Below are 72,089 nucleotides of genomic sequence, written 5' to 3' on the forward strand. Positions count from 1 at the left end.
ATGAACCCATGTCCCCTGCATTGGCAGGCGGACTCTCAACCACTGCGCCACCAGGGAAGCCCTAGAGTTATTTTTTTAAATACAAATTATTTTTATTTTCTGTAGCTGTTGATTACATGCATATCAACCACAGTAGCTTCTAAACCAAGGCAAGTGTTACAATCTTTTCTTCTGCTGTTTATGCGTTGCTGCGGTAGCTAATTTCAGAAGAGGAGTTTGCAGTTAAATTTGATGGAGCACACTACATCTCCTCAATTCCAGTCAGATTCTAATGGTGCTGCTAAAAGGCTGCATTAGAACTGTAAGAAAACGTTCTCCAGACTCCAATAGTTGTAGGACAGGCCTCATAATAGAGACTCTTGGCCACTAAATGTGGCAAGAATGTGCTCTAAAGCTGGATCACGAAAAAAAATTGGATTTGCTCCAAATATAAAAGAAGTCCCTTTAGAGGTTTTGTTTTGTTTTGTTTTTAATAGGGAACAACTTAATCTTGCGTTCTTCTGAAGAAAAAAATTACGGGTAATACTAGGATGTTAATTCCTTTCCTCTCTGAAACAAGCTAAATTCTTGAGTATTGCAAGACAGATGACACACATTCAGTGCTTGTCATAAAGATGCTTAATAAATTTGGGATTAAAATTTCATTGACATAGTGGTGATCTTTTGGGTCGTGGCTTTCTTTTGAGAATGGGATGAAAGCTGTAAGTCCCCTACATAAAAGAATGTACAAGCACACACTAAATTTAGCATATATTTTCAGGGAGTTCAGTCATCATCAGAAGTGTATCCTTGAACTCCCAAGTTAGGGCTTCCCTGGTGGCGCAGTGGTTGAGAGTCCGCCTGCCGATGCAGGGGACGTGGGTTCGTGCCCTGGTCCGGGAAGATCCCACATGCCGCGGAGCGGCTGGGCCCGTGAGCCATGGCCGCTGAGCCTGCGCGTCCGGAGCCTGTGCTCCGCAACGAGAGAGGCCACAACAGTGAGAGGCCCACGTACGGCAAAAAAAAAAAAAAAGAACTCCCAAGTTAAAAAAACAAAAAATGAACAAAACAAAACAGACTTCTGAATAGAGAAATAATAAGAAATATTTGATCCATGGATTTCTAGGAACGGAAAGGAAGAGGTAAAATTTTTTGTGTGGATCAGATGGTGACATTTCATTCCTTGACTGAATTTACCTTGACTATCCCACCTAAAGATCTCCTATCCCACCCTGCCCCTAGTAAATCCCCGGGCACTCTTTATGAGGTAGAATTATTTCCTTTATAGCAGTTAGTACAATCAGAACTTACTTTTCATTAATATTTTTGTTGCTGCTTGTTCTTACTAGAATGTATGCCCATGAGGACCTTTAAAATGGCTAATGCTTCTTTTCATCAGCTCATTTTTTGCTCCATTTTCAAGACTTTTGTCATATAGTATTTACTTTCTGATAATGTCTGAATGATATGCAATATTTCCAAGACTGAACTGTGGTAAGAATGATATTTTATGGCAATATTTTAATTATTTTTTTAAAAATGTGTGCAGTTTCTTCTGGGAAGACTATAGCTTTGGTAGGGATGTAACTTTGTACTGAACTGCATATGTGTGTATGGTTTACCAGCAGATTTCTTGCAGCTCTGTTCCTGAGATCTCTTTTGTATTCACCATTTTGCTTCATATCTCTAACTATGAATAGTGTTTTAAGATGGTTATAGTTATGAAAAGTACTGTGTACTCTTGACAAGGTACAACTTTATGTCCTTTTTTATATTATTTTCAAGTCATGTTTAATAATAATTTATACTTGTAAAACTTATTTGGCAATCAATGAACTGAGCTTCAAAGAGGATACGTCTTCTGCCAATTAGTTTGACGATTTGGAGACAAGGCAGACTCCAAACATGATTAAAGTTCCTCTAACCCTGATGAAGAGGGATAAACTATATCACATAATATTAAGGTATGATTCAGAAAAATCAGCCTAGTAAAGTCAGTTTGGGGAGGATTTCTTTCTGACTGGTTAAATAGTAGAGTAAACGCTTTTCTTTATTCAAGAGATTGCCATCAATTGAATTCATTATTTGATAGAAAAATAACTAAAAGAGTTTGATGAAGTTGGTTTTTCTTCCATCAGCTAATGTTTTCACAGTGTTTTTTCTAGTTCGAGTTCAACAATTCAAAAGAACACATTTTATTAAGCTCAAAACCTTTTTTTTTTTTTTTATGTTGGGGGTAGGAGTTTTTATTAATTAATTTATTTATTTTTGCTGTGTTGCGTCTTCATTTCTGTGTGAGGGCTTTCTCTAGTTGTGGCAAGTGGGGGCCACTCTTCATCTTGGTGCGTGGGCCTCTCACTATCGGGGCCTCTTGTTGCGGAGCACAGGCTCCAGATGCGCAGGCTCAGTAGTCGTGGCTCACGGGCCTAGTTGCTCCGCGGCATGTGGGATCCTCCCAGACCAGGGCTCGAACCCGTGTCCCCTGCATTAGCAGGCAGATTCTCAACCACTGCGCCACCAGGGAAGCCCCTCAAGACCTTTTATGAAGAGTTATTGATTATGACAAACTATCAGCTAAGAGATTTACGCTGAGCTTACTTAATTTTAGAAACAGAAGTCATTCCATGATCTTGATTTCAGTATGGATACAGCCTACTAAACTGAATGATATTTAGTGCTTCTGAGCCTTTCTAGAAATGACTGTTTCTATCTATGAGTAGTCAGGGATTAAGGCTTTGTATCATCCTATAGCATCTAAATTTTAATTAATGCTCCCTGCCTATTGTGCTAGGTAGACCACTTTTAGTAGCTTTTCTCATGGTCCACTAATCATGTGATGATGAAGAGGCAAAGTATGCCTTGTCTATAAATTCACATTCTTTTATATTGTCATAAGAACTCAAATTGTACGTTTAGTAAAGGATAGAATCATACCTACCTTGTCAAGTCAGCAAGATGCCATTTTTTATTCTTTTTCAAAAATATCCATATTTCTAGAAGGCTTGGCTTTTAGAAACTCTGTAATGTCAGTAATTTTTCATATTTGCTCTAACTCGAAGCGATACTTTGAATTTTGCTATCAGTTCAATTCAAATTTAGCATTTGTAGAAAAAAACAATTTGATAATCCTGAGTGCTCAGATAGGGTTTTTAAAAAATGTTTTTAAGGAGAATAAAGCTAAGGGATTATTATGTGTGTGTGTGTGTGTGTGTGTGTGTATATATATATATAATATGTATAATTATACATATTATGGATTATAATATGTATAATTATATATATATAATATACCTTAGTAGAAAAATAACTGGTTTCATTTGTTGATGAGCATAAGTACAATTTTATATTTATACTTTTAAAATAATTCTGTTTGAAAAATTTGTAATTTTAAGTTTGGTAGTAATTTTCAGATATAAACGCCATTTTCTTGTTAGGACTAAGAATCAATTTTATGAAAAAAGATGTCATCAGAGAATACTATAGATTATAGCGATGAAATGACTCTATGAGTATGGTGATAGGAACCAGAGATTCTGAGTTCATGGTAAATCTTATCACAACCTTATCACTCTATGGAATGTGGCATGTAGGCACTTGTCATTATTTTCTTTTTTAATCTCTACATATTGGTAATGCACTAACACACTGTCATTTTCTGAACTCATAAATGTAAGTGCAGGTGCAAGTAATAAACATTATGATTCAAGTGCCACAAATACAAATGTCACACAAGCACAATCAGACCATGATCATATTATTATTTAAATGACATGGAAGTTTGTTAATGATATCGTTAATTCAGAAAATTCCAGTTACACAGTTCACTTAGAATTAAAACTTTCTGAGCTTGGATTTCTTTATGGATTGGATTATGTGTATGATTTTAAAATAGTCATTATTTCCCTCATAAAATGTATTTTATTTGTTGGAGATTTTAAAAACAGTGATTAGAGTAAGTTCTTATTTATTTCAGGCACAAACTGATAATAATTTATTAAGAAAAATGCTTTTAAAATAAGTGTTTAATGCAAATTACATTTTTAAACCCATGTCAACCCCACTTCTAGTGACAATAATAAAATCTGTGCCTGCTCTAGCAGCACATACACTATAACCTGGATGTGGTGATGAACCCTTACATAGAAAACAATAAAGTGCTTTACAAGCCGTACATCTCACAAAAAAGCTGTGATCATTGAGGTTTTGAATTTACGTGGTATCATGTTACATTATTTTTTTAAAAAACAAGTAATGAAGACCCAGATATCTGCTAGAGGCCATATACTAAAAACTCATTCATTTCTGAAATTGACTTTCTTTCTTCATACAAACTCTTGATGTACAAAGTATTAGCTGATTATTTTTGTGGTGTGTGTACAATGACAAGTGAGTCCCATAAATTTTCTAACTTTCAAAAGCAGAGGAGAACATATATAAATGTTTAAAAGAGAAGACAGTATTGCAGAAGAACCCAGAGTGGTCATTAAATCATGCTAATAGCATTTTGTAGGCAGAAAAAGAAATCTTTGTTAAATTTTAACAATTTTGAGATTGAGTTTTTCATACTACAGTTTTGACAGTGAGATATTTGAAAATGATGTTTTACTTGTGACATTTGAAATGAATTACTCTTAAGTATTATTTCTTTATACAATGCCTTATCCGATTTATTATATCCTTACTTTACAAAGGAAATGATATTATGTATGTGTGAAACTAAACATTCACAACAGTTTAAGTTATCTATTATTTATTATAGAATATGCTTTTTAAATTGTAAAACCAACCCACACTAGTTTCCATAAAACTGCCTTAGGTAAGTATGTGGAAAGTACCTCCAAACTCAGTGATATGTTTTATATATATTGATTATATGTTTTTGGTGTTATTAACATAAAATATTATTAAAGCTTTATTTTTTGGTTACAGTATTTCTGCACACAGTGAATCAGGGTAACGGGGTTGCTGTCCCATCTTATTTTCTAAATTGGTTATTTATACAATAAACCACACAGACAACTCCCAAGTTTTCCCACAATTTTCTTTTGTACAAATCTTGCCAGTAGCTCTCCAGAATTTATAAGTCTAGATGACATTACAGAAATTTTATTTTTAAGAGTTTTCACATGTGCTTCCTGTACTTTTAGAGTCCTGACACAAGAAATTACATTATTGCCAGTTGTGTGTAAAATTTAAGTTAAAACATTAATATATTTAATTATAAAGAACAGAATTTGAATGTGTAACAAATGAGTAGAGTCAAGTCAGTTGTGACTCAACTGCATCTTTGCAAGCAACTATATGGGTTGCTTTCAGTGGAGTGATCAGAATAACTCATCCTTACTGAATCAATTTTAGGATTCCATGTCAGTGGTCCAGTAAACTTGGGGTAAAATAAAGACTCTATGTAAGGAATCTGGTTTGATTTTCTTTTTAGTTTATAATGCTTATGTAAAGGGGTAAGCTGAGAAGAGACCTCCTTTTTTGACCACTCTTGAAAAGTGACCCATAATGATTACTGAGATTAAACTTCAGTGTATTTTATAAAAAATATGACTTACTTTCACAGAAGTGAAGAGATACAGTTGCACAATGGTGGTTACAATGGTAGAAATACCTATTGCCAATAAAATGTTAGCAAGAGATTTAAAAATGACTGTACAGCACCGCATCAGAGAACTGTATAACAGCAAAATGATTAATAATATTTTCTCATATAAATAAGATCCTTAAATCTCTTTTAGAAATAAATGAGGGGGAAGTGCTTTTTTTTTTCCTTATTCCTACCAAAATATTTTCTGATGTGGAGCAAAAGACAGTAAAAAAATGACAGAGTCAAAAAAAAAAAGACATTCATGCATTTAAGCCACCATTAATCTCTGACTCTAATATAAGGCAGATCATTAATCTTTTGTAAAACTATGACTTTAGCCACTTAAGCTCATTTTAGTGCTTTTCATGACAAGGACATGATAGGCCTTGTAAATTTAGGAGTTAAGATGTGTTTCCAACAGGTTAGTTTATACAGGCTCAGATGTTTTTTGAAACACCAACTTTATAACAAAAAATGCTTTGGAGAAATGATGAAAGTTGTTATAAAGAAAAACCAGAAAGGGTCTATAGAGTTTATCACAGATGACACTGTTAGATCAGTGAACACAAATTACATTTGCTTATGTGTCATCCTCAGTCTTAATGATGTGGAAAAGGGTGACATTGAATAGGACCTGGTGACCATTGTTCCAGGCATAAAGAGCTCTATCTCTTGCATTGTAGTCAAGCATGGATATGTGAAAGTATTGGTTATGAAAGGGAATGTCCGTGTACTCATATGTGGAGGTTTTGGTAGAATAGGAATAATACACCTTGGCTCCAGTTAAGTGGGAGTTGGTGACATACAGTGTCCCACAGATCATGAAGGATTCCCCCGCACTTCTCTTGGGATAGCCAGTGCTCCAGCTCTTCATTACCTCCAAGGTATCTTTGTTAAGTTGGCTGATGACAATATTGCCTGCATTCTGGTTAGTTGCATACACAGCCCACAGCCCGATTTCATCAGCCATTAGGTCGATGTCAGAGAACCCACCCCATGTGTAAGGGTAAACGTTGTGAAAACCAGCATACTCCAGGCTTCTTTGGGCAAGCACTCTCCCCATATCAAAGCTGTATTTGATGATGATGTTACTCTGATACTTGTTAAAATAGAGTGAGCCATTGTAGACAACATGGTTAGTTCCTGCCCATTTGAAAGGGAGGTTGTATGTCCTTGATTCGGCCCCGCTGACAAAGTCTGCAATTGATTTGTACTCACGGACAATTTTATTGTTAGTATAACTGTCCATGTACCAAACCTGGGAAGAAGGAAAAAGTGGAGTAATTAAATTCTGTACTTTTTTGAGAATTCCAAAATAAAGACAGTGAGAATCAGCGCATATTAATATTGTCATTCTCAGGCTCTGGAAGATTCTCTTACCACTTACCTGCTGCAGTTTGATAGTACTGCAGGCTTTGGCAAAAATAGTGACATGGTCTGTGTGGAAAGGAAACAACTAAATGTACTGCCTTGAAGTTGATTTGCTTTTTGTCCTTTGTTTTTTTGTTGTTTTAAAAATTTTTTACCATTCAGTGCATATCACTGAGTGAATCAAACATATATCAATGCAAATCACATCACTTTGTTCATTTACCTGATCAATTTGATTAGTAATAACTGCAAAAAAATCACGTTCAGAAAATTTATTTATTCCATCCCTTGCTCTGAAAAATATATGGCTTAATTTTGCACATTCAACTTATTTTTCCTTTATGGATACCACAGAACCTTCTAGTAATACTTGTTCATTGGATCAGCTTATAGGTACAACCACCTTTTAATGAAATAATTTTACTAATTTAGCTACTAAACTTGCTTGGATGTAACCCTTGAGAATCCTAATGTATACTGAGTTCTGTAATAGAACATAAATAGAGCTATGGTAAGTCTCTGGTATATTGATTTTCATAATACAGGCATTGCCAAACACCCTCTATGCTGTTTTCTTTCAAATTACCCCTAGATTCTCGGTATATTTTAGCTTGTTTAGTGAATTGGCTAGCTCTTGAGCTTTTTTACTTATTTAGTGTTTTTTTTCACACTAAGGAGCAAATTCTAGAAGGAATATACAGAAAATTTTGTATACTTGTAACTAGCCCTTTTCAAGCATAATATAGGACTAACCAATAAAAAATTAGACTCACTATACTGATGAATTATAGGATAGAACATTTTACTAAAATAAGTTTGCCATGTATCTGTAGATATGTTAATATTATCAAACTGAAAATATTTGCAAACAGTGTAACACTTTTCAAGTTGAAACTAATATCCCTGAAAAAAAAATGGATAGTCTAGTAGGCATAAAGCTTAAATAAAACATAATTCTAAGCAAAGGCATTTGAGGAAGCAACATACTCTGTTATTTTTTTCAGATGCTAAGGGATCTGTCATCCAAGCGCCAAATCGGGTTCCAGATGTCTTGACTGTAACTGGGCCTGTGATTTTCATCAATTTGCCACATGCTGAAATTAGAGTAACATGAACATGTTGGGTGAACATGGCCGGTGATTCCAACACACATACTTACACCAAGAACAAAGAAAGGAATCCTAAAACAAAGCAAATAGAATTAATACCACATTCTGAATAAATGATCATTTATGTGGGATGCTATGCATTTAACTATAATTTGAACCATGAGTAGTTGCTTTTTCAGTGCTCTAAATCTAAAGTGTGGAATTTTAAAACGGGAAATTATTTATACAATCTGGAAAGAGATAAATGAGGAACGTCATTATCATTATACCAGTCCAGCTGCTGCTTCTAAGTAAAGAAGCCAGCAAAATTAAATTTTCCATGATGCTGTTTACCTGATCATCAGCTTCCCCTCACCTGACCCTCTCTGCTCATGCTTTGAGACTTTGGACTACTTATGCAAGCCAGAAAGAACTCTGTTAGTCGATTTTCAGTTTGTATTGGTAAATGAGCAGCTCCTGTGAAAGTTATATTTATAGAATATAATAATAAAAATGTAATCACAACCTACCTGAAAGACGTAGAGTTTTGAAAAGTAAATGCCTTGTGCAGGCCTGATAGAGCAGCCCTAAAGGTACAGGGAAAAAATCCCACAAAACTCAAGCCCTCATACCCTGTAGTCCCATGCAGTGAAAGAGGTAGAGTATCAATTGATGTAATACATGATAAAAAACTAGTGACTTTCTTGAAAAATTATATTATTTATCACTCTATCTATGAATAAAATCTTAGGAAAAGCTTGGACTTCATAAATGCCAAAGTCTAAACCAAAAAGAAACCCAGACATTTTGTGAGATTTTTACAATAGAATAATTTAAAAGTGATTTATCATACACATTGTGAAAGGCAATATGAGTGCCTGTAAATGTTGACTTTTGGTCTAAACAAAGAAATTTTCCTATCCATTTATACTCCTCTTTTCTTTGTGTTCTTTTTTTACTTAAAAAAAATTGTTCTATATGGCCCATGTTTCTTAGATCCTCCTCTGCCTATCCTTAGAACTGATAAATTTCTACTTAGTGTCTGTCAGTTCCTGTATGTTTGGAAGGGAAAGAACAGATCCCCAAAGCAAATAAAGGACAAAACTAATTGTAACTTAGGGCTTATTTTGCCTCATTTTTCTCTATGTGTGTTCCTCATAAGAATAATTTGTAACTGGCAGAATACTAAGCCATGCAGTTAGAAAGATGATGAACGATAACATTATATTTTATGCTATTACTTCAGTGATAACTACACATTTAGTAATCTCCAGCTTCTTATGAACCCTAAACCGAATATATTTTTTTCTTCTTTTTTGAAGAAACTAGATGTGATAGCATCTTTATATATTTTATATAAAGGAATTACTTTATAACTTCCTAAGACCTGATAAACTGAGCAAATCAGAAGTCTTTGTGGCATTATCTATATTGAATAGCAAGATCTTCAGTTAAACCTATTTAGAATATATTAGCTCAACTTGGTATAAACACATGAACAATATGAGAATAAAATAGTATCAGTTTGAACTAGAAAAAAGTAAATGTATCCTGAAAGAATATAAGTTGAGTATATTCTCTGAATGCACTAAATTAGTGAAAGTAATATGATCTTCAATGATGGCCTACATAAATATTTCTAAATTCACAATGGTAAGTGCATGAAAATTTAAACTATAAGTATATTGAAATAAATAGAAAGACATCGCTCCCCATAAAAAACACCACAAATAAAATGTGACTTCTTCCTTATGCATGAAAAATAAATACTTTTGTGGAACAGGATACAAATAGCAAAAATAGGTGAAATATGAAAAAAACTGGCTAAGATGATGGTGCTTTTATCTCCTTTATTTTGCAAAATCTCATTAAAATGATAGTAAAGGAGTAAAACATGGGGGAAAAAACCCAAAGCAAAGAGAATGGTACAGAGCCATTAGTGGAGAATAAACTTTTCTTTTTTTAATAAATTTATTTATTTATTTAATTATTTGTTTATTTATTTATTTTTGGCTGCATTGGGTCCTCGTTGCTGTGTGCAGGCTTTCTTTAGTTGCAGTGAGTGGGGGCTATTTTTGTTGTGGCATGCAGGCTTCTCATTGTGGTGGCTCCTCGTTGTGGAGCATGGGGTCTAGGTGTGCAGGCTTCAGTAGTTGTAGCACTCAGCCTCAGTAGTTGTGACATGCAGGCTCTAGAGTGCAGGCTCAGTAGTTGCGGCGCTTGGGCTTAGTTGCTCTGCGACATGTGGGATCTTCCTGGACCACGGCTCTAATCCGTGTCCCCTGCATTGGCAGGTGGATTTTTAACCACTGCACCACCAGGGAAACCCCACTGCTCCACAAGGGAAGCCCAGAGAAGAAATTTTTAACAAATTTCTGGAAGGCAGAAAGTGATGGATAGTGGTAATTAAAGGTGTAGGATGAAATAAAATGCACTAGTGTCTACGCAGAGGAGATAAGAGCTGAGGATGGAGCTACTCTGCCTTGAAGAAAAGTAAGGGACACCTCACCGTGACGTGCAAGTGGTAGGAAAACTGATTAAATTAAAAGGATTTACCATACATATTATGAATGGCTGATAGGCATATGAAGAGATGTTCAACGTCATTAATTATTAGGGAAATGCAAATCAAAGCCACAATGAGATATCATCTTATGCCTGTTAGAATGACTATTATTGAAAAGATAAGAAATAACTGATGCTGGAGAGAATATGAAGATAAGGGAACATTTTTACACTGTTGGTGGGACTAAATTGGTACGGTCACTCTGGAAAATAGTATAGTGCTTTCTTAAAAAAAATAAGAATAGTATTACCATATGACTCAGCTATTCTACATCTGGGTATTTATCCAAAGACCGTGAAAACACTAATTTGAAAAGATACATGCACCCCTATGTTCATTGCAGTATTATTTACAATATCCATTATATGAAAACAGCCTAATTGTCCATCAATGGATGAATGGATAAAGAAGTATGCACAGTGGAATACTACATAGCCATAAGAAGAGAAACCCTGTCATTTATGACAATGTGGATGGACCTTGAAGGTATTATGCCACGTGAAAAATTCAGACAGAGAATGACGAATACCTTATGATTTCACTCATATGTGGAATCTAAAAAATGAAACGAATGAACAAACAAAATAACACAAAAGCAAACTGATAGATACAGAGATCAGATAGTGTCTCCCAGAGGGGAAGGGTTTGAGGTATGGGAGAAATAAGTGAAGGGGGTCAGCTGTTTGGTGATAGATGATACCTAGACTTGTGGTGATGATCACTTTGTAGTATATAAAGATGTTGAATTATAATGCTGTACCCCTGAAACTTGTATAACAAAAAATTGTTTAAAAAGTTAGGGATTCAGAAACATGGGTATAAAGGATGTTGCAGGTGAGATAGGACCTGGAAAACAAGAACACCACTGAAAGAATCGCTTAAGATCAATTGATACCATATTCATCCTTGATGTGGGACCCCAGAAGGCAGTTTAAAAATCTACAAAACTGTGTTAATTGCCTGATGAGACTTAGGCCAACTTATGAAAGCATTGGAGCTCCAGAACAAAGGTTCTTGCATTCTGACATTGGTAGTTTCTTTGCCTACTCACCATGGAATGAAGTGTCCATTCCTACCTAAATACAGAATTTCCAAGCAGATTTATTGTTCAAATCTTTTAAAAAATCAATGGTTAACCAAGGATTAGCATATGTTTTTGAAAAGCTTACAATAAGAATGACAAACGTAAATGTGCAGAAAACCCAGACCACCATAAAAAGAGAGATAATTCAGAGAGCAGAAGAAATTCTAGAGTCTTTAAAGATATTTGTATATTGTAGACTATATACTCTGAAAGGAAAACACAAAAGATCTACTGGAAACTTAAGATATGATTTCATTTTAAAAAATAATAGGTTGGAAGATGAAAAGAGTTATTCCCAAAATTAAAAGAAAAAGATAAAAATGAAAATAAGACAAAATATATGGATGCATATAGGATTGATCCAGAAGCTCCAACATCTGAAAAGCAACTTTCTAGAATGAGAGGAGAGAGAAAAAGAGTAAAGAAAATTATCGAAGAAATTATTCATGGAATTTCCCCAGATACAAAACCTAAATATTTGGAATAAAAGCCTATACTATAATAAATGAAAAAAATATTTACTCCTAAAAAATTTACTGTGAAATTTTAGAAGGTACTGAATGAAGTGAAGATATCGGACCTTTTCACAGAAAATGTGTGACGACACATGCAGACAAATAACAACTAGACTGACATTGGCTTTTCATCGATACTGGATGCTTGAAGATAATAATCAGTGCCTTTATATTTAGGAAGAAAAATCAGGGGAAGATAAAATAAGGATATTTTCTGACTTGCAAACTTCAAAGTTTACCTACAATGTACTCTTTTTAAAGAAGTTACTTGAGGTTATATTGCAGCAAAATAAGCAAATATACAGACAGTGGAAAATCAGGAAAATATGATTTCTTGTTTCAGAGTGACAGCTGTGCAGAAGGCCTTGAGAATAGTTAGTCCAGAATGGACAGAATCTCTAGGAGGGTGGTCTCAGAAAGAAGAGGAATTAATCTATAGAAATACTGTATGAGACCTTCTAGGAAAAAACTGGTTATGGTGAAGTCAATTATTGGAGTACATAAGAGGAGAATTCATTTGAACTTAACTCTAGTAACAGTCTCATTTGAATAGCACTGATGTGACATTTGACTCAGAGACATTGAAGTCCACCACTTAGCTGCCGAAGAATAACATCAGCATTGTGATAATAATGCAAGCACTCATGTTTAACTTGTAGAATCAGGCTGTGAACTAATTACAGAATATTTAACAGACATTTCATCTGTTCCGTGATTATTGAAAAGACACAATGTTTCCAACCATGATAACATAAAAGCATAGGTAAAGTGCACACTGTGAGAAAAGTAAAAATTGAAAGAAGAAATGATAGAAAGATGGGGGTGTAACTGTCTTTGTATTTAAAAATATGGTGTTTAGAGAGTTTTCCTAGAGTTGAGGAAAAAATAATAATATTTAAATATAAGTGAATAGTTATGAAAGCATATTATGAGGAAACAAGAAAGAAAGTGGCTTTGGCTGGGCTATCTATATCCTCACATTGCAGAGCAGAAAGTCAGTAAACAACGTCCAAAACTGATAAACCAAAAAAAAGTGGAAAAAAGCATATTAACCACCTGAAGCCATAAATTTAACCACCTGAAGCCCTAAAATTAAATGTGATTGGCTTTGGAAAGCAGAGCTGGAGGAGGAGACTGTTGCTTTTTATTCCAAGTCCTTTTTATTTAAGCATATAATTTTCTAGCCATGCACATACAATATTTAATTATAATTTAAAAAGTTAAAATAGTTGCAAAAACTTAAAAGCAGACATCAAATTTAAAAAGCAAAAATCACATTTATATACTGCCTATTGAAAGATCATTTCCAGATTTTTATTTGCCATGCTTCTTTGCAGGTTTAGGAAGTAGGTGGAAATTGAAGATGTAAGTAAGTCTCCAGAATTGGAAGCTGTGAATATTTTGCATTTTAATTTGGTTTCAGTACTGCAAGCACTAGTTTGAAATTGTGTTCTTTAAACTTCTAGCTCTGTCTTACAATTGATAATGCAATCTCTCTAGTTCTTTTAATCTTAAAAAAAATAGAATCCATACTATGAATTTTAACATTCATCAGTTACTTCCTATAGATGTTAAGAAAAGCTAATAAGTGTTAACATTGGTTAGTACATTTGGAGGATCTGTACTAAAAGATACTAATCATGTGATTCTAGTAGAAATGTTGTACATTTTATTTCAAAATAGTAAGTGATTATGACCTTGGAAACATATGCTCCTGTTGAATAACTACTTTTTTTTTTTTTTTTTTTCTTTTTGCGGTATGCGGGCCTCTCACTGTTGTGGCCTCTCCCGTTGCGGAGCACAGGCTCCGGATGCGCAGGCCCAGCGGCCATGGCTCACGGGCCCAGCCGCTCCGCGGCATATGGGATCCTCCCAGACCGGGGCACGAACCCATATCCCCTGCATCGGCAGGCGGACTCTTAACCACTGCGCCACCAGGGAGGCCCGAATAACTACTTTTTATAAGAGGAAAAATTAGTCTAAAATGTCTTGAAAAATATCCTTTAAAGATGAATAATATTTTATGATCACTTGAAAAAAAATACAAAGAATCTCAGATGCCAGTTTAAATTTGTTCTGGACATAGATCAATGTAATGTCCCAAATATGAAACATAAACATAATGGAATGTTCATCCCCAGAAAACTTTATACCCAGAGGAAATGACCAAGTGGTAACACAATCAGTAAGAAATTATGATGATGTCAGGTTGTTCTGATACTAAAAGTGAATAGAGATTTTGTAGTTACAAAGTTTGATATAACATTTTAGAGGGACAGACTGTAAAATTAAACCTCAAACTGTGGTTTTTAACCTACCTTATCAGCAAAATTGGCTCCTTTGCCATAGGTGGCCTCTATTGCCTGAAGGCTGGAGCATAGTTTGGACAAAGCAAGAAGACACAAAGCTCATATTTCCCTCAGTCATATGCATACTTTAGATGTTGATTTGTTTTCTGGGTTTAAATGATCCTCTGGATTCAGTTTATGTCAACATAACTTTAATATGAATTGAGTTGGATTGGTTAGTAAAATCTGAATAAGAACCATCTCTGGGACTAGGATTCATGCCATGAATCAACATTTCCAGATACTGATAATGCATTGGTGGCTTGGGGTATCTTGGCTTCTGGGGTATTTGGCTCTAACCCAGTATTGTATCCATATGGCAAAGAGATACTGCTAAGCCTTGTAATGTTTAGACCAGGAATTAAGTCAGAAATTATACCAGAGGTTAAAGGCTTCTGACATCTCAACTAAAAATGACTTTGCTTTCTTTTTGTAGCAGTAGGTTTTTCTCTGAAATATGGTAGAGGGTAAAATAAATAGTTATGATTTAAATGTAAAATAATAATTTTTTAAACAACCATTCACTAAGAAGTTATTATGTACCAGGACTGCTAGATACTGGGGATATAAGGTGAACAGGGAGACAAAATAGGTTCATAGGTTGTAGCTTCTCAAAGTACCATTGCTTATATGCTATCCTTTCTACTTCTTTTCTTCTTTTTCTTTTTTTAAATTAACTGGCAAGGAAAGTTAAGAAGTTATTTCAGGCCAAATCTATGTTGAGAAAAAAAGGGTGTAGCATTGAGTGCACTGAATATCTGTTGATAATAAATAAAAATTATAGAAATTCAGCCCTGGGTACTAAAATATATAATAGCACTTCTTTCATTAAGACAGCCTTCTTAGATAACTTGAAATTTATCTCATTTTAAAACACATTTACCTCTACTGTTCTGCAAAACATACCCTTAAACTGTGAAATATGGAAAGAAACAAGCAATTTCAACTAATCTCCCATGTTCGTTTTCTGTAAAAAATGGTGAGAGTCTAGAAAGGATAAGTTTACTACAGTTATACAACTTATTAGGTCTTACTGATTTGGTCCTGCATATGTGTCTTAATGGTAGTTGTCTTGTCTCTGTGAAAGTTAACTTATCTCTATTATCTAGTAAATCAATATAAATTTTGCAAACTTTTAACTCTGGGAGATTTCAGTGAATGGGTTTTTAAGTTAGATAAAAACCATTTTCAAAATATGTATGTGAAACTATGTTAGCTCTAGTTTCAAATAAAGATATTTCATATCTAGTCTCTGGCCAGGGAAGATTCTATGAACATTTATGAACATTGTGTTTTTCCTGCTTTGATTCTTTGTGTATTTCTTTCTCCATTAGCTATCTCTCCTCTGCCTAGCGACTCACAATGTGCAAAGCTAACATTTGTCTTCCTGGCACCACTCGGAATTTGAACTCAGTCCACCACAACTTTTCATCCCAAAGTTGTAGCCTTTGAGTAAACCAAGCTTTGTAGTATTAATGTAAAAAATACACTTGAAGTGAAGAATTAATGACCTAAAGTATTGACGATTTTAAAATAATGTCTATGTTTATCTTAAATGAGTCCTTTAGTTTCTTAGTCTGAAAAAGTGAGTACATTGAACATTTTGGACTCCATAGCAATAAACTTGCTTAAAATCCAAAATAGGTCTATGATAATTATGTATGGAAATGTCCTTTACTCTACACTGTGTCATGGATAAAGTGCTTTGCATAAAGTTCTTCCACTTTGGGTGATCATGGTGGGGTGGCCTATTGATTAATCAATTCTTTTACCATCTATCTTGTTTGGTGGGAGTAATTGATTCTTATTATAGTCAGTTCTGCCTCAGAAAGCACACACGTAAGTGCTGAAAGAAGGGCTTTTGGATGTGGTCTTCAGTTAGGTGTGTTTCATTCCCTCATTTATTCATTCATCCAAGATTTAATGAGCATCAAACATTGTTCTTGGTACTAGAACTACAATGCTGAAAAAGACAAACACCTCTGTTCTGGTGAGTAGGGAAGACCTTTCAAAGAAGGTGATATTTAATTTGGGATCTAATTGACAGGCAGCCATGGATCCTTGAAGAGAAAGATGTTTAGACATTGAATCAACCAGAAAAAGATAGGATTTTAAAGTAATTGGAGGCATGGTTTAAGAAATCTGCCTGGATTTGAATCCTGATTTTATCACTCACTCTCTGGAGGACTTGAACAAATTTTAACCTGTCAGTGTCTCATGGATAACAGCAGTAATAATATCTAACTCAAAGGGTTATTGGGAAGATTAAATAAAAAATAAATGCTAAGTGTTTTGATCAGTATTTGGTACAGTTAATTGTCTAATAAATGTTAACTATTACTATTGTTCTTGTAAAGGCCCTGGATTTGGATATGCTTGGTGAGTTAAGAGAAATTGAAGTAAAAATGCAGGCCAGTGTGTCCAGAGAAAACTTGGAAAAGTAGAAGATGAGGTTGGAGAATTGAACGGAATAAAGCTTTGTAAAATCAGAGTATTTGGATTTTATTCTAGGTATGATGGAAAGCTATTGCAGGATTTTAAGAAGATGGGAAAGTGACAGAATGTGAGCTACGTTTAAAAAAAAAGATCACTCTAGCTACATGTGGAAAATTAATTGTAGAGGAGATAGAGTATAGGCAGAGGGACACACTGAATGTCATCACATTGGTCAGGTGGGAGATAATGAAAGTGGTGATGAAGATGGAGAAAAGTAGATGGATTTGGGTTATGGTTTTGTTTTGGTTTCTTTTCTTTTCTTTTTTGGATAAAGTCAATAGGACCAGGCTTTGGATTAGACATTAGGATGAAAATTAAAAAGAGAAATTAAAGAAAATCTCAAACTGAAAAATAATTTAGAGATATTTGGTTTGTTCAGATGGTCAGATTGTAGTGTCATTTATTCAGATGAAATGCTGAGGAAGGAATGGGTTTGGAAAGAAAAATAAAAAATTGGGCTTCCCCGGTGGCGCAGTGGTTGAGAGTCCGCCTGCCGATGCAGGGGACACGGGTTCGTGCCCTGGTCCGGGAAGATCCCACATGCTGTGGAGCGGCTGGGCCCGTGAGCCATGGCCACTGGGCCTGCGCGTCTGGAGCCTGTGCTCCGCAATGGGAGAGGCCACAACAGTGAGAGGCCTGCGTACTGCAAAAAAAAAAAAAAAAAAAGAAAAATCAAGAATTCACTATGGGTTATTTAAAGTTGTTCATGACTATTATCCATGCCAGTAGAGATGTAGAGAAAATAGTATGCAAATGTAGGTAGGAGACACTCTTCTGAGACACAGTTTTTTTGTTTTTTTGTTTTTTTCTTTTTCTGGTATGCAGGCCTCTCACTGTTGTGGCCTTTCCCGTTGCGGAGCACAGGCTCCGGACACGCAGGCCCAGCGGCCATGGCTCACGGGCCCAGCCGCTTCGCGACATGTGGGATCTTCCCGGACCGGGGTACGAACCCGTGTCCCCTTCATCGGCAGGCAGACTCTCAGCCACTGCGCCACCAGGGAAGCCCTGAGACATTGTTTTGACAGTCTTCAGCACACTGAAGATAGTGAAAGCCAGAGCCTTGGAGAGAGGACATACAGAAAGAAGAGGAAGGCATTTAGAACAGAGTTCTGGGACATCACAGTACTTCTAGCACCCAGCAAAGGAGCCCAATAAGAAGCTATACATGGAATAGGAAAAATAGTGCAGTGTTAAGAAATCCTAAAGAAGAAAATGTTTTAAGAAGGATGGTGTACTGATTTCTGGGGAATACAGAGGTGTCTAGAAAATCAAAGAAATGACATGGAATTTGGCAGCAAGCAGTCATTGGTGATTACAAAAATGAAATGAAGAGAATGTTGAGATCAGAAGCTGAGTTGGATCTGGTTTTGAAAAGAGTGCATGCCAAAGCAGCAGCTATAAAAGATTATTTTGAAGAAGAAGCAGAGAAAAGGGGGTGAAGAAATATAAGGTTGTGGGGAAATTTTATTCTTGTGCTGATGTTACTATTGTTGCTTAATAAAGATTTGTTTGCCTTTATAAATAATCTAGTAGAGAGGGAGAAACTTATGATATGAAAGAGAATAATAAATGAATTTCATAAGCAAATGGTAGTTTAATCTATTTATTAACTATGCCTCTTTTAACAGTTTTGTTGTCTGTCTCTCTGTTCTGACTTCCACAGTTTTCCAGGAATGTTCTTTATGTAGTATATTTCTTCCAGGTTAGAATCCTGAGGTGGGTGTTAGGTGGTCTGGCTTCTAATCTAAGCCACAATATTAAATCATTGTGTAATATTGGATAATGTTCTTATTCTCCAGGGTGGAGTTTCCTCATCTCTAAGATGGAAGTTCTGAAGCTTGACATTTTGTTACTCTAAGGGCACATGGAATGGATATGGGATCAGTAGACATTTATGCTGATGGGGAGAAGGTGGTATTATTTGTGGTAGTTGTAAAATACACACACGTCATCAGGGTGATCATGATCATGGACATCATCATTATCTACCCTTACTCTTGGGAAGCAAAACACAGAAAGGGCTCTTGATGTTGATTTCTTCCCAGTAGAAGTTTCTCTTAAAAATAGTTATTAGGGTCCTAAGCTAAAATTCATATTGTTAAATGATATTAGTAAAATTAGAGTTGCAGGAATTTATAAAAACTGGCCACTTTTTTATTTATAATTCATGGTAGTATTAAGTAAACACAGGTATTCTCATTCTAACAGAGCACAGAAATTATAAAGTAAAATAAACAGTGAAAGTCATTTCCATTTATTGGTTTCCCCAAACTAGCTTTTGTTCAAATAAACATTATTTTTCTCACTTTACTCTCACTTTCTATGAGGACAAAGGAAGCCAGACAGAAAGGATAATTTCCCCAAATGCGTGGAAGACAAACGTTCCTGCAAAAGTGGATGGCAAAGAAGGAAGCTGAGTCTTGCTTCATTGATTTTTTCCTGCTATGCTCTTCTGTCTGCAGTGAGACACATGAAAATATTAGCATTTTATAATATATTACATGTGCAGGGTTCTGTGTGTTCAGAAAATATACTGAATGGGTAGTTGAGAAAAGTAACCATTTTAATACTCTGATGATTTTGAGACATTAACGTTTTTATTATCAGTTACAATACATATTTATCAATAAGTAGCTCAGGAAAAGGTATCATTTGGGAATCAGCAGGAAGATCAGTTGTTTGGATCAATGAAGCATAAAAACCATCTTTTTGTTTATTTCTTTAATATATAATTGTACTTTGTAATGTTGTGTACTAATAGCTCTGGATTTGAATCCTAAGACCATGCCAATATAAATAAATTTAATGGAGTGGCAAATATGTTTATGAAAGAATGTTACTTCTTTTTACTTAAAGGCCATTGGAGAACTCATGTAGCAAGAAGTAGATATGATTTGATCTTTAAAGTCTTTCTATTAAAGCTACTTAAAGTAAGTTTTTCTCTACCATACGTTTGATAGTAAGATCTATTTATATTATTTAACTTTTTATTTGTATGTCTAATCTTACCAACTATACTGCTGAAGGAAAGGTGGGGATAAGAATGAACATAACAGATGCCATATTGCATGGCATGGAATGAGTTTTCAGTGGGTGTCTGGTAAATGGGATCAAGAATAATATGTGTCTAAATACCTCCACTTACCAAAGTTAACACAATTTTACTCTTAAATTATTTTAAAAACTGCCTGAACTTTTTCTGAAATAAAGCTTATATTATGAACATATCTTTAAGGAGAAGCCTATCTAACATCCAAACTAAATGGAGCAGAATTGCATTATTAAAACTGAATAATTTGGCTTGCCTCTAAAAACACAGGCTTTATATTGTTAAAAGGTTTATAATTTAGTTGTAATCTAGGAAAATTTAGGACAGTAAAAAGAAAGATAAACAATAAATCAATTTATGGTAAAACAGGATATACCAGTTACCCCAAAAATGTGCTAAAATCACTAGGGTCTCAGGATTCCAGAAGAATGAATCATCAGGTGCATGGATACCAGAGAAATTTCATTCCATATTATAATCTGGAATTTTAGGAAGAATAGGACTCTTTGGTAAATGACTTATTTGAAGCTCTCCTCAATTTAATTTGAGGAGGTATTCTTATAAATTTCTACCATTATATTTCCAAGTTAAATTGCACTCTTCTTCATCCCAGGCACACAGTTTGACTTTCATGTTAATTCTTTCTTTCACTGAGATTTTTCACTGTCTCTTGCTTTAAGTACTAAGTACAGCCAAATATCTGGTGTTTTGGGAATGAAATACTGCATTGCCATTGAAGAAAGAACAGATGGCAATAAAAACAAGGATTAAAAAAAGACTGTGCTTTTGTTGTCTTTTTTCCCAAAAGATTTTTTGTTTTGTAAAAGATATAGATGTTTTATCTTTGACATACACTGATTTATTTCTTGAAAGCAACATAAAGCTTTTTATTTTAAAAATAATATTTGCTCTCAGAAACTCTGTAGATACCAATTTTTACCTGTTATGTTTCAGATGTTTTATCACAGTCTATAGAGATTCAACTGGAACAAGACACAGATGATCCCTGACTTCTCAGAGCAGAGGACACCTTGTCTATAAGGTAGTGAAGATTAAAGAGAAGGAAATGGGAATTTTCTGTAAAATATCTGAAGTGTCATGGGGGGGGGTGTACGGTGGGGACATGTGGGAGACTGTGCCAGGGGAATTCAGCCATGTTGAGGAGCAATCAGAGAGGGCTCCACAGAAAAGCTGGTATCTGGTCTGTAAAATGAAAAAGCAAGCTTAGAATTTGGATAGGTAAGGTAGGGAGGAAGAGTGTTCCATGAAAGGGGAGAGGAAGTTCAGTGTCCAGGAGCTGAAGAAACATGCACGATTGAGGAACTGAAAGGATTAAAATGACTAACGCTTAGAGTGAGTGCCTGGTGAAAATTTGAGAGAAAAGGGCTAGAGTTAGGCAGAATCCATGTCATCAAGACAAACGAGGCAAAGCTATTGAGAATTAATTTTAAAGGAAAATCACTTAAACAAGGTATAATATAATTAGATTTGCATGTCAAAAAGATTATTCTAAATTCCTAGTGTGGTAGAGAGGGAATGACTTCAGGTAAGGGGAGCGGTTAGGAGGCCATTGCGGTAATCCATCTGAGAGGTGATCAGTGGTGCTGTGGACTAGGGTGGTGGAAGTGTGAATGCAGAAAAGAGGTGGTTTTGATAAATCGTGAGGGAGAGGGGAGATGTGGTGATTGCATGTGAGTGAAATTCAAGGAAGAATCAAAAGTGACTCTGGGGCTTCCCTGGTGGCGCAGTGGTTGAGAGTCCGCCTGCCGATGCAGGGGACACGGGTTCGTGCCCCGATCCCGGAAGATCCCACATGCCGCGGAGCGGCTGGGCCCGCGAGCCATGGCCGCGGAGCCTGTGTGTCCGGAGCCTGTGCTCCGCAACGGGAGAGGCCACAGCAGTGAGAGGCCCGCGTACAGAAAAAAAAAAAAAAAAAAAAAAAAAAAAAAAAAAAAAAAAGTGACTCTGACTTCATTCTTTCTATAGCAGTTGGGTTCTGTTTACTGAGTTAAACTTACTGAGGTGTCCAGGGCGTTTCTCTATTATTAGGTACCCAACAAAACACATCATGTGTGGGAAAGAAATCTCAGTCTTTGAACTCAGAAGGACTTGGGTTTAAAGTTGTTGCCTCCAACATGTACCTCTGGCAAATGAATTTAAGCTGAGTATCTATTTTCCATAAATTGCTAATAATAATACCTGACCCCGAGTTCTTAGAGCAATTAGGACTAACACACCTAAAGAAGCTGGCATAGTGTCTGTCAAGCAGTAGGCTGTCAGCATTGCTGTAGTTACCTGCTTATGTGGTTATTGTCCCCACTGTAATGCAAGTTTCCTGACAGTAGGAGGACACTGCCTGCTACTCATCTTTGTAGCCCCAAATACCTGGTTAAGTGCCAGTGAACACTGGGGAGTCAATAAATATTTGTTGAATGTACAAATAAGACTACTACCACGTAGACAATTCGGTTTCTCTTTTAAAACTAATTTGGCATAAACATGATAAAAACAGTAACCCAAGTTGAGATTACTTGTAATCTCAAATTTTGAATGCTGCTGTTACTTCTGTTAAACATGAAGGCTCAAAACTGTTTCTGTTAATAGAAGGATGCATCCTGTACTTCACTAGATGGCACCAAACTATTGCCCTAAAATAGAACTAACCCGAGGAAGTGTGTGGGGGGTGGAGGTGGAGGGCTGGAAACCTGGAAAACCGTATTATAATCTACATTAAATATCTATTGGTGATCTCAGGGGGTGTGCAAGAGCTTCAACTGTGCTTTTCCAGTCAAATTCTCACATGCATACAATTATATTTTGCATGTCTAGGAATGTGATATGTTTTAATTAAGCACAGGGGACTTTACTCAGTCCCTCATAGAGAAAATTAAGCACTTTTAGGAAAGTACATTACTGTACCTCATTCAGGCCACTAGGATGCATTGCTGTTGAAGCATTTTTTCTAATTTCTATTTTCTCTAAAACTTTAATTCCCTAGTAGAAATAAGCTGAATGGTGCCCTAGTGGTCTCAATGACTTGTGTTTCCTTCAGCACCTTATTAAGTTAAACTTTGTAGGCAATGACACTAGTTTGTTTTTTAGTTTCTTAAAATTCATGTGATGTGCACTGTGACATCTTCCCTAAAAGCAAATCCACTGAAAAGGTGAGTGGAAATGTATTCATCACGGCTGCAATTTTATTTTCTTTCCCCAGCCCATTTTTACCCTCTGCTAATTGGCTGTGTGTGTTTAGAGGCTTTTGTGAAGAATAAAGATGCCATTGATGGATGAGCCTTATTGCTCCTGTTACTATATTGCTCATGTCATAATTATTCAATATATCACTCTAGATCTGAGCAGCATAGCAACTGGATTTTAGACCTTTTTGGAACATTGAACCCCTGATACTTTTTTTTCTCTACATTTCCTGTGAATGGTCCTGATGTTATTTAACATCTGTCTTCTGAGTCTGTGTGCTCTGATATTTTGATATTCAGGCCCTTATTTATGAGATACTGTCAGGCATGGAATTAAAAGAGTTCACAGAGATAACTTGGTTCAGTCTGTACCAATTTTCAGGAATTGTAAAAACTAAGTAAAATGTTAATCAGGTTATAACTTAGTACCACACAAAATTGTTTGTGTTTTCTTCTGTAAATATATGTGCCTTATCAGGTACTTCCTTTGAAATTGGAGTAATTCTTTTTTTAATGAAAAATATGAAGATTCACTTATTTATTTTTTCAGGAACCATGTGGCTTTAGATTTCACAGTGTTAGGGCTGTCTGTCTCTACCTGGACATGTTTTCTACATTGTAATTAAGCATTGTGGTCCAGTTGATAGACATCCTCTCTGCTCAGGAGAGTCTCAGTAAGTGGTTTTGATTAATTGACATAAACATGGTATGATGGAGAAAAGTACCCAGTTCTTGGGACAAAAGCATAAATGAGTTAGAGTCATTGCTTGTGGCACTGGCCTCTGTACTAAGTCTGAGGACCACTAATAATCTAAAGCATTATGATGTAAGAACTGTTTTCAATATTTTATAAGGTCATATCAATTAACTCAAATAGCAATCATCTCATTAAATAAGAAAATTAAATGCTAGTTTTATTGCTGTTTGATATCTATATTGGTTGCTAGATTTTATATTTTTGATTAGTTAAAATAAAAATAAATGTTAACTAATTAATATAATTTATTTGACAGTCACAGTCTTTCAAACTTTGTGGCCCATGGGGGAAAATTAATAAAACAAGTCTTTGACATACATTGCAGATCACAGTCCTGAGGCCTGAGGACACCATAGAGACATTATCCATGGTTCAGTAAGAAGGAATAGGATGAATCTGCGTCTACTTGGATTAACCCTCTTTGTCTCAAATATCATTTTTAATATTGTAGGAGATTCTGTGTTGGGAGTTATATGTGGATTAGTAAAAACAAATTGGGAGTTACGAAAGAGCTGAGAGGAATGTAGAATTTCCTAACTGTGGTGGACATTATTTCCAGCTAAGTAAACTCAGAGAGAGTGTATGTTAGAAGTGAAGTTCACCTCCCTGGTGGCGCAAGTGGTTGAGAGTCCGCCTGCCGATGCAGGGGATACGGGTTCGTGCCCCGGTCTGGGAGGATCCCATATGCCGCGGAGCGGCTGGGCCCGTGAGCCATGGCCGCTGAGCCTGCGCGTCCGGAGCCTGCGCGTCCGGAGCCTGTGCTCCGCAACGGGGGAGGCCACAACAGTGAGAGGCCCTCACACCGCAAAAAAAAAAAAAAAAAAAAAAAAGAAGTGAAGTTCATTTGTAAAGTAGAGCAAATCCCAAGGGTTTTCCATGTTAATCCTTCAAAAACATAACTGGCACACTTTAAGGTTCAAGGTGATTACTAGGTGTAGAACCTTTCTGTTGCCTGTCCTTGTTTATTAGTTGAATCCATTTGTGCTAAGTAGGTGCCTGGACTTAGCATACAAAGCCAATGGCTTGGGTTTATTGTGAGATACTAGGAATGACAGAGTGAATAGATTCTCAAGGTCTTCAGTGGTTCATCAACAACAAATGGACCTCTTCCAAATCAAATTAAAGCCCTACACAGATTAGTCCTATGTACTGTCATTTACAGAATATCTTTACCCAGATATTTTATGGGCTAATAAATATGCATTTGAATACTCCTTTGAACCCCTAAAGTAACTTTTAGGTATTGAGACCACTAAAACAATTCTTGGTTTGGGATTTTCTTCTTGCCAGACATCATCTGGCAAGCTATAAAATGAATCTGTGCATTGAACAAAAAGTTTTTTTTTTTTTGTGGTACGCGGGCCTCTCACTGTTGTGGCCTCTCCTGTTGCGGAGCACAGGCTCCGGACTCGCAGACTCAGCGGCCATGGCTCACTGGCTCAGCCGCTCCGCGGCATGTGGGATCTTCCCGGACCGGGGCACAAACCCGTGTCCCCTGCATCGGCAAGCCGACTCTCAACCACTGTGCCACCAGGGAAGCCCACAGCAGAATTTCTTTATGCAGTAATATTTACCTATTTTCTGTTAGCAATAAACTCCACAACTTGAATTATAAAAGCACACCATATAAGGGAGTTTTTAAGTACTGTATTAAATAAATGACTTTTCCCTTGCTTAATCTTAATCAGTCCTGTGCCATCTTGACACAAATATGTGGCTAAAAGAGATCATTGTTTTGCAAGTAAAGGGGATTGTTCTCTGCTACTTGTTGAAATACCTTATATTTACTCTGTTGAAAGTTTAGAAATTGTTACTATGACTGCTTATAGAATTAATTTATTCAGCAAATATTTACTGAGTAACTTTTCTTAGTTTTCTAGGCATTGGGAGATACAGTATTTAGAGTGAATATCATAGACGTACTTATTCTTATGGAACAGAAGTCTAGCAAAAGAGACATCCAATAACACAAAATTATAATGAAACATGAACAGTCCAATCATTGGTGAGATTTCAAGATTTGAAAGCACCTAGCAGGGATGCAGAGGATACATGGGGAGGGCAGTGAAAATTCAGGTGAAACATTACATTTAAACTGAGACCTGCAAAATGAATAGGAGTCTGTCACATGTGGCAGGTGAAAGTTTGTTTATTGATAAAGCAAGGATAAACAGGGGAAAGAGTGTTTCAGGAGAAGGAACAAACAGCTTCTCAGTATGGCCCCATGGTTAGAGTGTAGAGCACATTTGACTGGGATATAGTGTATGAGGGGAGAAATGGCAGGACCTAAGATGGGAGATGTAGGGAGTGCCACAATGAAGGGCCTCCTAAGCCATGGGCTGTATCCTAGGGCATAAGAGATTCATAGGAAATTTTAAATAGAGGAAAATAATTTCAGACTTGTACTTAAAAAAAATCCCTTTGGCAATAATGTGGACAGTGGGTAGAGAAGAGCAAGTCATGGAATCTGTTGGAGTCATGATTATTAGGAGACCAGTTATAGGTGAAAAAGTATGGGCCTTGCATGATGAGAAATAAGGGGCTGAGGATTGCTGCACGTGTGTTTAGCCTTAGGAGTTTATGTTACTGCCTTCTGATAAATTCTGTTGGATTCTCTTGGAAATCCTGAGATGACTGCAGTGGGGCCTCCGATGTGGTGATTCCCCACTTTGTTTTGAGGCTGTGATTACTGAATGCAACGTATTGTATTATAGCTATCTTTTTTTTTTTATCATTTGGATTGCATCTGTAAAATAAGTAGTCTTTAAAATTTTTTGTAAGTCATCCAAATTTTATTTTGTGTTTACATTTATGCTCTGAATGTTTCTTTACTAGAAATCGACTCTTTTTTTTGAAATTCTTTACTCCTCTTCCCAGTTTATTTCCTATTCCAGAAAAGTTTTTCTTACCTTGAGAGAACACTTTCTATGGTTATTGAGTCCCCCTCACCTAACACCATCATATCACAGCATGTCAACAACTAAAATACTATTCTTAAGTGGATTTACAATCCCTCTTAGTCAATTCATGAACACTTATTTATTTCACATTGTTACGAACTAGTCCCATGATGACTTCAACTGAGTGGCAACGGAAAAGTCTGTAAACTCAGACCAGGTGGAACCACACATTTTAGCAGTCAAAAATTAAAATTCATTCCCCATGTCACATGCTTGGCTCCTTGTAGAGTAGTGAATATGTATTTGCGTAGGTACCTCCTTTTTATTTCTTGAGTGGATCAGAGCAGCAGATGGGAGCTCTGCATAGTAGAGAAATTGTATTCATTTCCTTATCATTGCTCTTTCACATTTGGTCCCAGGACAATGGCCTTTTCCCCAGTCTCTAACATTCTCTACTGCCAGAAATGGCTTTCCTCTTCTGTGGCCACACAGTGATTGACCGTCACCAATAATCTGTATGAAATAAAGCTTATTTCCATTAGTGTAGCCAATAGCATTGCTGTATTTGCCAGACCTCTTATTTCAAGCCACCATGGTAACAGGGTGCTCTGAAAATCAGGCAACTGTTAATCAGATAACCTTGAATAACCAGGCCTGCTTAAGCCATCAAGGAACACTTATTTTTTTTTAACTGTTCTTTTTTTAAAAATTAATTAATTAATTAATTAATTTATATTTTTGGCTGTGTTGGGTCTTCGTTTCTGTGCGAGGGCTTTCCCCAGTTGCGGAGAGCGGGGGCCACTCTTTATTGCGGTGTGCGGGCCTCTCACTGTCGTGGCCTCTCTTGTTGTGGAGCACAGGCTTCAGACACGCAGGCTTAGTAGTTGTGGCTCACGGGCCCAGCTGCTCCGTGGCATGTGGGATCTTCCCAGACCAGGACTCGAACCCGTGTCTCCTGTATTGGCAGGCAGACTCTCAACTACTGCGCCACCAGGGAAGCCCAAGGAATGCTTATTTTACACTTAGAAAGCAGGTACTAGTTTCCCTAGAATTAGGAATTCATGACTATTTCCAAAATGTAAGAATGCAGTTGTCATTGAAGCTACTTAAAAACACAACCCAGACAAATGGAATTGTTCTACTCACTTAGCTTTTTCATGCAGTCACGAAGTCTGGTTTCCAAGCTAAGCACCCTTTGATGTAGTTCCTCATAATCATAGGCTCCAATTTCCTCCTGAATTCCAGTGAGGACAGCAGACAGATTCCGGATTTCCTCCTTGAACTGGGTGATTAACTTGGCATCTGTTTTGTACTGTTCCAGCACAGGAATCAAGGGCAGGAGCTCATCCATCTTCTCTTTCAACTCCTGTGAAAAGCAGCCAATTGTATTCATGAGAGTCATTTAAACAGATCAAACAGCAACATTCTTTTTCACATGATACTTAAGGGAGATTATTAAGACAGATTCACAATTGCTTATTGATTTTTTTTTTTTTTTTTTTTGCCATGCGCGGGCCTCTCACTGTTGTGGCCTCTCCCGTTGCGGAGCACAGGCTCCGGACCCGCAGGCTCAGTGGCCATGGCTCACGGGCCCAGCTGCTCCATGGCATGTGGGATCTTTCCGGACCGGGGCACGAACCCGTGTCCCCTGCATCGACAGGCGGACTCTCAACCACTGTGCCACCAGGGAAGCCCTGCTTATTGATTTTTGATTGAAATTGTGTGTTTCGTGAGAATGTAAGTGGCTACATGATCATTAATAGCAATCCACTTATCTCAGCTTTTCAATACAAGAACACCTCTTTAAATGGTTACTTGCTTATGAAACAGATTGATCCTTATCTTAAGTACAAAACTTCCTATGGTAGCAGTTCGGGGTTTATGTACTATCTTGCTTTCTGGTGGCATTTTATAAAGTGAACAATGCATTATTTAGTTAGGAAATAGAAGCAGGGTCCATCTTCTAGTTACGAATTATTAGAAATAGGTCAAATATCCTGTTTAGTTAAGTCTATTTAACCATTAACTAATTATTAATAATATAGGGGTACTTACAGGGAATTTTGGATCCTGGAACAGCTTTTGCCTAACAGAATTTTTCCAACTTTGGGCTTCCACCACTCTGTCCTTCTAGTCCTCCCTCTTTTTAATATCCTTCTTAGCACAGCATCATTAGGAAGGTACATTCAGCAAGTATAGTAAATCATGCAAAGCTTTTCAAAACTCAAAGAAATGTATGTTGCTGTTTACTATTTTAAATTATTACCCATTTTCCGACTTAGCAAAGAAAATTTAGAGCTCTTTATGTAAAGCAGAGTTGCTTACCAATGTAGTGAAATTAACGCTTTCAGGGGCTAAGGTGCTCATAATTTATGTAATAAAAGAGCACAGAGTTGTTTGAAACTGAAACGTTGATTTTTGTCTAGAGAACAAGAAGTATACTTTGCCAACACTGTTTCCGTCACTCCTATCTTGGGACTGAGCCAAACCTGCAGTTTCACTTTCAGTTTCTGAACATGTCACCTTTTTCTCCTTTCTTTTAACTTGGTGGTGGTGTTCAGTGAAAATATTTCAGGAGTTTGATTCAGTTGTGAGTTTATTGCAATTAACTCATTCGTTGAAGAGCTGTCACTACTATGATCATAACAGAAACCATGCTGTATACTAACTAATTTAAGGAGCTGAAAATTGCATTTTACAATTACATTTAGAACATGTTATCACTATCAATGCATTAAAATAGCAGGAGCTACCATTGCCACCCTGATTTATGGGCTTGTGTATCTTGGGGGGGATTTGCACTTGTTCTGTAAGATTGGAATACTTAGAATTTGTCTGTATGTCCATGTTGAGTGGGAGGGGACAGAAGTCTTAATAATGAGAAAGATTGATAAATATCACAGTCAAAAGGCAGAATTGCATAGCTTTGCTCATTTTAGTGGCTTATTTTGAAATAAACTTCTTATTAGTTTGAGCATTTTGTGCTATCCCTAAAGGAAGACACAGTTGCTTCATTAGGATTTTAATGAGAAGAGTTCTGATGGTACCATTTGTTGCATATTATAGCAACTGTTACAATGAAGAATTTTACATTCTACTATGGGAATATTGAAAAGAGAGTAATTCAGTGTCACAATTTTGGTGGCATTTTATTTCCCCTGAGCTAAAAATTATATGTGTGTGTGTGTGTGTGTGTGTGTGTGTGTATGAATTTTGGGGTCTTTTCAAAAATTTATAATTCAATTATTGGCAGTCGATTCTAACTCTAGACACTTGTCAGAGAACAATAGAAAGTCCAACTAATGTACATATCGAATACTTAAAAGATTAAAGTAGAATAACACAGATCTGTGCTTACTTATCCTTTCTAGAATTTCATTTTCTACTATGTTGCTCTTATAGCAAAGTGTATACCTAGACTATCTTACCCAACCAAGATTTCTTCATATAAGAATGATAGTCTCAAGTATGATAACTAGAACAAGCATTTTTATCATAAAGAATATAGAAGACACAACCTACTTAGATTTTTTTGATAAGCAGAAAAGGGTGTGCCAGAGGAGGATTTTCTTCCAATTTAAAAGTATTCTTAATGTTAAACTTACTTTTGGAATGTTCCATTTCTTCTTCTCATATATGGCACCTCAGCAGCTAGAGCAAAATCTGACTCATGATAGGACTTGGTGAATAAATATATTTAACAAGCATATGTTGAGCATTTAATTATTATTATTAAATTTAATTCAGAGAGCTATAGTCTACTTGGAGAGGCAATATAGCATTGGTATTAGGAGGCTTAACTCGGGAGCTGGACTCTGTAGTTCTGATACATATTAGATATACCATCATGGACCAATTGCGTAATTTCTTTGTACATCAGTTTCTTCATGTGAATGATGGGAATAAACACAGTGTCTACCTTATAGGATTGTTGTGAGGATTAGATTAGCTAATATATAGTATATTTAAAGTGCTTGGAACTATGTGTTGAATATGTGTAATTCTTCAAGAAAATGATGTTATTATCATTATTGCTATCTGGAGTTTGACATACAAGTTTAGTATCCACGTGGATTACATGAACTAGGAAAATCAAAATCATCATGTTCTGTGGTGCTGCCTAAAAATTAAGTTTTCTTATTGGTGGCTTGGCTTCTGCTAGGCAAACTTATAGAATAGGCAACTTTCTCTTTTATTTTGCTCTCAGCCTTGTATCTTTTTGTTTCTTTGTCTCCTCTCTTCTCCCATAAGTTCTCATAGATGCACACGCGTCATCATTTGTCACCAACTCTGCCAGACCTGGTACTTACAAGCTGTCCCTTGGTGTCACAGTATGTATTGTCCATCCGAACTTGAATGATTTTCACTCTGAGCCAGAAACCCTGAGCTTCTCTCCTTCTGTCCCCCTTCCTTTCTGGGAATGCTCCCTATGTGCCGTAAGTACCGGCTGATCATTCCTACTTTGTTGATAGCCTCAACATCACATCAGGCTCACGGTATTGCTCTATTGTCTACACCCTAACCCTGAATATTGAAAATTGACACTGAACATCTTTTGGTTTTCTTGATCTCCTCTGTAATTTAGTATTTTCTGGGGAGGAAAGTGGGCACTAGTCCAAAACCGTTTTCTTGAATATTGCCAAGTCTTGTAGCTCTTCCCCTGAACTTCTCTAAACAAAATTAAGAAAAATTAATAATTCTTCCCTTTGTGCCATTTTGATGTTTATGCCTCTTTTTACTGTCAAATTTTACATGCCTGTTCGTTAGTTGTCTTTCAAAGAAGAGAGATTATGTAGTATATACCCAGCAGAGGGCCCAACACTGCCTTGTACACAGTATGTGCTCAATAAATATTGGTTAAAATTAATTTATTTGCTTTTCAGCCCTATACTCTTCTGTGTTTACCATTCCCCCATAATTTCTCTATTCTTCTAGTTTACTCATTCTCTTATTTCCAATAATCTTTAAATTTATTTTTATCTTCTAGGCCTTGCTCTAATTTGTTGTCATTTCTTAACCTTCTGGCTTTGCTTACTTCTCTCTTCAATTTAATCTCATGATTCATCACTTTAGCCCCCTCTCTTGTCAATACCCTGAACTTTCTTACCCTCCTGTCCTTCTGTTGTACCTTTCTGGGAAAACTTTAAAACTGGTTCAGTGCATGATTGTTTTTTATACCTTTCTACTCAGGCTCCTGAGCACCACTGAAGAAAATTACAAAACCAGGCTAATTTCTGCCATATTAAACTGTGTCATGCAGACACCCTGTTTCATGTCCCCGACTAGCTCCCTGCCAATCACAATTTTGTATGAAAAGCACTTCTAATGTTTGACCAAGAACTTGGATTCAGGCCCATTCCCTCACCATTAGCAGTGTATCTCACTTCCTAACTGGCAGGGAAAGCAGAGGCTATTATGCTTGTAAAATCACAGTATGTTTTATAAACAATGTGCTATGCCTTTGTAAGGCAGACCATTTCTTTTTAATAGAGGCTCAAATGGCATTATCATAGATTTTATTTTAATCTATGACAGTGTCATACATAGTTAATAAAAATCCACATAGCATGCTTGAAAGCATTGTTTCTCCATTTTCAGTGTTTCTAGATAATTACCAATAAACAGCTTAAAGTCTAAAAAAATACTTTTTTGTGGGACTTCCCTGGTGGCGCAGTGGTTAAGAATCTGCCTGCCAACTCAGGGGACACAGGTTCGAGCCGTGGCCTTGGAAAATCCCATATGCCACGGAGCAACTAAGCCCGTGCGCCACAACTATTGAGCCCGTGTGCCACAACTACTGAAGCCTGCACTCCTAGAGCCTGTGCTCCACAACAAGGGAAGCCCGCACACTGCAATGAACAGTAGCCCTGGCTCGCCGCAACTAGAAAGAGCCCGCGTGTAGCAACGAAGACCCCACGCAGCCAAAAAAATAAATAACAAAATAAAATAAATAAATACTTTTTTGTATCAAACTGTGAAACAACCCTTGTTTATGTGCTGTTAATAATGGTATTATTGCCTCTTTTAATAATTCATATTCTCTGTATTTCTCCTCATATTAGCAAGGCATAAAATCATCAGAAAATCTTTGATAAATTTAGTTATTAATTTTCCTAGATTTACCATTGTCATACATATTGAAATGCCTTTAAATCTATCCAGAATCTCCACCTAGCTCTAGGAGGGTCAGGCTCTTTTTATAGCAAGTCTTCTATGCATTCCTACCAGTTAATGGTCAGTTTCAGTGGAGAGCTTATTGACGTCCCCAGTGAATTTTGAACCTTGCATATATGGGCCGATGTACAGTTATTTCTAGCTGAGTGCCATGGTGGCTGTCCATCATACTCAGTGTCTCATTTGGACTGACAAAATTGCTGAAGTCAAACCTACTTGAAAATGCTTGGTCATTAGTGTCTTCCGGTCATCTTCAATCTGCCGAAACTTGGCCTTCAGCCCTTTCATTTGGGTTTCCATTTTTAGAACATATTGGAAATCTCTCTGAGTTCTCAAGTTTAAGACTTCAATAGACTGAGACATGTTTTGAACCTGTTAAACAAAAACATTGGCATTATTGTCTGTTTACAGGTATATACAGTCACTACTGCAGTAGCAAAAATGACATTAACATTAAAAACTGGAAGTGCCAAATCCATAATTGCATTTCCACAGGACATACTTTCAGAAGGCTAATTCTTCATGATAAGCATTCAAATAATTTAGCAAAAGAAAACTGTACCTAGGCAGGATATAATAAAATGGACATTCTAGCATTAGAAATGACTAAATATTAATAAGAATTTGATATATCAGAAAAATAAATTTAAAAAATAGAATATTCATTCCAGGGCTTAGTAAGCTTATCATGGCTCAATCTATTAAATGTTAAGATAAGTTGTTTCTTTAAGTACTGACTGACTTCCTCAAGGTCTGGGATGCTTAGCAATTGTGGATGGTGGTGAAGTGTCCAACAGATCTAGCATGCATTCATTCCAGTACAGTTACTTCAAGCTGCATCTGAAGTACTCCCAGGGGTGAGGTTGAACTGAGCAAGATGAGTGGTGGTAGCATTGGGACACCTCCTAACTCAGAGACCATACTGTTTATGAGACTTGGAAAATGGCCACTGCATCAAGTGTTTGGTAGATAGGCAATAAACATATGTTAAGGTGATGGTACCATCCCAAGTTCATTGAGCCCCAGGCTATTTAGAAGTGGGAAATAGGTGACCTATAAAGCATGTAGAAATGAGGAAAGAAAGACTACTCTAATTCTTATGGCAGCAGAATCTGGAAAACAAAGTGAAAGCCTCTAATAGGAGGAGAGCTATTAAATGAGTTGAGGAATAGAATATGACTAAACTAATTTAAAGGATACAATAGAGCTCTGTACTTTGGTACTCACAGTATTGTCTACAGAGCAGCAGCTTGGCATCACCTGTGAGCCTGTCAGAATTGCAGAATCTTGGGGCCCACCCCAGAGATAGTGAGGCAGACTCTTTATTTTATCAAGATTCCCTAAGTGATTCTTATGTTTATACATTTTGAGAAACATTACTTAACATGGAAGAATATCCATGAGAAAAGTGAGAAAAGCAAATGTAAAGATCTTTGTATAACTTGAATACTATTATTCTAAATAAAATTCACCTCTCTCCCTCCCTCCCTCTCTCTTTCTCTCACTATGTCTCACATGTACACACACACACACACACACACATACACACACACTTGAGCACACATATGTAAAAGAAAGGAGTATATAAGCAAAAAACATGGAGAAAGATATGGAAGGATTAGAAGAATACATATTAGGTGGTTAAAATTAGTTTTCTGGTGGGGGGTGGTGAGGTGTGGGCGAGAGGAGAAGTAACAAAATAAATATTGTAGAAAGAGGTCCCTGGTAAATATTGTATATAAATTTTATATGGATAAATGAATACATGAAAGCATGGGCTCAAACAATGGGATTTCAGATGACTTTTACTTCATTTCATATATTTTTATGTGTTATTACATGTATTTTAAAATAAACAAGTATTATTTATGTAACACATAAAAAAAGTTATTTTCATTGTAAAACCTTGTGAGTCACAAATAAGGAAGGGATTTGTTCAGAGATAATTTCTGTCATCAGGTAAGTCACAAAGCTTAGTGGACCAGCTAGCTTTAAAGAGCCCGTTGTCAATATATTCCTCAGCATTGGAACATTCAGAAAAGGCAGTGAATTCTGCTGCCTTGGCTTGCCTCAGTTCCGCCACTTGTTTTTTTTTTTTTTTTTTTTTTTGGTCAGAGAAGGTCACACTTTTCTGTTTCTTTTTCTGCTGTCTTGATCCATAGTCCTGTCCTTTATAAACCCTGTCTTTTCGGGACATACTACAGTCTAGCTTATATTAAATCTAATTGTGTAATGTGTGTGAATGGGAAGCAGAAAAGTGGCTGCCCTTCTGTAAACTCATTGAGGTTAGAATCTGTGTCTTATTCATACCTTTTATTCCCAAGACCTTATACAGAACTAGGCGCAGAATAATTGCTCAATAAATATTTATTGGGTAAAATTATCTTAGGCTTCCAACAGTGGTGATATGTAACAAGTATTTGAATATTTTAACAAAAGTATCTTTCTCCTGTCACTGGTTTGGCTATAGTATTACATGACCCTCAAATATTTCTTAATTTACTATCATTCCTACATTCAGAAAGCTTCATTTAAAAAAAAACTTCGATGCAGCACAGAATTACTGAGGCAACATTGAAAGCATGGTAACTGCATCTTGGATGAATGCAATGCTTTCAAAATAATTTTCAACTCCATTATGGTTAAGCATGAATAAAGAAAAGCCATTTGTGTTAAAGAAACTATCTACACGTTTAAATACGACATTTGTCTATGAAAACACGCATCTCTGGCATGTCCAATATTTTCCTAGGAATTCTGTGTACTTAGGCAGAATCCATACAATTAGAAAACGATAGGCAAGTGAGATATCCTGGATAAAGTTAAAACAGCCTCTCTTATTTTGCCTTTAACTTACCCTATCATTTTAAATTTCAACTTTATTTGTGTTATGGGAAAATGCACTGAGAGAATTTTTGCTGAGACTTGATTGTGACCTTCAAGCAGAATCATAATTCTGTATAATTATAAGAGCTACATTTGGGGTGATGGCTAGAGATGGAGCTGTCTAACTGGGGAGGATGGTTCTGGGCTGCCTTTTGCTTTTCCTGCTGGCTGTACCTAGGACTGTTTAGTTTCCCACTGGTTGTGGAGACCCACTGAGAATCAGTTTCCTGGTGATACTTGAGATTGGATCCCCATGATTACACTTGTGGGAAGGAGACTCATTCCTCTTTTAGTCTGCTTATCTCTGATGTCCTGCTATTCAGCTGTCTACACATGCCCCTGGGTAGACTGTCTACATAGTGTGGCAAGCTCATTGTTACTCTTCACTGATAATTTTGTGAACTCTTTATTTACCTTGGTTCTTTGTATAAATAAAACGTCTGAGGCCTTTCTGCACTTAAATACAAATTAACTTAGATTTTCACTCTCATTTATAATTAGTGTGGAGGCCACTTGAAAAAAAGAAGCCCTACAGTTCAGTATGCTTGGATAGCATTGGGATTAACAAAAGTAAACAGGGCTGTCTTTACTGTAGTTCTTCACAGAACCTTTAGTATTAAACCGTGTAACGGAAATCTTCAAGAGTGAAGTATCATGTACTGTGTTTCTTAAAATTATTTTATTGGAGGATGTCATCAGCATCCTATTCCAAAAATCACAGTTTAGGAAATATTGACCTAGACAATGTGGGCCTGTACAGAGATGCTACGTAGCTAACAGACAAGCATTTTTTTTAAGTGAAAAATTTTAGTTTGTATACACTAAGACCTGATGTATTGTGAAACCAATTGTAATTTTTCTGATATTCAGTAGTATAAATACTTGTTCAAAATATTTGACAGAGCATCAGTTAAATAAGTGTGGGTACCATCAGTGGCAGTTTGAATGACACTGGCATGGTGTTGAGAAAATGCAAAGTTGACCTGGTATGGCTCCACAGTCTACTGGTTGAGTGACATTGATAAGTTTTTTAGCCTCAAGAAACACGTTTCCTTTTATGTAAACTCAGAAGGGCAACAACCTCTGCTATAAGGTTTGAATGGAGCAGATACAAATACAATAGATGGGAACTATTGTTATTAATATTATTCTCAATAAGAATATTCCCTTATTGTAGACTAAATCAATCCTTTGGTTAATAATGAAATGGGCTGCTTAACCGTCACACTCCTATTTGCCATCTGGTACCTTGCATATTTGTAAAACTATAGAGAAGCCAGCAAGGGATTGGCTCAGTCTGCATAAGGAATGCTGCTTTCAGATGTTTTTTCTTTGGGTCAGTGCAGCAAACCAGTGCTACTTACTTCCTTCAGGACACTCTAAATAGTATACACAATTTATTATTCCTCTGTTTCCATAACACTACCAAATGGTGAATTTGATTAATCCAACCTGTGGTGACGTTGATTTTGTTAATAAATTTTGTTTTTTGTCATTTAGGTATTGATGCATTTTTTAAACATCTTTATTGGAGTATAACTGCTTTACATTGTTGTGTTAGTTGCTGCTGTATAACAAAGTGAATCAGCTATACGTATACATATATCCCCATATCCCTCCCTCTTGCATCTCCCTCCCACCCTCCCTATCCCACCCCTATAGGTGGTCACAGTGCACCGAACTGATCTCCCTGTGCTATGCAGCTGCATTTTTAAAGGTGTGATTTTCTAGAATTTTGTTAAAACGGTTAAACAAATTGCCTATTGGATGGTATGGTCATATAAACTTCAATGATTGCTTCAATCAATCCCCTTAGTTGTACTATTCGTACCTTATTCATCCTTTACTAATTCCTGGTTTTATCATAGCTCTGGAATACATTTCCCTCTGGACATGAAGAGAATATTATCCACTTCCTGATATTCATAGTTTATTTGAACTTTTCAGCTGATTTTTGAAGAAATGTCCAAGTCTATGTGTGGGTGTGTGTATGCAGTGCTGTACTGAAAATAGTAACAGAAATAAGATTATCGAGTCTAAGAAAATGTTTCTCATCATAGTTGATGTAGAAAGAAGATATTTTTGCATAGAAAAGAAGATGGAGTAGAAAGTTAGTAATCTGAGAGGAAATACAAGTTAATAGAAAAGCAAAATTGGATTTAAAAGATTAAATCTTTTTACCAACATAATTAATTTCCCTAGTAACCAAACAATATTAAACTATATGTTTGAACTTTTTCATAGATATAAAGAAAATCTATGAAGAGAAGAATAATCATAGTTCATATGTCATGAACAGTTTTAACAGTTGAGAGGCATGTTAGCTGGGGTCATTAACTTGAATGACAGTTACATTTGCTCTTGTTTAGGGGACAGATATTGAAGGAGCAGGGAAGACTGGATCTTTTTAAAAAAGAGACTTAAGAGAGAGCAAATAGGTGATGATGACTCCAAGGGTAAGGGCAGAAAAAGCAGACTAATCTCTGTATGAAAATATGAAAAAAAAGTCTTCTTAAAATCTTAGGGCATCAATATACTTCAAAGTAATGTACACTGAGGAAAGTTATTTTAATTATATGGCAGTGGAAGAGAGTTACTGTAGCTGGACTTAAAATTGCATAAACTAGGGATGTCTGTATTAACAAATTCAGTGCTTTCATTTTTCTATCTTCTCTTAATTTTCTGTTAAAGCTTCCTATTCAGTGCTATAATTGTGTAGATGATCATGGAAAGGATATTGCGTAGAGTGAATTGCTGAGCATGATATCCTCTAAAAACACATACTACCTAATTTATCTTATTATCCCTGAAGATATTTAAAATTAAAATATGTTGTCATCCTTCCATCACTCTGGCCACCCCAGCTGTCCAACTATATTCAGAGGCCAACACAGTGGAAGTGTGAATGAGGAAAATTGAAATTGAAAGAACCATTCATTTTTTTTTTTCCTCCCTAAACTAAACATAAATAACCCTTCATGAGATGACTTTCATCTATGAAAGAGAATAAATCAAGGGCATTCTGCATTTGATTGTTATGGATCCAGCTTAAGTAAATTATATGGAGAGAATGCTATTGAATGAAATTGAAGAACTTAATGTTCAAAGGAATGACTTAGAAAATGACGTTGAATACTTGGAATTATTCATTATCAGTCCAGATAGCTTGCATATTGTATGCCATTATTTTAACTTCCCTGCAAGATTGTTAATGAGATTGGAAAGTATGAGCTCAAAGAGCCTAGTGTGATCCTGAAAGTTGAGGCTAAATTTCTGTCATTGGAATAAGACTTCATACTATTTTCTTCTTAAGGAGAGATAGACTAGATATTAAGAAATATGACAGAAAGCCAGTCTTAAGGCAGGACTGGGAGAAGTAAAAGTCATATAAATAGAACAACAGAGCAGGAATCTTGAGGTACTACTTTCAAGGAAGGGGAAAGCATTTATTTGAGAAGGGGGACAAAAATTGGAAGAACCCTCCTCACCGTTACCTGCCTTCCCATAATTTCCTTTTCAAAGAATGGTAGATTTCAATAAAAATATTCACAGGGGACAGAGGACACCTACCTTTTCCAGCAGCTGGCGAAGCTGCCTGCTTTTGGCATCCCGGGAGCACAGGTTTTGTTCTGGAGCAACCACTGTGCAAATGCATCGTCCATCAGGATCCTGTGCTGAGCTGTATACCTGCCACCCTTCTTTGGGACTAATCTGAGTCTGAGGAAATCAATAGCACAAAACACAGAACACAGAGACAAAGAAAGAGTGTGGGTTTGTATAATTGTAAGCAAAGCATGTTTCTTTTTTTGATATTTAAAGTTTGTGATTTTATTCTCTAAAGTTAAAAAGAAAGAGTTTAAATAATTCACATAGGCAGTACAGCTTCATTCAGTTATACCTTCCTTTTCAGTGCTCAGAAGGAGAATCTTTCTTTTTCTTTTGATTCCATATTATTAACTATTTATTGATCCTACACCACTTCCTCATGCTTTCTGTCATATCTGGACAATTTAATGCAACTTAAGAAGTATCTAAATATTCAATACTTAGTCACATATCACCAATCTTTCTACACAGGTTCTGTTAGCTTGTCTTCCTCAACAGTAAATGGTAATTAGTAGTATGTATTTTTCTGATTATTACTCATGTGTGATATTCTGAAGCAAAGTCCTCTCCCAGAGAGCTTCCCATGTATTGAAGGGTCAATTATTAATAAAGCTGGAAAAGTATCACATGAGAATATAGGGTAAAAATAATTAGACCAGCATTGTTTTGCAAAGGATATAGAGTCTCAGAAGAGTTAAAGATAGTATTTTGGCATAGGCCGCCGAACTGATCTTCCCAAATTACTTTTGTGCACTTGTCACCCAAAATCCCTAGAACCCTATCTTAAAGTGACATTCCTGTTCTACTGCAGTCTGCCTCCTATTTATGTTTCTGATTTTTCTGTATCTTCCTATAAGAAACTTCTTTCCAACCAAATTGGTCTTTTTGTGTCCTGAAAGCATGCAACCTTGATTCACATCTTTGTATGTTACTCATTTTGTTCTCCTACTTGGAATACCTCTCTTACAAATCTTCAATTTACTCAGTCCTTATGGTTTCAACCTCTTCAGAAGGATTGTCTATGTTATTCTTTAGGCACTTAATGTGTATTTTCTAGTATTGTTATCTGTCTTTCTTATGTCTTTTTCAATAATTAGTCCATATCCAGCTACAGGATATATTGGCTACTTCCTATCTGCCATATCAAGTACATTCTATCAAGTACAAAAATAAGTAACTTATTTTTTGTCTAGTTATTTTTCAGAAGAACTCTGCTTTGAGCATACATTCTCCGCTATGCAATCAGAAGCTGTTGTGGATGTCTTAATGCACAGCCCAGAGAGAGACTCATTCATTATTCCAGGTGCTGAGAGTGTCAGTGGCTTGACTCTCAACTGAGTTCTCTTTGGGGTTTGCTGAGGCTGAAGAATGCTGCCTGCTCAAGGTCAGACCCTATTACACAGCATAGCTCACATCCATTGACTTGCTGATGCATGGGTACAAAGAAGGATGCTAATAAGCAGGAATAATTATTATTCCCATTTCACAGAAGAGAAAATTAGTTAACTTGCCTAAGAATGCACAGCTTGTATATAGTAGAGCTATGTATGAAGCCAGAGCAGTACTGTCCAATAGAATGAGAGCCACGTGTATAATTTTAAATTTTCTAGTAGGCAGGTTTAAAACAGTAAAAAGAAACAAGTGAAATTACTTTTAATAATATATTTTATTTAACCCAGTATATCCAAAATATTATCATTTCAGCATGTACTCAATATAAAAATTATTCATTCATACTTTACATTGTTTTTTTCTCCTTTTTTGTACACTCTTTGAAATTGAGTGTGCATTTTACACTTATAGCACACCTCAACTTGGAGCAGCCACATCCCAAGTACCCAATAGCCACCGTGGCCTCCTTATTGGACTGTATAGCTATAGAATCTTGCTTTTAATTCCAGTGCTATGGCCATATTAATATGATGCTGGGCCTCCCTGGTGGCGCAAGTGGTTGGGAGTCCGCCTGCCGATGCAGGGGATACGGGTTCGTGCCCCGGTCTGGGAGGATCCCATATGCCGCGGAGCGGCTGGGCCCGTGAGCCATGGCCGCTGAGCCTGCGCGTCCGGAGCCTGCGCGTCCGGAGCCTGCGCTCCGCAACGGGGGAGGCCACAACAGTGAGAGGCCCGCATACCACAAAAAAAAAAAAAAAATATGATGCTGAACATCCAGATAATCGTTCTTAAAGGTCAATCATATGGATATTGAAAAACCTACCTGACAGGTGTTACATACACAAACCATCCAATTTGCATCTGAGTTTCTTTTTCCTGTGGAAATATCAGATAAACCAGTGGGCCTCCTTCTAGCTAAGCTCTGACTAACTTCTACAGCTGGGATCTGAAATTCTTCAGTCTTTGTCCTTCCCTCTATGGTTTCCAGGGAATCAGCAGATAAGGAGATATTTCTTATATTATCAGGAGAAGAGGGAGATGAATTTTGTCTAGAAAAGAAGTTCTTTAATGACTCAGGCCGGAGGGGCTGGAACAAGGAAGGATGAAAGAAAGGCTGAGATGGGGCTAGGAACCTGGAGGTGAATGGTGCCCAGCAGAGAACTATTTTGCACAATGCCCAGTGTTACTGGGCTGGTCTGTTTGCCTTTAGACTGGAGCACTTTGACTGGTAGGAAGCAGATTCTTTTTTTTTTTTTTTTTTTTTTTTGCCGTACGCGGGCCTCTCACTGTTGTGGCCTCTTCCGTTGCGGAGCACAGGCTCTGGACGCGCAGGCTCAGCGGCCATGGCTCACGGGCCCAGCCGCTCCGCAGCATGTGGGATCTTCCCGGACCGGGGCACGAACCCATGTCCCCTGCATCGGCAGGCGGACTCTCAACCACTGCACCACCAGGGAAGCCCGGAAGCAGATTCTTAAAAGGACTAAACCAGCCTGACCTCTCTCCACAGAGCTGCCATAGTCTGTGGCATCTTCTGTCTTGTAATTTTCAGCAGAACAGATATAATCTCCTGCTTATTCTCTCCCAGGCCCTAGCTCATCACATACCATCAACCAACACACAGATTTTTTCCTTTCAAGGGCTTTAGAGAAAATTACTATAGGGTGCTTATAGGCATTCCAACAACAATCATGGGGAAGCTATAAATTATAAACTCACGAAATTCAAAAAGATGTCACAGTCCTTGTCCTTAGTCTGTAATGAAAAGGAAATGGTGCCAAACCTATCTTTTAGTCTCCTTCTTCAGATAGCTCATAGAAGTGTCCTATGTTGCCTTTTATTTCTGAGGTATTGGATTCATTATCATTTCTTTCTTTTGATTCTCCTTACTCCTTCTTTCTAGCATTTATGCCTGACTATGATTGGGACAGAAAGATGTACTTAGAATTATATATTGTTAGAATCAGATAAGATCGTAAAGATAATCTTTTCATACTAAAGAAGAAAAAATGCAAAGAGATCATCTACAGAATGGAGATAGGTACAGCTTAGCAGAATAGTTTCAATGATGTAATTAAAGGTTTAAGCTGTGTAACAGTATGGGACGAATATATCTTGACATAGGTTCTACAGTTTCAGCTAGGCTTTTCCTGACATTGGACACAAATCTCAAACACGTCAGAAAATTAAGGCTTCTCACTAGAATAAATTTAGCTTTTGTATAAAGGAGCAGGGACCACCCAATTATAATATTAAAGTATCTTTAACAGCAGGGCAAATACTGATTATTAAACCTGGCATCATTAATATTGATGTTCGCTTGCCAGGTGTTTGGCTAACTAGTAAAGAGCTTATAATGTCAGGGCAAGGTGTCAGTTGCTCTCTGGAATGAGGGAAGCAGAAAAGGTGAATAGGGCTTGATGTTCATTTAGCATTCTTCCTGAAGTGTCAGCTTAATAAAAGTAGACTCTGGTTGTGTTTGTACTTTCAATTGTCTTCCTGTAAGAATTATTGAAAAGAGCCATGGCCTTATCTACTACAGAGTTAGTCTGAATGATCTCAACTATAGCAAGTTACCTCTCTGGCAAGAAAAAGGTAACTCAAAAGAGAAAAAAGCTAGTATAAAAGATGAGTGCTTGACAGTTGTGTGGGTTTGATAGAGACTTTTGTGTCAGGTTTAGTGATAAAGGAAGCTTTATGAGCATATCTAGTGTTCTCTTTTATGGCACGCATACTGGCATTGAAAAGAGGATAAAAATAAAACCAGCTAAGACCTCAGGTGGAAAGAAATGTTTAGATGGGTTTTGGATACCAATGAGAAAAGATCTGCTCTCATTTTAACTTAAAAGAGCAGTTACTTAGGTGTCGGTAAAACTCATATAATAGTAATAGCAAACATTTATGGTGCTCTAGCCATTAGTTGGCAGTTCACATACATTAACTGCCTTTGAATATCACAGTAACTCTATGAACCAGGTGATGTCACCATTTTATAGGTGAGGAAACTGAGACTTAGAGACAGTAAGGAACTTGCTCAAGGTCATGTAAGAGGTAATCAGCAGAGCTGAGATTTGCACTTGCACAGTCTGACATCCGAGCTTGAAGGTTTAACCCCCATACTGCACCACCAGTTATCTGAAATTCCCTTTTATATATGATGAAGATAATTCTGATAGCATTTTCTGAACTACCATGAAGCTGACTACTTGGACCTGGAGGGTGCATACGGTTTATTGCTATCCAAAGCATTGCTGATCACAGTGATAACTGATGCAGTTCTCTTTGAACCTTTTGTGTTAATTAGAAGAACTAAGTGAACTATTTAGCAGTATTTAATATTACAAAACTCATGAAATATTTAGGCATATTCTAAATAGAATTAAAATGATAATTTTAACAATTGGATTTCAAGTTTGGATTTTTTGCTTACAATTTAATTACAGAGCTATGCTTTATAAATACAAAGCTACTGTGTGAGAAGTCTCTCAGAACTTCAGGGGCTTTGAACAGGAAAGAAAGATCCTGAAGACTGAGGTAAAAATAAAAATTAAAAAAAATCTTGCATTTCAGCATGTTTTTCTTTTTATAAAACCCCTTCTCTTGTATTAGTCTCACTTATTTTGATCCAACTACCCTTTGAAATAGACATTATCTTATTTATGAGGAAACTGAAACGCAAAGAACCGAAGCAATGTTTTCCGAAATCACCCGTTTAGTAAATGTTATATATGGGACTTACACCAATTTTCTCCAGTTTTCAGATCAGAGCTCTTTATGTTCATCCTCTGCAGATAAATTGCAGATAGATGGCCTATGTCCATTCACCAATAGCTGAAAAAACTTTGCTTTAGAGGAGATGCACCCAGCGAGGTGGAGAGCATTATCCAAACAATGTGGAAACAAGTAGCAGTTGAGACTCCAAAGGAATAATTAGCAGTAAAGGCTTGGTGAGACACAAGTGGAGGGACAGGCAAAGGGACAGAATTCTGATTCTTTGAAGAGGACAGAATCAACTGGTTGAACATTGTTAGGTCTTATGTTTATGCTGAATGTCTGGGAATTTCATAGAAGTACAGACTGAGGCAAAGAAGAATAAGGGATCAAGCTACTGAAAGGGGTGTACAAGGTAGGGGAAAATAAAGCAGAAAAAAATCCATTTACTAAAACCTATTCAATTTAGAGTAGGAGTTACCTGATGATTTAGAGGAGATACCTGATGAAAAGTACTTATAAATTTTCTGTCTGAGGATAGGTTTGGTCTCAGAGAATGAAATGTGGTTTAGCATGCTAATGACTTTAGTTGTGAAGAGAAGTAATGTGAGGACAGGAATAATAGAGATGTTGACAGACCACACTAAAAGAAGCTGTGTTCTGGAGGATGTGTTAATAAAGATGTCACTGCATAGCAGTTTTCCTCCTATTTCTTATGAGACTAGTTGGAACTGAAATAAGAAATGTATATTCTTCACTCAAGGCAGCCTCAAGGGTCTAAGAAAAACAACTGTAAAAACAATGACCAAAAACAGTTAAACACAAAACCGAAGACATTCTCAAATTCAGGTTGGTTGATCACTTCTTCTCATATTCTGGAAATCATAATGACTCAGAGTTGGGAAGGAATTAGAAGTCTTGTCTGGTCCTATGTCCTTCCACTCAGTGACACTTCTCCTATGTATTCTCCTTGTGTTTCTGCTTGAACTCTGCATGATAAGGATTTCCCTGCTTCATAGGCAGCCCCTTCCATCGGTGGAAAGCTAAAGGACTGGCTCTGAACTTCTCTCTTAGTAATGTTCCCTCTTTTGCTCTCCTTCTGCTTTAAGTACTTAAGAATAAATCTACTCTCTTACCTATGCCACAGTTCTACTCTAAAAAGGCAATTATCACATTCTCTGTGACTTTCAAGATTTACCATTCTGTTCTCTCATCCATTTCCTTAATTTGTTTAGTTGGTCTTTCACAAAATGGACATTGCCTAAGGATTTGGGGAAGAAAAACAGTGGTACAAAACAGAGAAATCAGGTATCTTCAGGACTAAAAAAAAAAAAAAAAAAAAAAAAAAATTGGTGAATTAAGAAACTTAGAGAGTATTGAGAGTTTGTGTCAGAGTATTCTACTCATTTTCCAGAACTTAAAACTGACTAACTCATTGAAGTAGTTATTTATGAGGAGAAGCTGGCTAGACATTTGAAAATGTAGCAAAACAAATCACCGATGCCCACAGGTCCCTTGGAGGCCTCTTCCCACCACAGCGGCAGGGCTGATTGAGAACAGCTGGTGTCTGCTAAATGTCCTCTGCTTATTTAATTATTCTTTTCCAGGTTCTTCCTGGTGTGGAACCCACAGTGTGAGTGATTTCTCAGAAGGTCAGCCTCAGGGGGAAGTTACTCTGCATCAGAGAGACATGCCAGAGGGAGCCTGAGCTTTCTCAGAGCCCAGGCTTTGTCTCTGCAGACACCCACTCCTCCGAAGGTAGATGGGCCCAGTTATAGATTAGGAGGGGAAGGAAAGAAAGAAAGAAAGAAAGAGAGAGAGAGTGAGAGAGAGGAAGGAAGGAAGGAAGGAAGGAAGGGAGAGAGAGGAAGGAAAGAAAGAAAAAGAAAGAAAGAAAGAAAGAAAGAAAGAAAGAAAGAAAGAAAGAAAGCAGGGCCAAAGAGGAGGATAAAGGGATGTTTCAAGATTCTAAGAGAAGCCAGAGGGAGCTTATTGCCCTAATAAGGAGCTGTGTTTAACTACTTACTGACAAAAATATCCTGGAAATTTAAAAACCTATTTCAGCTTTTGAGACAATCAAACGTACACTGCCTATTTCAGAGGCATCTGCCATAAGCAGATTTAATTGCCTTTAATGATTAAAACCCTGTATTTCTTATTTTTGTTTTTTCAAGGTCATTTGAAACTACCATGTTAAAGAAAGACCACATTCATATTTGTGTAAATCTGTACTTTTTGCCATCTGCACATCCCACAAACACATAAAACAAATTTTAAGACCTATATTATTTATTTATTCATTCATTCAGTTTTTGGGGGAGGTGTATACAGACTTGCAAGCACAGACCTTCAAGTTTATGCCATTCGTACTGTCTAAAGTGAGAATGTAGAGTGAGAGAGTTGAGAAGGGCTGAACATCATAGCTCTACTTACTGGGAAGGGAACTGTCAGCCCTTCCATCTAAGGAAAGTGGAGTCTAGGGTCACAGGAAACCACCTTAGATGGACAGAGAGAACCTCGTGTGGCACTAGGGACCAGGAGGGGCAAGGAGAGCAAAGGTGGGTGAGACGACTTCCCTGGTCAGGACTGCAGTCAGGTGACTTGCTTCTACCCTTGATTCTGTCGTTAACCAGCTGGGGGAAATCTCTTTAGTCACTTAAACATTTGGGGTCAGTCTTCACACTTGCAGAATGAGGAGGTCAGTCATATTTCCAGCTAAGCTCCTGAGAGTTCTAAGGTTTCTGTGGAGGCATTTTGACCAGGGAAAGGGGTTGATTATGTGGGGAGGGAACAGATGATAGAGGCACAGTAAATGCCTCCCCCCCATAATTTATTATTTGACCCATGACCTGTTTTATATATTGGATTTCCACCTCAAGATTCATTCAACAAATATTTATTCTGAATGTATTACATAAGATTTAATTCTAAAAAAAAAAAAGGCACTGCTGCCAAAAAATAGTGTAAAAATAGCTGGCCTGGATAGTTTCTAAGATCCTTTCCAGCATTAACATTTAATGATCTTAATGTAGGAACTAGATTCATTCATTTCTCACCATGGGAATCCTAAGATATGGGCAATTATCTTGAATAGTTAAGGTGGGGAAATTACTTCTGTAATATTTGGCACTTCTGTAAAACATGCATGCACACACACACTCATTCACTCACACTCACACACTTTTGCAACATGATTTCTCCATTCCAGTGAATAACATAGTGTAAACTTTTCTGAACTTTATTCATTTTTTGTCACTCAAAGGGTGACTCAGTTGTGTCAGAACATTTGTAGACCATACCAATATTTTATATTTTTCAACCAACAGATTACTAATCAGAAGGTAAAGGAAATTGATTTACTTTAAATTCATAAGAGAGCAAGAAGTTCTAAAAGAATCATGCATAATTTTGGAAAGTTGATTCTCCTCCATCAACAAGAAACAGGAAATAACCAAACCAATATCTGTAGACACAGAAAATATACATATCAGAACCAAGGTACCAAGTTTGAAACATAGCTTATTCATGAATTGCTTAGCTTAGGTTCATTTCTTGAAAGAGTTAATTCAACAACTAAGTTGTTAAAAGTCACCAGGTACTTGAACATTGAGGAAATTTGGCTCAGTAAATATTAAATAATGTACATTTCTTTGTTTTGTGATTGCTTATTGATGCCATGTCATGGTTTCTTTATAACTACAAATGTCTTTTACATCCCTCCTGCCACACACATCATACAGGGAAGGAGGGGAATCTCAGTAATGGAGGCACTGAGGTACCATAAGTGATTCAAGGGCGGTAAAAATATAAAAGCAGGTCAAAGTGTGCCTCACATGTGCTCTGCTGTTGCCCTGAGCACCAGGTTAATCTGGCAAATTATGTAACTAATTTGATCTGACTCTACTCAGTTAGTTACACGTTGATTGATAGAGTAATTATTATTAGTAACTGCAAACATATCTTCAAAATGGAGAGTTGCTTTTTTTTTTTTTTAAGTATCTGACTTTTTCTGATCTGTGGAAGCAGTCCAATGGTAAAAAACAGATAAACATAAAAAGGTAAAGGGCTCTGAATACTAATTGTTTCTGTACTTTTTATTTGCTAGCAGGGAAATTGTTTTCCCCGGTTATTCCTTCTATTTGAATTTGTAAGCTTCTATTTGAATAACCAATAGTTTTCATTTTTATTTGAAATATTTTAGAGTATTGCCAAATAAACCATGAGAAAAGACATTTGTTATAATGTGGGAAGGGTTAAAAAGCCACTAACTATAGACGAATGAAGACTACAGGAGTTAGACTTGTGACAGGAGAAGACTTTATGAAAAAATTAAACAATACAGGGAGATGATTTTATCAAGTAAGTTTTCTCTTCATGATTCTTGGCTCTCTTAAAGGTCTTTTTGGTCATGCTTTAAACAGCTGAGGTTTTTTTTTTTTATTCATTTATGTTTAAAAGAGGTTGGTTTCTCTGACTGAATGCATTTCAGTCACAGGAATTGAATTCCAAAGAAGAACCTGCTATATAGTAAAACTAGATTAGCTAGAATATACCCTATAGCATATTCTGTAGGAAAAATTATGGGGATTTTACAGATGTTAAAAAAAGTAAAATAATAAGAAACAAAACATATTTTAAAAGAAAGAATTCTTCAAAACCTCAGAACAATATAAATTAAAGCTTTTCATTAAGAATTTAATGAATCTAGTATTTCCTTTCACAACTAATTTCTCAGGCAGTTCGTTTATTCTTTGATGTAACTTTAAAGTGTTCCTAAAGGAACATCCATGACTAAAGTTACCACATAAACATTGTATTGTTGAAGAAGACCTGTAAATAGAGAAGCAAAATTTCAGCCTTTGCAATTTACAGAATAAAGCCCACTGGTTTAATGCACTTACTTCCCAAGACGGCCAAACCCACCGGAGTGACTTACTAAGGTATCTGGCGTGGATAGCCTCGTGGTGTTCAGTCCTACCAAGGATGGGAGAGTTTGGGACATCCAGTTTGATATCATTGCCATGGTGCTAAGCACAGCACCAAGCTTCAGCAGTGGAAGACTCATTGCTGTGGAGCTAATGAGTTTTCATAGTGACTGATTAAGATCCCGGTTGTGGGCTGGCAGCGGGAGGCGTGACTGCAGCACGCCACATCTACAGCATGAAAAGAGATCCACTTCCCAAGCTCTAATCATGCAGGGAAAGCTCACAGAACCTCTTTCCCTCACCCTCACAGGAAGCGCCCTGCTCTTCCTTTTCCTCCTTTACCAGATACTTTGCTGGATCATCAAACAAAATATTCTTGATAGGGCTTCGCTGGTAATTGTTAGAGCAGAGGTTGAAGGAAGGAGGAAATTTGAGCTTTTCCTGCTCCACTATATAGTCAGTTACCATCAACAGAGTTCACTGCCTCTGGGATTTCTGTCAGTATAGTCAGCTGCTCTTTATCCTTCATAAAAAAAATAGCACCCTTAAATTGAGGTCTGTCAAAGCGCCCATTTCAAACACCAAATTTAATATCCACAGATTTCTCTGAGCATGGAAAAAGTGTTTTTAGACAAAACATGAAAACAAAGTCTGCAGAGAATATCCAAGATGATTAGATATTGAGTAAGAAATTATTATTTTTTATATAGTAACCTAAAATTAGCACTGTTGCCTCTTAAAAAAATTGTCAGAGATTAATAGCTACTGCCTGTGGAGGACATTGCCCTAGGCACCTTACATGTGAACAGACAGGAAAGGCGGCCTTGGAGAAAAGCTCTTGTTAAAGAAATTTCATAGGTTCCCAGTTTTGCTTTCATGAATGAATGCTTAGCAGTTTCTCAGGCACACAGCAAACTCAGTTAACTCTATTTTCACCTTGTGAAGAATGACAGACCAGTACCGCAAGTCTATGTCATGAGAGAACATGTGACATTAAAAAAGCACAAGACTTGGCTTCTGTGACTCCCCAGGGAATCTGAGCTCTAGCTCCTTGTTCTCTTGCAGTTAGTTGAGTGACTGGCCAGTGAATTAAAACTCCTTGGCTTCATTTTTTTTTTTCCTGTGATATGTGGGGTGTGGACTCCCTGCTCTCCAAGGCCCCTTCCAGCTGTAAAATTCAATGATATGTTTATTAGAGTTCTGACGGCAAATGTATATATTGAATTTGCGGCTTATGGGTAATTTTATTATATTATTTTTACAAACACTGCAAAATTGTCCACATCCAAATCTCAGGTCCCAAATGGAATAAATCAGAGGCCATTGTCTTATATAATATATGTGGTTTAAAATAAAAATACAGAGAGAAGACATGAAGGGAAATATGGGTGAATGAAAATTAAGTGAAAAAGAATCATATGAAAAGGAAAAAAAAATACTATTTTGATTCCTTAGGAGAATTCTGGAATTATTTGTATCTGGAAAGATATGTATTTTCCTTAAACAGTTTTGGCAGGAGAAATAAAGAGATTTCTTTAATAAAATTGAAAGACATATATATTTATAAAGGTGTGTGTGCATTTATTCTTCAAAACAGCTTTAAACTGGGGACTCCAGTTTAAAGCTGGACTGGGGACTCCAGTTTAAAACTGGAAATCCAGGCTACATTTTTTCTTTCAGAATACATCCAGATGATTTCAGCTGACCCTTATTTTTTAACCACAGTGCCCAGAAGACCAAATATTACGTATATTTGCTTTTTCAAAAATCGTATCATATGAAAAATTTAACATAAAAGCACCATAGTTTATATATTAAACTTAAATAACTTAATAATAATAATAAACTTAAATAACAGTATTAAATAACAGCATTCATAGAAAAGACTGTTAAATTTTACATTATTATTACAATGTGGCAGTAACAAAAAGTAAAGTGGATATACAAATCTAGTTGTTTGAAAAATTACCAGGAACTCTACCTGACTTTAATAAAGGAGAAGAGTGTCTTTTAAGAGCTTAATTTCCAAAATTGAAAACTAATATAAATGCAATTACTGGATAATTTAAGATGCAACATGGCAGATGGTAATTATACTTATTAATGAGCTATCAATCAACAAAATAATAGCTTCTTTAGAAGAATATAGCATGAATGTCAGGGGAAACCAGTACTCTTATTTGCAAATTAAAAAGAAATGAAGAAATAAAGAAAAATGCAATATAAATGGAAAGCTTCTTGCAATTTCCCAGAGATGCAAATACCTGCACTGCAGAACTGAAAGAGAACAACAGTGAAAGTTTATGATTTGATGATGTTTATGAACAATGTAAAAGCTATAATGAGTGCTTAAAAAAAAACAGATTTAAATGGCACACACTGAAATAGGAAAGCTTAAATTATAATGATTATTAGTTATGGGAAATAAAATAGCTATGATTTGTAAAAGATTAAATAGTTTGCATTGCTCTCATAATCTAGTAAATTGATTATAATTTCCATTTTATAAGTTGGGTTCTTGTTTGCAGATGGGGAAGCTGATTTTTCTATGTGGATGTAGCAACCTGTGTTCAAGGCAAGAAACCCAGTGGTTACAGAAGTCCCACAAGCATGGTGTGAATGTTGATGGAGTAAAGTAGCAAGAGACAAGGCTGGAAATACTAGCAGTTACCAACTCCCAGGGCTTTACGGTCAGCCAAAGATGTTTGGATATTACCTTGGATGCTATTCAAGAACTTTAAGCAAGGCTCTGAAGTCATTAGTTTTATGTCTGAAATTATTACATTGGCATTTTCACAATGCAGGATAGGCTGATGGGGGTTGTAGGAACAGCAAAGCATATCAGAGACAGGAACGTAACTTAGGAGCATATTCTCATAGTTTAGGTAAGACATGATGAGGGCCTAGAACAAGAAACTGTCAGTGGAGCTCAAAAGGATGGATACCGTAAAGAATTGGGGTGAAATTGATAGCACTTAGTGATTGAATAGATGTGAGAAGTGTGGGAGAGGAAGTTATTGATTAATATATTTATTCATTAGATATTTTATGGTAGATTTTTTATTACCCAGAGTGATTTCATGATAAACCTATATAGTAAATAATTAGTAAACAAAGAATTAATGACCAAGAAAGACTTATAGGTAATCTTTTGTAATATTGCCATGTGCTGTCATTAGAATTTTATTTTTCTTTGATCTGGAGCACGAAAGTTTAACATTGCTTTGGTACTCAGTACACTTGCTAGTCTGGGGACTATCTGTATGGTAGGTGTGTGTGTTGGTTTCTGGGGAACCTAGCTTGACTAAAAGAATAGGTGAACCAAATTGACCTCTAGAAAAAACAAAGTAGACTCTTGTTAGCAAGGAGGAAAAATAGGAAGAGTGGCATAAAGTAGAGGAAGAGGCTTAAAGTTTATGCTGACTTTGTATTCAGTCACAGAGGATGAGGAGAATAATACAACTTTGCTGAGTGACACAAAGTCATTCTGGGTCTCTGGAGCTAATAGTCCAACTCAAAATAGAGAAAAAGGACTGATGTTCTTGCTTCTTCCTTCACTGAGAAGTCAAAGCAATTACAAGAGAACTTCCGTAAGGTCCCATTACTCTACCTACCCACCTACCTCACCTGTGCCCACATGACTCTACCTTTTCTCCTGTTCCAGAGATAAATTGTTTGTGTTCCTAGGTAAGGTTGATCCCCCCTCTGCACTAGATCAGTGCCTTTCAGACTATCATGCATAGGAATTACCAGGAGAGCTTGATCCAGATTCCTTTGTCCCACCCTGAGAGTCTGACTTATTAGCTCTAGCACAGGGCCAAATAATTTGCATTTCTGACAGTCTCCTAGCTGATTCTCATTCTGCCATTCTTGGACCACCCTTGAGTAGACTGCCCTAGATCACATCCATCTCATCAATTCAATGACAGCTCTCTTAATCCTTTCCTCTCTTACTGATATCAATAAATCTTCCCACTTTAATGGGCCATTCACAGCAGGATATAAACACCCACTTATATCACTCATTTTAAATACAAACAGGTAAACAATAGTTTCCTGATCCTATTTTCTCTCCATTTGTTTCCCCTATCACTCACTATCCCTTTGCAGCATACCTTCCTGAGAGTTGTCTATACTCACCATCTTCAATTTCTCTTTCCCTAATCAAGGTTTTGTTCACACTTCTCTACTGCACCGATACCACTTTTATCAAGGCTACCAATGATACCATGTTGCTAAATCCAGCAGTCAATTCTCAGTACTCAACTTTCTTGACCTATGAACAGCATTCATCAGACTTTTACTTTATCCTTCCTGAAATAAAATAATTTCTTCACTTATCTTCGAGGATACCACATCCACCTAGTTTTCCTTCTATGTTCTGACCTATCTTTCTCAGTCTCTTTTGTCAATTCTTCCTCATCTATATGCTAATGACTCCCAAATTCATTTCTTCCTCGCAGACCTATCAATTCAGACCTGTATATCCAATTATCTACTTGACATCTCCACTTGGATGGTTAATAGACATCTTAAATTGAGCATGTTAAAAAAAATGAGCTTCTGATATGCCTTTCCCATCTCCAGCAAACAAAACAAAACAAAACAAATAAACCAAAAAAATTATATACATGCAACCATTCCTATAGTCTTCTTCATTTCAATTCCATGGTTGAAAAGTTAGATTTCAACCTTAACTTTTTCTTTTTTTTTTTTTGCATCTCTTATCAGTTTCATCATCAGGTCTTTTCATCTCTACTTTCAAAATATACCCAGCATTCAACCATTTTACACCACTCTCACTGCCACCATGGTGCTCCAAAGTCATCATCATCTCTCATCTGGTTTATTACAAGAGACACTGATTATTGACCTTGTACCACTTCAGTCCTTTTATTAACCCCCCAACAGAGTGATTCTGTTAAATTGTAAGTCAGATTATGTTATTCCTCTTCTTAACACTCTTTAATAGATTCCCATTTCACTCCTGGTAAAAGTGAAAATATTTAGCATGAACCATAAGGTTCTGCATGATCTGGCTTCCTCTTATTTCTCTGATCTCATTTCTTATAACCCTTCCCTTCACTGGAGTCACTCTGGTTCTTCAGAGATGCAAGATAATTTTCCACCTCATGGCTTCCAGTCTCTCAAATGTCTTCTCACTTCCTTTTTGTTTTAATTCAAAGATCACTTTCTCATAAGATCTTTGCTGACCACACTATCTCAAATTTCTACACTTTTCATCTGATCATTTCATGTTGTCTTTTGCTGGTTTACATTTTTTCTCCTTAGAACTTATCACAGGTTAGGATCCTACATATTTTAATTATTCATCTTGTTATTTGTTTTATCCACTAGAAATAAAGTTCCATGAAAGCAGGAACGTTGCCTATTTTGTTCACTGGGGTATTCTCTATGCCTAGGAGAGTACCTAGTACATAGCAGGTTATCAGTAAGTATTAAATTAATGCATAAATTAATATATTATTGTTTTGTTCCTGAACTTCCCTCATTGTAAAATGGAGACCATTTTAAATGCAAAAATTAAAATAGACCCCCCCCCGCCTTTGCTGCAAAATGAGCTGGTGTAATATTATTGCATTTTGCACGTGTGTTGTTATGTGTACACGAAGAATGTATACCTGAGTAAAAAGATAGTGTAAACTTAAAAGTTAAGAATGCTTTTTCCTTCTAAATTTGATATTTAGAATGCAAGCACTTTTGGTCTAAGCCAAGAAGTACTGTCTCTCTTATTTTGACTTCTCTTGATAAGCCACAAGTCACTGGAACCCTGAATAAATATGAAAGCAGTCTTTTCTTCCTCTTGCCTTTGGTTAATGAAGTTTGTCTCCAATAACATAGGGGAGGATGGAAGGGACTGTAGGCTATGGAAAGGATGAGTTTAAATAAAATGAATTGGAGAAGATGGAGATCTGAGTGACCATTCACACAACTGCCTTTCATTTGGCTCCTGGCAATCAATTAGGGACCACTTATAGCTCCTAGAATTCAGCACTTTGCCATTCTTGCCTTGAGGTTTCAGGGTTGTCTTAAAAGTGTTCACTTGGGCTTCCCTGGTGGCGCAGTGGTTGGGGGTCCGCCTGCCGATGCGGGGGACGCGGGTTTGTTCCCCGGTCCGGGAGGATCCCACATGCCGTGGAGCGGCTGGGCCCGTGAGCCATGGCCGCTGGGCCTGCGCGTCCGGAGCCCTGTGCTCCGCAGCAGGAGAGGCTGCGGCGGTGAGAGGCAAAAAAAAAGTGTTCACTAAAGAAAGAATGTATTGAGTGAAAAACATTAGCAAAGTTCTCTAAAGGAGGGATTTATCCTTCTCATCTTTGCCTTCATCTGAGAAGCCGACTGATGCTCTATAAGCCCGGGGGATCCTCTGTTGGCAGCTTTTGTTGCTACTTCAAAGGAGAAAAAAAATGGGTGTGTTGGGGAGGAATATATTCAGGGCAAACTTTTTTTTTTTTTTTTTTTTACTCTGACTTTCTACTCAAAATTGAAGAAGTGAAAAAATATAAATCCAGGATTAGGCTAGAGGAAAGGAAGATGCAAAGTGGTGTGACAGAGAGACCCTCAGACTGTAAGGCAAAAGGCTTAAATTTTGCATCACTTAGTCATTGCCTTGCTCTGGGTCGCTCAACTGGGAAATGAAGAGATTAACTTGAATTTCCTATATAGTCCCTTCCATGATATAGTGCCATACTTAAGAGCTCAGCTTCGATCTTTGCAGTTACACAAGCCCCTCCTCGCTTTCTGCCCTGACACCACTAGACAGCTGGCTGTGTGACCTCCCAGAGCCTCGGTTTCCCTATGTGTGAATCGGGGATAACAAGAGAACCTGATTCCTTAGGAGTTTGTGAGGATGAAATAAACATCTACATATAAAGCCCTTATCACAAGATTTGGCAAACAAGGAGTTCTCAATCAATATTTGTCATCATTACTCTAGTGCAAAAGAAGTTTATGTATATTTTCCCCATATTTATAGAAGAGAGAATAGAGATAGAAATTGTTAGCAATAAGGAAGTGAAGATCATCAAATTTTGTATAAATTACCAATGTAAAGGTGTAGCTTTAAGAGTTTTAAAAGGGTAAAATATTCTTGATTCCAATATGCTTGGTTCATAGGGATTGGCTGACAGCAGTATCCTAGAAAGGGTCTAAAGCATACCCATCCCACAGGCCAGCCTTGAGGAGCCACTTATTTAAGCCTGTCTGCCTGGCACTGCTCTTAGAACTTTATTTGTATGAATTTATTTAATTCTCACAAACCCTATGAGGTTGGTATTGTTACTATAACCAGCTTATAGATGAGGAACTGAGGCACTGAGAAGCTAAGTAAGCTAGTCTAGGTCACACAGCTAATTAAGGGCAAGTTCAGTATTTGAACCTCAACTGTCACATTCTAAGTATGCTCTTAAGTATTACGCACACACATATATGCACACACACACATACATACAAAACACATGCAATAACAGTATTATAGCAACTATTTATTTCAAGTTTAATCCTTTTTAAATAATTGGAATTATTTGGGGGAAGCATTGCCATTTAGTCATTGCATGCTCTCAGTAAATGAATACTTAAAGCTGAGCACAAAAATTAAAAGTAATGTGTCTTCACTTATTGAGTTTATCTTTGAATGTGACAGAGCCAGGTCAGGGAGACACTGACTCAGGTAAGTGTTCAGTCCCTGCTTCATTTTCATTGGAATCTATTTTCAGGTTTTTCTAATTCACCCAACTCACCAAGGCAGACAAGTGTTAAATTATTGCCAAAAGCTTTTCTGGAAGAAATTGTTTAGAAAGAGAAATCTCAAAGATGTTGGAAAATTGCCTGGTGATCAGAAAGAAGACTGTTTCAGTGGTAGCATGAAAGAATAAAATTGGATCTTGAAATGTGCAGTTTTCTGAAAGGTTGTTGTAAGTGGTTTCATAAAACTTATCTCCCTCTTGAAATTTGAAATGTATGTTTAGCAGGAACCAAAATTCAGGTAGTAGTAAATAACCCCAAACGTCAAAGTATAAACGAAGATTACACTTGTAGCTTGCTTTTTAACAAATTCACGTAAACAACAGGAGCTCTGCAGAGTTAATTTGTACGTAGCAGCATTAGCTACTTATTTGTCAGTATTGTCCCCTCATCAGTATGTGTAGTCAAAGTTGTTTTGTGATTTGAAAGAAAGCTCTAGCAGACAAACATAGTTAAACATAAATGTCTAAGGATATGGACTTGAAACAAGTCAGGCAAGCTTCGTCATTGAAAGTGTCGTGAGAGTTATGTGGTTTTATAAAAGGGGGTTAGAAAAACAGTTAAGGCCAGGTCATTAAAATAACCATCACATAGATGAAGCTGTACAAGCTCATTACCTCATTTGCTTGTCTTTTTTTGTTTCAACACATTTAAGAACTACTGACCTTATAAAAACAGTTTTAGGAGGACAGAAGTAACTTGACTTAGAAACAGCTCCCTTTGTGAGTACTCATCTGAAAGGGGTCCAATGACATATGTATGAACTTGACAATGGATAAGTAAAGGAAAACTGTTGACAAAGGTTATCTCTTGTTATTGAAGTTAAATAGATGATTTTTTTCTGCTTCCTAATATTTTTTGTTCTCTCATTTCCCAGCTTAATTATGTATTATTTTCTGTTGTTAGAAAAACATAAGTAGAAATATGTCATTATTCTCATTGACTTTTAAAGGCATTGATCTATTAAACATTTATTAAGTACATTCTTTGGGCCAGGAACAGTACAATACTGAAAAATGCAAGATTAATATGGTACAGCCTCATATTTTGGGTAATTTATCAATCTGGGAATGTAACAGACTATAAACAAATATGTACATATGAACTGAATAGTTCCAATCTTATAGAAATATAGTGGAGGATTAAAAGAAAAGGATATTGGTACCTTCTGGTGAAATGGTCAGGAAAAAGATAGTGCTTGAGCTGGTTTTAGAAGTTTAGCTCTTAATTCTCTTAATTTTTAACTCAGGGAAATGGACAGTGTAGTTTACTATGGACCCAAAAATAAAATAAAATTTAAGTCATAAGGAATTTTGTGCAATGCTTCAAAGAGTAGAAAATTATATTCTTCAGCCCTTCCTTTGTCAGTATGCATCATTTGTCCTAGTACATTTTTACCTCTCTTCCAATTAATAAAATAAAATCATGATATTTACTTAAACCATAATAATATAGGGCTATTGAGCGAAAAAAGAGAACAGAAAGAATGAACATTATTGTGAAAACAGCATTTTCCTTGAGAAGGAGGAGAGGTAAATAGAAATATCAAAGCTCTTGCATTATCAAGAAAATTGTATTTAAAATTACATGCACATGTCAACAAGGAGTAGTTTGAATTCTAATATTTACATATAATATGAGTCATAAAGCATATGGCTGAAAATTTAATTCTAGTATAGATGCTTCTTGTCAAGTGCCTGGTAAAATGTATGCAGATAGGGTATAGCATGAGGAGTGCTGGAATATTTGCCATTATTGAAAGTAGATTGTCTTTGCAGTGTGTTCTCTCTCTCTCCTTCCCTTCCCCTCCCTCCCTCCCTCCCTACTTTTCCTTCTCCCTTCTCTCTCTACCTTCTTTCCTTTTTATCTTCCACCCTCCTTTCCTTCTTTTTTCTCCCTCTCCCTCCCTTTATTCTCCTTCCTTTCTTTTTCTCTTTCACTTTCACCTAAGTGTCCTGCACTGAAGTAGGATACTAGTATGGTTTCAAGGGCTCCCCAGGTGATTCTGATGTGTTCCCAATTTTTTTTTTTTTTTTTTTTTTTTTGCGGTACGTGGGCCTCTCACTGTTGTGGCCTCTTCCGTTGCGGAGCACAGGCTCCAGACATGCAGGCTCAGTGGCCATGGCTCACGGGCCCAGCCGCTCTGCGGCATGTGGGATCTTCCCGGACCGGGGCATGAACCCGTGTCCCCTACATCGGCAGGCGGACTCTCAACCACTGCGCCACCAGGGAAGCCCTATGTTCCCAATTTTTAACAGCCTAGGCTTTATGGCTACAATTTAAGCACAAATAATTCTAGTATTTTACACTTCAAATTAGGAAATTTTATGTTTTACCTTTCTACTCATTCAACACTATTTAAAACAAAACAAAATAAACAAAAGTTCCCTTTTCTATACATTCAAGCATGCATGCTTAGGCTATGGTTTACCTCTTACTGTGGTCGTAAGGTTTTCAAGAGGTTATTGAACTTAAACTGGAGACTGCTCATAACTACTGTTCAGTAATGGTAATACATCATTCATGTGCACCTCATTTTTCTTCTAAGAGTGATTCAGAAACATGCCCATGATAAAAAATGTGTCCTTTCTAAAATAGTTTTCCTTTCAATAATATACTTATTAATATCTATCAAACTACATGTATAAGTTAGTATTTTTCTATAAAAATTGCATTTAGAATTATTTGAGGAGCAAGGTTTGTTTCATGGTGAATTACTTATGCATTCAATAGGGATTTATTGATCATCCTTTATATGCTAAACACTAAATGCTAGAGAACAAAGATTAATAAAATTCACTCATTTAGGATCTCAGAAACAAGAGAGAAAAACATGTATAAAATAATCTCAATATAACGTGCTATGTAATTTGTACAAAATGTAGTAGGACATAAACAGATTAGCAATGAATTCAGTTTGGGTGGGATAGAAAAAGCTTCAGGAGACTGTGGGTTTAGGTGGATTCAGTAGAATTTCCTAAGTAGATCAGGAAGGAAAGGCCATTCTACCCCAGGAACAGCATGTGAAAATGTACCACCAAGGTGTCAGAGATCACATGTTCTTTAGGGAGCTCTAAGTAGCTTGGACTAGGGCCAGTGAAAAGCACCTGGTGAGGTGGGGGGAGGGAGGAGATAGGGTTGGAGAGGTAGCAGGGACCACTAGCTGGTGCCTGTGGCTCTCCCAGGAGATTAGATCTTACTACAACTAGTCTTTCAAGAGTTGCAGGAAGGAGAGTGATAGCAAACTTGTTTGTTATTTGGGGGAAGATTACTCAGAAAAGGTGCAATAAATACTGGGGAGAGGGGTAAGGAGGAGATTGACAGCTGGGAGAGCAGTTAGGGGGCTGTTTGGATGCTCCAGTAAGAACTGAGATGCACAGAGGAAGGATAACACATGGGCTAGGCAATTTACGTAGAATTTTGTGAATTATTAGATGTGGAGGCCGACAAGAATAAACTCTAGATTTCATGAAACACAGTATTGCAGAAAAAGTGCTGGGGAATCACCGAGAACAGTGCTAAACATTAAGGTGCATATGAATCACTGGAGGGTCTTGTTAAAATGTAAATTTTACTTCAGAAGTTGAGGGCAGGTCCTGAGATTCTGCAGTTTGAGCAAGCTCCCAGGTGGTCAGAGTGGCTGGTCTACAGACCACACTCTGAGGAGAAGGGGCCATGGAAGCCAACTAAGTGAAGGGCTGATGTGTGTGGACACACATCCTGTGTGATGAGGAAGGTACAACCAAGGAAAGAAAAAGGGTCAAGCTCTGCAAGAGAAGGGAGAGTGAGGATTACCAAACACACATATTTCTCACTGAAAAAAGGGGTTCGGGAGTTCCCACCATCCAGAGATGGTTGTTAGCAGAAAGCAGACGTTTAAATTTAATACAGTTTAAATGGGCCCTAAAATTTCTTGAAGGTAAAGTTATAGTTAAAATTTTATCTTGAAAAAGAAAGGTGAACACAAAATAAAATAAATTATCTTACAATTGTGAGGATATATTAGTATGAAGTAAGAATAGATGAAGTCTTTGTGTGTGTGTGAGATTATTTTTAAAAAATATTGTCATCTGTTTTCACAGCACAATCATAAAGAGATTTGTTTTTGCAAAACTCTTCAAGGAGTTATCCTAATTTTTTCAGGGCCTTTGATATTCAAATCATTATCTTTTAAAGAGCCCATTCCATAATTTCTCTCTCCAATTGTTAAAGGATATAAATCTGCCAGGCACTGCTTAATAATCCCCTTGTATTTTATCAGGGCAGTTCTCTCATAACACTTGCATCACTGCATGAAACCATGTGTCATTTGCATGATTTTGATTACCTTCCATTATATTTGCATTGAATAACATTGGATAGTTGCCATATATAAAAATCAGTAGCTTAAGATGGATGCCAGTGTCAGGCAGTGAGGGATATTTTAGTGGGATCTGAGGGGTTTCATTTAAAAAGTGGTCATAATTTGTAAATATTTGAGTTTTGATGGCTGTTTCTGCCTTACGCAGCTTCACAATGGCAGGACTTGGGTAACACGAACTCAGGGTTGACTACAGACTTAGTTAGCATGGGTGGTTACCCATGTACTCTGATACTGGGATGAGTGGAAACGGAAGAGGATGATGTTTTCACTTAATTCACTCATTTTAGAGAAGTAGTCTATTAACTATATGTAGAAAGGTTGATGCATTGTGTTTCTGCAGCTATGAAAATTGTAATGTGTTAGTTTGATTTGGTTATATTCTCATCCATCAGGGTGGGAATAATCAGGAAATATCTGGAGTTCTGGGTACTGCTTGAAGTTACCAGTGTTAGAGTCTCAGTGAAGGCTCAGGGTATCCCCCAAACCCCGGGAACATACTGGATCCACAAAAGGTGCAAGCTAAAGGAAAAGCCTGAAAAGTTGCTGATTGGCAGCTGAATGAAAACAAAACTACCCATGTGATGGGGGTTGCGAGGTAGGAACACCTGGATTCTAATCCTAGTTTTTCATTTAAATTTAGCAGTCTGGCATACCTTAGTTTCCTTTTCAGCTCTAACATTCTCTGACTCTGTGTGCATAGTGTTAAGGGAATGGGTTTTGAAATCATATAGACCTGGGTTGGAATCCCAGTTCTGTCACTTACTGTGTGATCCTGACTAAGTTCTTTTCTGAACCTTATTTTATTGATCTTTAAATTAAGGATTTTAATATCTACTGATAGAGCCCATCTGATAAAGAACATCAAGGACATATCTGTAGTCCAACAGAGTTAGGCTTATTAACATGTCACATCAAGACAGGTGGCACGCCAGAGGAACCATGGAGCATCTCACCAAGCAAAGGAAGACACAGGGTTAAAAATAGGACTTGAGGGACTTCCCTCGTGGTGCAGTAGTTAAGAATCTGCCTGCCAATGCAGGGAACACAGGTTCGAGCCCTGGTCCGGGAAGATGCCACATGCCGCGGAGCAACTAAGCTCGTGTGCCACAACTACTGAGCCTGTGCTCTAGAGCCCGCAAGCTACAACTAGTGAGCCTGCGAGCCACGACTACTGAAGCCCGCGTGCCTAGAGCCTGTGCTCCACAACAAGAGAAGCCACCACAGTGAGAAGTCCATGCACCACAACAAAGAGCAGCCCCCGTTCTCTGCAATTAGAGAAAGCCCGCGTGCAGCAATGAAGACCCAACGCAGCCAAAAATAAAATCAATAAAATCAATAAATTTATTAAAAAAAAGTGGACTGTTCCATTTTTACTGATCTGATTTCAAATAGCTAAGTTTCTGATAGTCTGATTTCAGCAATCGAAGTGTCTTGGCTCTACATCCTCCAGTAAAGTAGCAAAAGCAGTATTTAGAGGTTGACTTAATAAGCTTGTACTAGGGCTTCCCTGGTGGCGCAGTGGTCAAGAGTCCGCCTGTCGATGCAGGGGACACGGGTTCGTGCCCCGGTCCAGGAAGATCCCACATGCCACGGAGCGGCTAGGCCCGTGAGCCATGGCCGCTGAGCCTGCGGGTCCGGAGCCTGTGCTCCGCAATGGGAGAGGCCACAACAGTGAGAGGCCCGCGTACTGCAAAAAAACAAAAGAAGCTTGTACAAATAAAATTAGACAATGCATATGAAGTGCTGGGCACAGTCCTCTAAGCAATTACTACAATTATTAGTAGTAGGATTGCTTAGCTGTCCTTTCACACATAAACCTTCCCATAATAAAATTGACTGTTGAGTTAAAAGTTCCCAGTCTTAAGTCACTAAAACACAACTTTGAAAATTTAATCAGTCAATAAAGGGATGGAGTCCTTTTTTTTTTTTTAACATCTTTATTGGAGTATAGTTGCTTTACAATGGTGTGTTAGTTTCTGCTTTATAACAAAGTGAATCAGCTATACATATACATATATCCCCATATCTCCTCCCTCTTGCATCTCCCTCCCACCCTCCCTATCCCACCCCTCTAGGTGGTCATAAACCGAGTCCATTGTTTTGACCTTAGAAGCCCAATGCTTTGCAAAGATGTCTGGATTCAGCATAGTCATCTGTTGCCATTGAAAATACAGATTTCCCACTTGATCAGAAATGCTGCTCAAGGGGCTTGGAATGGAACGTGTATTTGCACTTTTCAAAAACTCCTGGTTTTGATATCCAGGCAAAATTTCGGAAACATTCATATAACCAAAAGAGCATGGGGAAGCAACGTCACAGTATAATATATACTATTCCCAAATGGTTAGGAGTAAAGATTTAGAACATCAAAGAATATGGCTTAAAGGTCATCTAGTCCAGATTCTGCTCAGTATTGAAATGCACGATGCAACATCCCTGATACCTAGATTTTTCAACCTGGATACTTTCAGTGTTGGTAAAATCAATCTTATGCTACTAGATGCTTTGATATTGGACATTTCCTATCATGAGTAAATCCTTGTTGCCTCTCATATTCCATTCACTGTTCTAGTTCTGCCTTGTGTTGTATCAACTGAGAGGTCTACTTCTTTCTGTTACATTATGGCCCTTTAACATAACAAGCTCCCTAAACCTGCCTTTTTCCAAGAAGAATATGCCCAGACTTTTTGATTCTTCCTCTTATGTTATGCTTGCAGGGCTCCACCTTCCTGGTTATTCTCATCTGGACACACTCTTGTTGGTCAATATTATTATGCTCAGAACAGAATGAAATTCTCTGAAACATGCTAGGTTGGTCTGATCAGCCTAGATCAGAGAAGAGTAAAAAGGCTTATTCATAACAAATGATGATACATTTTTTTCTTTTGTAGGATTAATGAAATTTATTGCAATTTAAATATATTATCATTTCCTTTAAGAATTATGATTATAACTGATATAAGGAAAACATTTTCCACTCTAATTTAACAACTGATGTTTGTTAAAGTCAAGTCCAGTTGGAGAGAATATGGTAATTTTGCACCTATGATAATGTATATCTCAGTGATGAATTGAGTTAAAATTTTCTCATCAGTCCACAGGATGATTTAAGATACATTGTATTTTTGAATTCCCTTAAGCAGTCACTATGCTAGGGTTTCCCAAATAGCTGATCTACAGAGAATTTCAGAGTCTTAAATTTTGGCTTTAGATCTCTAAGCATCTTCCCAATTGAGAAGTAGACAAATTTAGTGGGGAAAACAGCTTAGAGGCCACCACTGCCTTTTCTCTTCTGTTTTATTGCTTTGAACTTTAGGTTAAAATTCAACTCTCTCCCCCTTCTCCTTACTCTCCTAGCAAACTCAAATGTATTGGATTAGCTGATACACAATTGGTTAATTCAGGAATGATGTCAATATAATGTGAACTTAGATTGGTTCATACATGTTTTTTCCAAATTATTAACATTTTGCACCAAAAGTAACAGAAGCAAAGTATAGTAGCACAGCTGAACACAGCAAGCTGAAGTTATGTGGTTCTTTACAGGATGATACTTTACCTAATGTCATTTTTCCTGACTTGATGTGGATATTCACTTTGTCTCTCTTGCTGTGGTGTTCCCAGATTGTGCGTTTTGCTCTTTATAGCTCAGCAGCCTCAATAGTTCCTTACCTCCCTTTCCATCAAGTTGCCTTCAAATTTTCTTGAAAGTTAAAATCCTGTGTTTACTGAAGTCTTTCCTTATTTATTAGAAACTAAGATATATTTTTAACTGTGTTAGTATGTTAGTACAGTTATTGTTTTGTAAATTCTCTAATCAAATTATATAGGTTTGAGTGGTCTGATATAACCCATTATCCTGTAACCCTTCTTGTTTTTAATGCATGATTTTGGAAACATGATATTTTCTTCCGGAATACATATTTTGTATTTTATTTGCAGAGTGTTCAGGACTTTCCCAGCCAGAACTGGTGGAGGGACAGTATGGTTTGAAGGGTTTTGTGGGGCTGGGGTCCTCTAACCCTCACCCAACTCAGTGCCTGTGCCTCTTCTAACACAGACATTTGGGGTCATCCTCAACATCAGTGCCAATATGCCTCCCTAAATGTGAAAATCTAATGGCTGAATAGATGACACTTTTCCCTCTCAGAAATTGGAAGTCACCTCAGTACCACTACACACAGAGGCTGACCCATAAAAACAAATTCTCAGGATTCCCACATTTCTGTCCCATGTCAGTGGCCTCTATCCCATTCCACTCAGTCTTATCCAATATGATTTTTGTTTTATCTTTACTCCTTGGCTTTAATTTCTTGTCTCAGGCCCCAAAGTTGATAATTATCTCTGTCCCCTCCATATGTGGAATTCACTTTGGCTTTCCTCAGGTGTTTGCACCATGAACTTTCTGTGTGGTTTCTTGTTTATTCTGTCTTTTCTATTCCAGTTCTAAGCACAATGGAGGCTTCTCAACCAGGCTGATTTCTCAGCAATGTCTCTGGTTGAAACAACCTTGGCCAATCCTTAAGAGGAAGTTAGAAAGACTAGTTAGATTTAGAAAGACTCTGTCATGGGAGCACAGAATGACATTTTTGATCCTGTGAGCTTACTTTCAAAGTCACCATTACTCTCCAATAAGGCTATGCCTTTTCAATCTTTATATCTGCAAAAGCAATCTATTTATTAGCACAAGCCCAAAGTGGAATTCACTTTATACTGCGGACTTCTAGGTCTTTAGTTCTTCTTTTATAATGTTTTTTAATGTTATTTTCTATTCTGGTAAGTTCTCCAAGTATGTAATATTATTCTACATGTGGGAGGATACTAGTATAGAAGGTAAAGGCTCATTAATTCTTTCAGATCAGTGGCAGGTCATTCAGGAATGTTTTGTGCCATATAACAACTTCCTGCTCAAAAATCATTAGACTTTATCCCAGCGTATCTAACAGTCCCATAAAATCACAGCCTGCACAAATCCTGGAAGACACTGGCTGTGGTGCCATCAGTCCAGGGCTGGTAATGCTCACATTGACTCAGAGTTGGCAAGTTCAAGGACTACTAGGTCAAAACATGAAACTCAAACATTTAACTTTACTAGATTTGCTTTTAAAAAGAAAATGAAGGGTTTTTATTAAAGTCTCTAAGAATTTACACAATACTTTTAGTTGGTTCAATGTTTATGTATTTGGTTAGAATCTTTCTCAAAGAGAAAGCTAGTCCAATGATTTGTCATTATGTGTAACAAAGCTGCTTGCATTTCTAAATGCACGGGAAAGAGAAAACAGCCATTGTATTTCGTCAACAGAAGGAATCTATCAATATGTAGAGCACTAACAACCATTCATTTGTATATTTAAAATATAGCCAGATGAAATAAATTGTGTCTAATTCTCAGAAAACTGTTTTACCAGCCAAGTATATTTAAGGAAACACTATTTATGTTTGGTAAATATAAATAAGATACAATTATTTCTACTTTAAAAATGTAATTGCTGTTTTGGAAGTAGAAACTCAGTACTCTTGTCTCAGTCAATAGAATCATTGATTTTCATTAAAATGTATTTTGTGCTGGACTTAAATTGAATAAAACTTCTTTGACTATATATTATTTATTTTACCAAAATTAAACACTTTCAATATCATTGTTCAATTACAGTAATTTACATGTTGCATCAATAGATAATAAAATTTTAAAAATATGTAACGCCACCTCTTAGCTTACAGTGATAGTGCCTTAATCTAAATGCTTGACTTCATAAAATCACAAGTACTTTGTTAAATGTCATAGTATATTAGGAACGCAGTCTGCATTTTGAAATCTGGTTAATGTTAATTTAAAAAAATAGCTATAAAAGAATGTGGGAAATTACAGAGCATTTAATAGTATTTAATGTAACTTATGCAAATAAACATTCATCTATCCACATTAATGTTTTTATATATGCATTCTACATAAAAATTTTGCAAGTTAGGTAATCATTGAAATGCAACATGTAATGATCATCTATTTAGTCAAATATTTGAAGTAATTTTTTATAAATAATAAACAAAGCACAGTACTGGAATATGGCTTCACTAATTTTAAGTCTTATATATGTGTGTGATTTAAAATATTTATTTGGTTTTACTATGTGCTGTGCCCGAGAGGAACCAAGGAAGAATATTACATTTTGATGATGCTAGAGGACAATGCCATCCTTTAAAATTCAAGCACTTGGCTCTTTGCTTACATGAACAGTCATGACTTTTTGGTTTGCCCTTCGTGCAGTCATGGGACAACGGTGTGACAATGCTTTGAAGGCAGTACTTTCATTTACAAGCCCCTACTAGCAGTTGTGTTACTAATACTTCACAACAGGCTTTTGTGATTTGTTTGTATTGTTAAACCTGTTTTAATAATGAACAATTGGAGGCCCATAGAGGTTAAAAACACTGTCACACAGCAGGGAGGCAGAAAAAAAATTCAAACCTTTGATTCTTCAAGTCTGGAGATTATAGTTACTGGTAATTTTATTCTTTGTGATCTTCTACAACTAAGACATTTTTGCTATCATAACTTGAGCACTGACCTAAAAATGATACACTGCCATTTCTATATTACAAAGGTGGCAATGTTCTTAATATCCATGAAGAGTGCTGCTGAAGGAGTTTTACACCCTGGAGGCCGCACAGTGCCTATAAAGAGAATCTAGACTAGAATGTTATTCCTCAACTTGGTTGTTTTCATGTTAGGCAGTATTCTGTTTCTTGAAGAAGAGTGAGGTCCATAATTATTTATCCCACCATGTCAATACAACTCAATGATAAAGAGCTTGTAGTCTAGATTTAGTCAGACCTGGGTGTGAATTCTGGTTCTGCTACCTAGCAGTCCTGTACTCTAAGGAAATTATTTAACTTACGGATAACCTCAGTTACCTTATCTTTATATCAGGAATAAATACTACTACTTAGCTGATAAAGTTATTGTGAGGATTACCATGGAATAATTGACCAGCTAAAATGCTTAGTGTAGTGTCTAAAATATATTAATATTAAAAATATTATTCCCAAGAAATAGCATGTAGTCAGTGAATAATTGTGAAATTTTATTTGGTCAATTAAAAAAACAATTGCTTTACCTTTCCCACATAATGTGGATATTATGTCTTTGTACCTGGACATTTAAAAGATCTCTGAGATATCAGTAGCTCCAGGGATGTTGCTCACTGTTTTAAAAATCCTCTATAATTCATCAAGAACATTGTGCTCACCTTTGCCCCTAACAATCTTCCCTGACACAGAGTTTCAGCTATAGTGCACAACAATGACCTTATTTTCCCTCACTGGTATCACTGAGAGTGGCAAATGTGAAATTATCTCTGCTTGACTTGGCTGCAGACAGCACAGTTGCCTCATCATACAAGTGTGGGATTTCCAGTTTTTCATTAAGTATATATAGTCCCTGCCTAGCTTTCCAACTGCTTGTTCTACTTTGTCCTCACACATCACAGTATAAGACTCCCCAATTACTAAGTTTCTGGTTCCCCTGTGTCCTTAGATACTATTTCCTTCTTCTAGAATGTTAATGGACTTCTTACCCATAAAAATTTAACTCAAAGTTTGTTTTCTGTCTGAAGGTTTTCTCAACTCCTACCCTTCAGCAAACGTAGGGGAGGTCAGAGAGATCTTTTCTTGCAGTGGTTCCCAGTGGGGGTAGAGGTAGAAAGACTCAGAATTACCTAGGGAGTTTTTTTTTTTAAGTATTTGTATGATGGGGGCTTTCCTTCCCACAAATGTTGTTGGAATGAGCACTAGAATGTGTAATATAAAAAATTTCCCAGGTATTTCTAATAAAGCATCCACTACTTCTTCCTATAGCCTCAAAGAGAAGAACTGATTCTTAATTTGATTTTATGGCTCTCATACTACCTGGTTAGGGTATAGTCACATTGTTTTATAATTGCTTATCTCTATGTTTGTTACCCCACCAAACTTTTCAAGGGCTTTTCACCATTTTAATCCCAAGAAAGTATAGTGTAAGTACCTGATGGAAGTTAATTGGTGCTTTTATTTTGATATGTGAATGAATATATTTTAGTATCATATTACTTATTTTATTGTCACTCAACTAGACACATCAAAGTGAATAAAGAAAGTCACATTAATTTGTGTTTAGATCGAAACAGAGAAAAAATAGTCTATGCATAAAGTGCAAACACTTCCCTTTATAAGAAAGCCCTCAGGTCATCATCCACTTTAACTGTATACAGAATCATAAGGTTAGTTTGCTGGTGTTCTAGCTTACCAATTAGTAAATTGGATTTAAGAAAAGTGAATGGATTTGGTTGGAATCTTCTGCAGAAGGATGCACCATTTAGCAGCAAGAGTTGATAGTCAAACAGACTATCAATAACACAAATCCTAAAATAGACACCTAAAATACCTGAAAAGTTTGGGGCATTTTGATTTAACAATAAACATCTCCATAGATATGTCACTCAGGAGCAACAAAAATAAAACAAATGCATATTTATAATCATTCTAAGTTGTATTAAAATGTTAAATTGATTATAAGAAATTGAAAACAGAATGTACATGAATATGCATTGATACATATTAAATGTACATTAAAATGTGTACATTGAGCGTAGAATTTATGCTAAGATGATAGAAAGTACATATTTTAGCTATGTGTTAGAACTTAAGTAGCACACAGAGAAGTGAGGTAAATATGTGCATAACATAATGTGATAAATGTTGCCATAGAAGAATGAATTATTTCTATGGGATCAAAAGGGGAGATACTCACTTTGAGTTGAAGAGTTATGAAATGAATGAGAGATGATGAATAAGCTGGTGTTTAAAGAATGGATGGCTTTCTGGGTAGCATTTCACAGGAGTAAAACCAGAAGTACAAAGGAGAGCCTGGGGTACTTGGAGGAGTTGAGAAGTTCTGTGTTGTTGAATTATAGAGAGGTGAGGATTAGAGATGAGTTGGGAGAAGTTGAAAGAGATGGAAAGACTTGTAGGCCATCCTGAGGAGGTCTGAATCAATACTATTGACAACAGGGGGGTAGCAAAGGTTCTTAACAAGGTAGTGGTACGATTAGATGTATTTGGGTATTTTTGTTGTTGTTGTTAAAATAAAATACAAAACAGAGACCAGATCTGAAAATTCCCTGAGCAGATAAAACCAGTTAAACCACATAAGGAAACCTAATTTAGCTTATCCTGCAACGCAAGTGAAACTTGGGTCATTTTTTGTAAATGCCTCTGAAAATCACAAATAAAACCTAAATTGTCTTCCAAAAATGGCATAAGATAACCACTTTTACCCAGTCCCTGTCATTTGGAGAAACTCCAGTGCTATAACCAATGTTTTTAAAGAATAAACAGCCTCTGCATCTTCACTATGTAAGTTGTTGTATTACGACATGCCTCTGAGCTTCATTCCACTTTTGGTTTGAAGACTCCCAGTTCATGAACTGTTCCTCTGTGCTCAATAAATTCTTACTAATCTGTTTTTTTTTATTAATCTGGTTTGATTTTTGATAGTTTCTGGATTTTGACAGTTTATTTTAGTCAGAGAACTCTAGTGAATGAATGGAGAGTGGATTTGGTAGGATGACTGGTTAGGTGACCATGGCAAGAGTTCAGGAAAAGTTTTTTTTTTTTTTTAAGGTTTGAAAAGGACTGAAGAGAAATGATATATTAAAAAGTTATTTAGAAAAAAAAGTTATTTAGGAAGAAACGAAATTGAGTTATTTGTAGTGAGGTGGATGGACCTAGAGTCTGTCATACAGAGTGAAGTTAAGCCAGAAGGAGAAAAACAAATACCGTATGCTAACACATATATATGGAATCTAAGAAAAAAAAAAGGTCATGAAGTACCTAGGGGTAGGATGGGAATAAAGACACAGACCTACTAGAGAATGGACTTGAGGATATGGGGAGGGGGAAGGGTAAGCCGTGATGAAGTGAGAGAGTGGCATGGACATGTATACACTACCAAACATAGGGTGGATAGCTAGTGGGAAGCAGCCGCATGGCACAGGGAAATCAGCTAGGTGGTTTTTGACCACCTAGAGGGGTGGGATAGGGAGGGAGGGAGGGAGGGAGACGCAAGAGGGAAGAGAGATGGGAACATATGTATATGTATAAAGCGGAAAGTAACTCACCATTGTAAAGCAATTATACTCCAATAAAGATGTTAAAAAAAAAGTTATTTAGGGCTGAATGGAGTGCAGAAAAGAGATGGGTGGAACCCCTTACTGGAGAGAGGGAAATGAAGATGAGGCATGGTTTGGGCAGAGGGAAATGCATGCAGCTTGGAACGTGCTAAGTATGAATAAAAT

At 36.8% G+C, this 72,089-nt stretch overlaps 1 protein-coding gene across 2 annotated transcripts; it reads right to left on the reverse strand.

The window, feature by feature from the left end:
* Window positions 1–6,152: 6,152 nt before the first annotated feature.
* On the reverse strand, window positions 6,153–49,774 carry OLFM3 (olfactomedin 3). 2 transcript variants are annotated; one of them, XM_060085773.1, is made up of 8 exons: window positions 49,629–49,774; window positions 47,926–47,945; window positions 47,279–47,280; window positions 39,574–39,714; window positions 33,334–33,489; window positions 28,090–28,309; window positions 7,931–8,037; window positions 6,153–6,830 (listed from the first exon to the last, which is right to left on the reverse strand). In XM_060085773.1, exons 1-8 carry the CDS (start codon window positions 49,772–49,774, stop codon window positions 6,153–6,155), a joined length of 1,470 nt encoding a protein of 489 aa, XP_059941756.1. The 2 variants fall into 2 exon arrangements, with proteins under 2 accessions (XP_059941756.1, XP_059941766.1); XM_060085783.1 differs by lacking the exons at window positions 47,279–47,280; window positions 47,926–47,945 and having other exon boundaries at window positions 39,574–39,720; window positions 49,646–49,774.
* Window positions 49,775–72,089: the final 22,315 nt, after the last annotated feature.

The sequence above is a fragment of the Mesoplodon densirostris genome, chromosome 2 (assembly GCF_025265405.1).
Source record: "Mesoplodon densirostris isolate mMesDen1 chromosome 2, mMesDen1 primary haplotype, whole genome shotgun sequence".
Taxonomy (NCBI): Eukaryota; Metazoa; Chordata; class Mammalia; order Artiodactyla; family Ziphiidae; genus Mesoplodon; species Mesoplodon densirostris.

What these genes read in the sequence shown, in the direction of transcription:
- OLFM3 (XM_060085773.1), bottom strand. Translation starts at nt 49,774, where the DNA reads ATGAGTCTTCCACTGCTGAAGCTTGGTGCTGTGCTTAGCACCATGGCA. An exon ending in TTCGCCAGCTGCTGGAAAAG is followed by an intron (nt 33,490 to 39,573) that starts GTAGGTGTCCTC and finishes TTTGTTTAACAG; the next exon opens with GTTCAAAACATGTCTCAGTC. An exon ending in TAATGACCAAGCATTTTCAA is followed by an intron (nt 28,310 to 33,333) that starts GTAGGTTTGACT and finishes TGCTTTTCACAG; the next exon opens with GAGTTGAAAGAGAAGATGGA.